Source organism: Anabas testudineus, chromosome 2 (assembly GCF_900324465.2).
Source record: "Anabas testudineus chromosome 2, fAnaTes1.2, whole genome shotgun sequence".
NCBI lineage: Eukaryota > Metazoa > Chordata > Actinopteri > Anabantiformes > Anabantidae > Anabas > Anabas testudineus.
This window is the reverse complement of record NC_046611.1, coordinates 26,591,165-26,652,112: the sequence shown is the minus strand read 5'-3', so window position 1 is coordinate 26,652,112 and position 60,948 is coordinate 26,591,165. Positions and strand designations below refer to the sequence as shown.

General features: G+C 39.9%; 2 protein-coding genes across 6 annotated transcripts; one reads left to right on the top strand and one right to left on the bottom strand.

The window, feature by feature from the left end:
- Window positions 1–497: 497 nt before the first annotated feature.
- On the top strand, window positions 498–2,389 carry sec61g (SEC61 translocon subunit gamma). The gene is made up of 4 exons (XM_026363598.1): window positions 498–605; window positions 1,014–1,117; window positions 1,318–1,420; window positions 2,228–2,389. The coding sequence occupies exons 2-4, from the start codon at window positions 1,024–1,026 to the stop codon at window positions 2,235–2,237; spliced, it is 207 nt and encodes a 68-aa protein (XP_026219383.1). The 5' UTR covers window positions 498–605; window positions 1,014–1,023; the 3' UTR covers window positions 2,238–2,389.
- On the bottom strand, window positions 2,286–56,146 carry tpk1 (thiamin pyrophosphokinase 1). 5 transcript variants are annotated; one of them, XM_026363592.1, is made up of 9 exons: window positions 56,088–56,146; window positions 54,136–54,220; window positions 49,441–49,515; window positions 42,087–42,156; window positions 33,138–33,210; window positions 30,715–30,810; window positions 23,082–23,228; window positions 19,221–19,332; window positions 2,286–3,067 (listed from the first exon to the last, which is right to left on the bottom strand). In XM_026363592.1, the coding sequence occupies exons 2-9, from the start codon at window positions 54,176–54,178 to the stop codon at window positions 2,925–2,927; spliced, it is 759 nt and encodes a 252-aa protein (XP_026219377.1). In that variant the 5' UTR covers window positions 54,179–54,220; window positions 56,088–56,146; the 3' UTR covers window positions 2,286–2,924. The 5 variants fall into 5 exon arrangements, with proteins under 5 accessions (XP_026219377.1, XP_026219382.1, XP_026219379.1 ...); XM_026363597.1 differs by having other exon boundaries at window positions 19,221–19,329; XM_026363594.1 differs by lacking the exon at window positions 56,088–56,146 and adding an exon at window positions 55,784–55,842.
- Window positions 56,147–60,948: the final 4,802 nt, after the last annotated feature.

Here is a 60,948-nt window from a genome sequence, read left to right as displayed (position 1 = left end):
CCTGCAGCACTTGTCCTGCTGGGTTTTACAATGGAGAACAAAGGTCAGAAGCCCAGGCCAGAATACTAGTTAGAAACGGTATCTTAATCTAAATCACACGAGAGAGTATTTGAGGCTAAAGGAATGTGGCATGAACCAAAAGAGTGGCTGCAGCAGCTTAGTACTAATGTTCACTAGTAAACAATATCCAGAAGCTCCGTGTAACTTACCACTACTACTCAAGAACTGTACTTACTTACTTTACTGCAGTATTGTCATTTTATTTTATCATGTTATTTTATGTGACTAAAAATTAGAGGGAAATATTGTACTTTTTACTCCGTTAAGAGTACATAAATGAAGATTCGTTTGAAATTGCATTCTTGTTAATATAAAAGAGGGCGAGTCTAAATATTGTTAGTAAGGAGTAGGTAAGCTGTGTTTAAAGAGTGAACCTCCCAGCCCGCAGGGGGCAGTGTAGACAGCAAGCGGCGCTCTGACAACGACAGAGGCGGATCCCACGGAAGTGTACGTCAGCTCATATGTACGCTCTCTGCCGTCGAGCTCCCTCAAAGCTACGTGGCTCTCACTCCTCTGACTTCTCTCCAGGCAAGACCCCAACTCAGGTGAGCTAACTTACTGTTCATCAGTTCATTTAATGCCCTTTAGCTTTCACGTAACACCTCTCACAGTAGCCGGTGCGAGGCCTTTATTTGTATGTGTTGATGTTTCAGCTAAAGTAACGTTACGTCGAGCTTAAAGCTATTTTCTACTTTAGCTAGGTTAGCAAGGAGGATTTATCAGCGTTAGCTAACGGTAATATTAAAACCAGGCTGAAAGAGGCATATTTCGGTCAACTGGCTAATATCTGATCAAAGACTGTTATAATATATTAATGATTATAACGTTTTTGGAGACATTTAGTTACCTAACATTAGTTAGTAACTAAATGACTCCAGTTAGCTGCTGAAGTCAACGTCAGCACTGAGGACAGTCCCAGCTCTGCATTAACCCTGTTTTTCTTCTTTCTGCAGCCTAAACACCATGGATCAGGTCATGCAGTTTGTTGAGCCCAGTCGGCAATTCGTCAAAGACTCCATACGACTTGTAAAGAGGTGCACAAAGCCTGACAGAAAGGGTAGGTTTATATACACGTATATATTTTGGCCCAGGCTGTGTTGTGATTAAAGTGACGTGGAACATTTAAGCTAGCTGCCCAGGTTCAAATCCCAGCTAAACACGCTGTGATCTATTGGTCACGACGATTTATTTTCAGAAATTATGTGTTTTTTTTTTTGTTGTTGTTGTATTTTATTATATAATTTTCCTCTCATTCAGAATTCCAGAAGATCGCCATGGCCACAGCCATTGGGTTTGCCATCATGGGTTTCATTGGCTTCTTTGTCAAACTCATTCACATCCCCATCAACAACATCATTGTGTAAGTAGCAATAACACACATTCATTTGTTAGCACCTCCCTGAACAGCTGTTTTGTCCGTTTCTATTCACTGCAAAGACGTGTAGCTGATTTGGGAATGCAGGGGTTTAAACAAGTATTAAGACTGTATTATGTCACTTGTGGTACAGATGGTGCTTTAATGCAATGTGTTTAGGTCCCTCATTTAAAATTCTTGACAAAATGGGAGTGTTTATTAAGCGTTAATTAATTTTGTATATTGTTTAAACCCTGGTGCTAATGCTTGACAGAAATAACTAAAATTGATTATGCCCAATACATAGTTTGATATTGATGAATTTCTAACTGCCAAAACACATTTACATAAAATACAAATTCTGCTGAATTTATGCAGATCTATCTTCAGTGTACATAATTAACAGTTAAAATTAATTCCAGGATTATTATAGGTTATTTACATTCCACATAACATACATTAGTATAATGACACTTCTATTGACAATTTATCACTTATTAGCTGGACATTACGTTTCTTTGTTCCATAGAAGATGAAGGGAGTGGAGGCAGTCACACTGGTAGCTTTCATTATTTTATTTTCATGCACAATAGGCCAAAACATTTTAATATGAATGCATTTAGGCTGTTTCAATAATGATCTGAATATACTGAGTATCAAAGTGCAGAAGAAGATTGGTTATAAAATATGTGCAAATGTTACTGATGGTCTTGAAAGCTCAATATGTTTGGTCCATAAAGCTGAATATGTCAGTAAAGAAATTAAAAAAAAAGAACAGCACTTTACATGTTTTATTTTTCTTCTTCCTTCTAGTGGTGGTTAAATCCCAGGCAAGAAAAGCACAACTTCAATACCCATGGACAGACGGTGGTGCAAAGTGTTATTGTGACTGGGGGGACTGAAGGGATTTTTACTTTTTTTTTTTTTTTTGCAACATTTATATTTCAATGTGTAAATAAAATAAATGGAAACCTGCTTTGATCTGTTTATTCAAATATTCATTATGCATATAGTAGTTTTTTCTGGGGTTAAGAGTAACAATAAATATACACTTGGCTGTCATCAAAATGTGTTGTAATGACAGGAATATAGAAATCTTGTTACTATATGTAACAAGACTTGCCTCTAAATTGCCCATAGGTGTGAATGGTTGTCTTCATATGTCAGTCCTAGTTATAAACTAGTGACCTGTCCAAGGTCTACCCTGCATCTCACCCAGTGACTGCGGGGACCCTTTGAATTTAACTCTGTACATTGAGGAAGCTCAAGGTATCAAATCGTTACAGTTAAATATGATGAATGTTTTTGCATTACATGGTATGAAATGCATAGTGATATGTGTAAAGCTCCTTTAGTCATTTTAGAAACGGACTTGTACAAAGCTGTCAGTCTTGATCAATATATCAAACAATTCTCATAAAAAATGCAAGTAAATATTATTATTATTATAAAATATTTGGCCTGTAGAAAATCAGTGACATCTTCTGATTTAATAGATCTTCTCTCTGTGTTACTCTTCATTCTTGATGCCCATACTCCAAAGTAGTGGCTGGTCAGTGGTCACAGTTACAACCTTCCTTGGTTTTCCAGGGGAAACTGGTTCATAGGTGTTGGAAGTGCTGACCAGCTTCCCAAACTCCAGGACCTGGTTATCTGGACAGAGGAGCGACAGTTAGATCAGTCAGTAATGAAGCCTTCTGAGTGACAGTTTTCCATGTCACATTAATGCTACTTAAAGTAGTCGACTGCAGTTAAGTAAACAGCGGACTCAAAGAGTAGGGAAAAATTGTCAGTGTGTTTTGTTTGGTTATTGATACAGTACATAACAGTGTGTGAAAGCCTTGTTAGAAAGGATGTGGTCTGAAGCAGCCGGTCTTTGTAAAACTGAGGTTTAGGTGGTTCACACAATTTTGATTTGACACAGAACTTTGAATTAAATCAAAATCTCTGGTCACACAGTCAAAAGTACACAGATTTACACAGGCTATTAAGTAAAGACCACTATTCCCCCTTGTGTGAACGTCACAGCAGTTGAACTGGACCATTCGGGACTGAAAGGACACATGGCCAACACTGACCCCAAGTGGATCTAACAGGAAGATCGGCTGTCTCTGAGGTATAGGGGCATACAAAGTCAACCAGTAAGTCTCAGTGGAAAGAGCAAAGTCACTGGCTAAGAATTAATCAAAAGCTACTTGAATAACAATGAAGTCCTGTTTAAGAATGCAATACATTAGAATGTTTTACTATTTTTATGGGAAATTGTGTTGTGCAAAATAACGAATCCTTTAGGAAAATAACAATCACAATCACTGATCATACATCAGTAAGCCGAAATGGCAGAAAGCATCAGATTTTTTATTTTAGTGTGTGTCACTTTTATTAATTACCAGTTATATTTATTCACATATATTTGCTTGGACCAAGATGAGCAGACAATGTGCCCTGAGAGTGGAGCTGTTGGATCGTGTGTAATGGGAAAAGGGCATATGCACCTCAGGAGATTTACACCGGGGGCTTTCATTTATTCATTCAATATTATCGGTCACTTTTCTAACCATTCACAGCTTTTGATTCAATTAGATTTCAATTAAGTAGCAAAATAGTTCAGCTCAGCAATCTGAAAAAATAATGCTGCTTTAACCGTGTTCATGTTGACTGTGTTATTTCATCGAGAAGCCACAGAAGGATGTAGCTTTTTGCTCAAATTCTCAAATTCAAACTGTTTTCTTAGTGTCTCAGCACTATGATAAACCAAGACACGGCAGCTTTTTTTATGGTCTCTAAAGCACTCTCCCAGCTCTCTAAACCCCGGCTGCTATGAGCATTGACTTTTATTTTGCCGTCTTGATCTGATTATCTTGTTTCCCTGCTTGGTGTCAGTGGGCAATGAACAATGACACATATAAGTGAGTTTAGTACCCTGAGTGTCACAAACCACAGCTAAGAGGCTAGGTGAGGCTTTGCTTCCTATTGTTAATCATGTCTGCCCCATTAAAAACTCTATTTTATATTCTCATTTGTGGGAATAATTGCGCAATGTTTAGATGGATTTCTTTCAATAGACCATGTTGCTTCATGTGATCTTTCTTGCTATGCAGTTAAAATTGTAGTGGCTGTCCAGGCAATGTCAATGCAAACGTGATTCACTGATGTTGGACTGTATTGTCACATGCAAACCTACAGACCATAGCAACACATTTTCCGTAGCAGAATGAGCACCTGACAACAATAATCACATCATGTTTTGTTTATCACCAAATCAAAAGACAAATGTGGATATAAAAACAAAGAAAGAGTTGCTGTACACCTTGTGTATGTGGTGTAAAAGCACAGCAGAACACAGCTGAAATGTCAACAACATATGGATATGATAGTGCACTTTATCATGCAAGACAAAGAACAAGAACTTCGTATGTTCCTGTAAGTTAAATTTCAAAAGTAAAAGTACTTTAGCACAAGTTTAAATTGATCACTCATTCATTTATATCATCAAGTCAGGGGTATGTTTATCTTCCAATCTGAGGAATCTGGGTGCCATGGCAACTTTGATTCATCATTAGAGCAAAATATTTTACATTAGCCAGAGCATTGGTAGGTTTTGAAAAAGTACAGACACATGAAATCTACAGGAGGTCTGTTTTCAGTGTCAGTAAATTTGACTTTTCTCTCTCTTTATATATATGTATATATATATATATATATATATATATATATACACAAATAATTCTCTTGAAGCCCAATTAACCCAAGTGCCTGATCTAACGAATGTTAGGCCTCTAACGTCATACTGCATACTACTACTAGCCCAATCCACCATCTGATAATCCCGTCGATTCAACATCCCCAAAAGACAAAACACGAAGAGCACAAAAAAAAAAAAAAAGAAAAAGAACTTCATGAATTTGCAAAAATTGTTTTGGTACAATCATCTTGTGCAAAGGTGAAAATGAACACAAAGGAACAACGACAGGAATGAATGAAATGAATTATTTGTCCACCGGCGCCTGCATGCACATCAGACAGAACAATTCTGCTTCAAAGACGGCCAAAAATGCATGGTATTAGATCAGCTTGACTCTGAATAGGGAGTTGTATGTGATGTTAGGGTACTTAAAATTGAATGAGCACAGAGCCATAGTAACTAAGCAATGGATGTATGAGAATAATGTAATAATAATGTAATATTACTGCAGGCATGGATTTTTCTCAGGTTGAAGCCAACAGAGACATGATAGTCGTCAAGAAGTCAAGTACAATATTGAAGGGTTTTTGAGAAATGTGTGAGTGAATGTACATATCCACTGCTCTCGTTGGGAGGTTCAAAAAGTCATCAGAGTTCAATTTTAAGTTAAAGAGGGACGGAAAACCTATTTTCTGATGGTAAGTATAAGTGAATCCAGCATAAACATGTAACTTTCTGGACAATTGGAACGTTTAGTAGTTTTTGGTCAGTAGGTTGTTAATCAAATCTGATCAATCCAAATCCACAGAGACCTAATGAAACATTTGTGTCTGATTTTTCAGGCAATTAATAAGTAATACATAAGATTCTTTTTTCTAAACTGTAACATTTTGCTAATTTAGCTTTTAATCCCTTGTGTAGGTTATAAATTATAAAGGTTAGGGAAATTGTATTGCATTGTAAACTGCCTGTCACTACCTGGATTTAACTAAGCAAATAGGTAAGAGCCTCCCATTGGATAATTACTGCATGGATGATTATTGTACAACTGGCAACAAGTTACACTGACAGTCCAATAAAAATATTTCGTTGGACCGCCTTTAGCTTACCGTTTTCATCATCTTCTGCAACATTTATTTCCGTCCAGAGTTTCATTAACTTTTTCTTATGACCTTTTTCTTCTTCTGAGATTCTGACTTGGAATATCTTGGAATATGTCTGTGTCATCAGGAAAGAAAAAAATCCATTGATGAAATAACCTGGTCCTTCAGTATATTCAGGTAGTCAGCTGACCTCAATCTTTGGACACATAACGTTGCTGAACCTAGACCTGACCAACTGCAGCAGCCCCAGATCATAACACTCCTCCCACAGGCTTGAACAGTAGGCACTGGGCATGATGGATACATCACTTCACCTGCCTCTCTTCTTACCCTGATGCACCCATCACTCTGGACCAGGGTAAATCTGGACTCATCAGACCACATGACCTTCTTCCGTTGAACAATTCTTAACCCAGTTTTAGTAGTTTAATCAATCTCCTTAGATGGGTTTTTTTTTTTTTTTTTTGCTTGATTCATGCCAATAATTTGACCCTTCTGAAACAGATTAACATCTTTTCTATGACCACAGGATGTGTCTTCTACATGGTTGTTTAAGAAATGAGAAGCTAGTCACTGCATCAGTTAGAGTTAAATAACCTGTTACCAGCTGAAACATAATCATCCATGCAGTAATTATCCAATAGGGGGTTCTCACCTATTTGCTTAAATCCAGGTGATGACTTTTTTTTGGATAGGCAGGGCACATTCAGGGCTGATACTTAAAACATTCAGGTCATGTAATCAGAGCGACCACAAGAGGCAGCAGAGCACTGCAATGTAAGCATTATCAGTCTCACTCAACAGAATTGGCAGAGTGATACCTACATTTACTAACACACATTATTTCTGTCTCTCATAGACATTTCCATTTACACACACACACACACACACACACACACACACACACACACACACACAAATGCATGTGTGTGTGCAAACTCTTTACCGAGTACAAAGGGCTTTCAGATGGCTTCATTAGTAATCCCCTCCTCAAAGCTGATACCGATCAATAACGGCCCCTGTTGCAGAGGGGACCGAAATGAGCGCTGCACCCTCCAGTGATAACAATGGAGATGTTTGCTGCCTGTAATTGCATTTCCAGCGCCACAGCTGAAAGGGCCCGTCAGCTGTAAGTAGACCGTATTTACACAACAAATTACCCTGGAGAGAGGGTGGGCGAAGAGAGGGGAGACTCACAGACATTCAAACTGCAGTGGTCAGGTAGAGAGGGGAATTATGGGTGTTAGGGGCCGTTTTTGACAGGGAGAGAAGAATGTTGCTGCTCTATTCTCTCGCCATAGCGTATTTTAAACAGGCCTTTGGAAGACATGTTAAAGGTGCTGCAGCAAGCACGCTCAAACAAAGAAATGAAATGTGATACATTTCAGTCACCGACAGGATCTCAGTCAAATTCTCTTTCTAAAGCTTAGCTTCAAGTTATGTTGCTATTTTTGAAAATGAAAATCATATTCCCCATGTACTCAGTTTAATACATTGCAATTTAATTTGCAATTTAATTAGGATGATGTATGAATTTGGTTCACTTGGTCTACTGTGTAGCACCTGTTAGAGATGATTTTTTCTATCCAACTATTTCATAAGCTGGAATGAAACTGCAGTTAGCATTCTGTGCCATTTAAATGATCTACACCAGGAAAAGGTCTTATCACGAATGCTACTGTTTATTCATGCAAATTTCACTAATCACTTGTAATGAAGGATTAAACTGCAGCTTTAACATAAATATACAGGTAGTCACTGTGATTCCAGCACAATGGCACAAACAGATCATTTTCTTTTCCACTTAGAAGCGAATGTGTTCAGCAAGGAACACGTGTCCCCTTTTAACCCAACTTGTCATTGTGAGGCAAATTGAACTCATTCAGTCAGGGGGTAGATCCTCCACTCCTACAAACCTGTGTGCTATCAAATCTCATCACGCTTCACAGTTTGAGAGAGAAAATCATTTTCTATAAATCATGTTTGCTCAAAATGAGCTGTCCAAATTACTAAAATGAGGTGAATGTATGAACGAGGTTCACACATAACACTGCAGTTCTCTAGCCACACTGAGAATGACATTATATGCTATCTAATAGACTGTACAGAATCTAAACCTGGTTAAGGTGAAAGAGTTGAGCCTAATAGGGGACATATTCAACAGAACCAAGCCTGAAACCTGTCACTGTAACCTGGAGAATCTACTATTTAGCTTTCAATACACTGAAATGAAACAATTACGGTTAGACTTCAACTTGCTTGCTATAGTTCCAGTCTGGGGAGTACATGTAAATGAACAGTTGCGCATTAACCTTTAAGCTTAGTGCACAACTAATATTACTGAGTCAGGCTGTATCTTATTCTGACAGAACACAGGCAAATCCTGATTTATACCTTCTCTTATTTGGGACAACATTTTAGGTGTACTTGTTTAACCAAACTGATGAAAACTACTGATGTGTGACAGACCAGGTTCATCATTCAGGTTGTGATCACAGTTGACGAAAGTCTTAGGTAAAACACGTCCAATTTGAGTATGTATTCAACTGAGGAAAGTATGCACCGTTCCAACACAGTAGATTGCTTCATTTTCTCTGCCTGACATTGTCCTTATATTCAGAGCTATTTATTGGATATGAAACGAGTCAAGACGTACTCCAGCTGTGTTAGAAGCATCTGCTGTACAATGATAGCTGCCTCCATTAAATGTTTATTATGTTGCCGCTGCTGGGTTTGTCTAAGAGTGTGAGGTGACAAACACTGTTGTGGCTTAAGCTGACCTTCAGATAAGAAAACTTGCCTCTGCTGAGAATTTGTTATCAGTCAGTCGAGAGACAAAAGTGCAAACAGGCAGCAAAGCAAATTTTGTGTTTTGATATAAGAGGGCGATTGTGGGGAAAAGTCATTGTTCATGCATTTTGCTTTATAGAGGGGGTCAACAGGGTTGATGTGTTTGTGGAAATGAATATCCAATCAAGAATACTTGAGCATATGTGTTTACAGTACTGTGTATGCATGTGCATGTGTACAGTGGTTACAATATGTGAATGATGTGCATGCATATGTACACTCCTCTCTTCTGCCTCCTTGATAGTCTGCAGCTCCAATGGGGATACTAACATCAGTTCACATCAGACCGCTCTTCTGCCCCGGCGTGTGATGTGCACAATGTGAGTAATGCAAAAAAAGAAAAAAACATAAAACACATTCTACCGCTTCACAATGCATACACTTTTCATTTCCCCTCTCTAAGACCTTGGCGAGTGGGAGTAAAGCTGATAGGGAGGAAATGAGAGAGAAGAGAAAGAGCGTTAGGAGGAGGAGGAGGAGGAAGAGGAGGAGGAGTGGGAGGGTAGAAGGGTAGAGAGAAGTAGTGTTACGTGGAAAGGTGAAGCAGAGGAAAGAGAGAGGGAGAGAGAGAGAGAGAGAGAGAGGGAGAGGGAGAGGGAGGGATCATGTTTAGAAAGGGGATATGAAAGAAAAAGCAAGACAGAGAGATAAAGGGAGAATAGATTAATTTCTTCAGACTGAATCACTGAGAGAATGAGACACCAGGCAAGTATACAAGCAGAAAAACATAAGCAGTGAAAGAAGAAGAAGAAGAAGAGAGGCGATGTGAAAGAACAGGAGAAGGTCAGGTTATACGTTTGCATCTCAAGAAACAAAGGGAAAAGGAGAGATCTTACAGTAGAGATGTCTGCCTCTGGCAGGGACTCTGGGTAAGACCTCACTGAACCACGTTTGTCAGACACATCTATCTGTTTGACTACAAGATAAAGTACATCGCTTTGCCCTCCCTTGAAAACAATCCTTTCCTGTATTTGGAATGCTTCCTGCATACTTAAATCTCCGGCTGCACACACTGGTAAAGGCTTAAGCTGCAATGCTTCATCTCAGCAGCAGAACAAAACTTTAAAGGCAGTCTTGTCAACATATTCTTAGATTTATTGCTTCTGAATTTGTATCAAAATGTTTTTCCCCCCCTGCTGTTTCATCTCCACAGAGTAGGATCCAAATGCCTCGCCCATTTTTCTAATAAGACGTGTTCTTGGAGAGTTTAAACCTAACATCACAGCACAAAACCTCACTTATAACTTCAGCACAAGGAAAATCCCTGCTGTTTCAGTCAATAGAGTGAGTATTAGAGGAGTCTTTGCAGAGCATGTTTTCCTCTTAAAGCAAGGCGGCCAGTGGGAAAGGCTGTCTAGCACTATTTCCATCACAGGTGGGTCACAGCTCACAGTGACTCTTCATGTTCAGAGTGTTACTAAAAATATGGAACGTGTGGTGAAGTCATTTGCATGCCAATGTGTTTGTGAAGACTTGCATTTCATAAAGAGCATGCACTCATTAGCAGTGGCGACAAGCTTCCTAATCTTGCCCAAAGTTTACTTTTAATTATGACTTCTCAATTGCTTTGGCCCTCGGAGAGACTTGCACTGAAATCCTTCTGTGTTCATGTGTTTGTTCTTTAATCAAACTCGGCACCTGCCTGTGTTGAGTTTGTGTCTACTGTATGTGTCTCAAGTTGCACTTGTTTACGTGTGTGTGTGTGTGTGTGTGTGTTTGTGTTTGTGTTCACAGGCACTGGTGCCTTGAAATGTTGCACATGCTCCTGTGAGAAGAAGAGAATGAGGGAGAAGCCCCATCTGGTGAGTTCATGTGAAGATCCCTCACTATGAAGATGACATTTTAAACACAGCATTGGAAATTGTGTGTGTGTGTCTGTGTGTCTGTGTATCTGGGAAATGTGGGGAATCAGACTGTGAGAGGGAAAGAAAATGCGTCTTATGAATGGATATATGAATATATAGACTGATATGTATTTACTGTATGTTCAGTGCCTTAATAAGAACATATAAAATGTGTATACTGATAAGATATTCTAAAAAAGTATAGATGGGGAGAAAAACATATTGAACATGTACAATTTCAACTCACAAACCTGAATTGTGCATTTCTTCAATGTGATGACAAAACAGCTACCTTCCCTTCATTAGTAGGGCTAAAACACTGAATTACTATAATATATTAATGAAATATTATTTGTCACTAGTATTTAACATGTGGAAAACAATTTTTAGACCTGTGTTACAACAATACAAAGTATTAGTGATAACAAAGACTTTGACAGATATATCCTCCCACTGTATTACAATAACTATTTATTACATTCATTTATTGCCCAGCTCTCGTGTGTGTGTGTAGATGTGTGTGGGTATTTGTTTTAGTTTGTGCTTGTGTATGTGTGTGTGAGTGTCTGGTGCTTGTTGCTGCATGGCTGGATAAGCTTGATGATGCTGAAGGAACTTCCAAATGGTTGGAACCAGTGTTGTTAAGCACTAGCAGCTTATTTGCATATCACGCTGAATGGAAAGCTTCCAGAGGAAAGCCTCCTCAGCCTTTTTGTCATCAGAGGGCTGACAACCATTGTTCATTGTCCACACACACACCATGACTGACACACACACACACACACACACACACACATATAATATAACGGCACACTGATACATAAAAAGAAACTAACATTCTGTGAAACGAAAACAAGAGCACAATGAAATAAGTGCACATGTGAGCATGCACGCGCAGTAATACAAAACTCGGGCATATAAAAGGAAAGATATATTCATAGCCACCTTCCCACCAACCTACACACACGCTACGTTAGGAAGAGTTGGTCTGTGGATGACAGTTATTCAAATTTGTTGTTCGTTGTGATCCACGCTAAGCTGAAAACCTCATGACAAAGCAGGTTTTAACTAACACAGTCTCTCTCAAACACACACACACAAACACACACACACACACACAGACTCACAGTGTGCCAGAAGCCATAATTCAGACTGTGTTGCTGCAGGATGAAGGCTTTTTAATATTAAGCTGTCAGATGTGAGAGGGCTGAGTCACAAAGAAATGACTAAGGAGGTTTTCTGAACATCAAACAAACACACTTGGACACACACACACACACACACACATACACGTACACACACATATAAGCATAGTGGTTCTGTCACTCAGATGGAGATCTATTGTCTCCATAATCATCCATAAGGGCTTTGCTTTTTACTTGTTGGAATAAAGTTTTGTAATGATTTAAAAGTCCTCCAAGTGCACTCTTGGTGGAATTTCATCCGCTGACAATAGCTCTTGACCCCCATTTACTGCTTAAGGAACATAATAGATGCTGCCAATGAGATGCATAATGGGGAATAAGTGTATAAAGACAAGGTGTAAGGCCTGAGGCATGTGCTGGCCATTTAAACTGCAGCTGCCAAGGATTTGACTGAGTCCCAAAATGTATTTTAGAACAACTCAAATCATTCTCAACTTTTACATATTGTATTCCTGAAACTAAAAGTCCTGAATTAAACATATTGTCTTTATGAAAAACAACTGAAAATGGGCCCAAAAACATACATAGGGAAAATTAGATAAGATACTGCAATGTCGTACTGTGAAAACAAACAAATATTTAGATACAGTATTATCCAAAATACAGCATCACAAAAACAAAACAAAACATATGTTTTCTGTTGTCAGCTCTCATACTGACTTCAAAAATGTAATTTTCACTTTAAACACACATGGCCATGAAAGCTGTGGGAGACAGCCGTCCTCAAAGACATTGCCTAAAGCTATAGGCAACAGATGTAATGTGTCGGCCAATTAAACTGAGTTCTTTTGAAAATGAAGGTATAAGGTTTGTTCAAATCCTTTAAATGACTGCCAAGGAAAGTTTTATCTTTCAAAAGTAGCCTTCATATCACTAATGTAAAAGCACCGCGCAACTTGACAAAAGCAATATTCATAAAAGCAAAGAAAAAAAGGAGAAAATTAAAAATGAAGCCAAGACTGAATGTTCTAACAGGTTCTGGCTTTTAAAATTTAAAAGCCTTCTCCCACACGCCCATACGGTAATAAAGGTACAAAGGAAATCCTGGATACACTGTTTTCTGTAACGTGCACCTGCCACCAAAAAGATGCAGACAAATAGTGTTCGAATATCCATCTTTAAAAGCCACAGCATTAAAAAGGCCTACTAATCTACAAGGGACCCCCTACATCTCTATAATCCACCTATACCTGCTGCCTTTATCTAGAGTCCAACCTCAGCATGACATCTCAATTTCTAATCATGCTAAGGGATAACGTTAGCTTAAAACCTTCAAAAACGAAATATTATATACGGTATGAAAGGCAGTCTCGCATACACACATGTTGTCATTAGCTGTTTTCAGTGGATTCTGTGCTTATTGCATGTGTGCTTATGGATGATGCACAGGCTACAAAAAGGAGAGCACCAATGTGTAGGTGTGTGTTAAAGAACACAATAACCTTGACTTCATGGGTTGTTTCTCATAGTAAGTAAACAAGGGTGAAAAATTCTGAAAATAATGTAGGTGATTAACGTCCCAACTACACTACATTATGACTTTAATATGCAATATCACTGTGCGTATGAGGATTGCCAAGCCGAATATATCCCCAGCACTGCAAGATTTAATGCCAAACACTGCTAAACATAATTATAATCAGTGTAAATAAATCCATAATGCTAGGGAGAACGCAGAGCATACCCCAACCTCCAAATAACTCCAGGCTTTAATGTGGTTCACACATGCACATGCAAACATGCACACACACACACACACACACACACACACACACACACACACACAAGCACAATGTGATCTGAAGGTTGCTGCGCCAGGGATGAGCATGTCAGTGGTTTTCCAGTGGGTGACTCCTCTTCTGCTTTCATGTCTGCGACGCAAAGACATCCCTTTACGTCAGATTAATGTTACAGTGCTTATTTGCTGTGGGCGGTCCAGTGCCACTCATTTTCTGGAGGGTAGAGTGAGGGCAATGGAATGCACAACGGCAAAGAAAATGAGCAGGGAAAAGTAGAGGTTAGGGCTACTTAATGCAAATGAATTGGCAGAGGTCTTAAAGTATTACTGCAGGCAACACCAATCAACAATCAGAGCCTGGCCAACAAGAGCTTGGTCTGGGTTTATGTGCCTGGGCATGACCAATCAAGAGTGCAAAGAACTCAACCTTATTTTGCATAATTGTTGGCATCAGCAACCCCGTTTGAGCTTCTACAGTAAAGGATATCAGAAAAAAGAGGTCTCAATCTGCCTTTGACTATGCAAAACATTCTTGTGAGAAAGTGCAACTTACTGCACGAGTTTGCAATGTTGTTGTAGAACAAAATAAGGATCATATTTACATATTTAAGATACAAAATTACCTTTAGAGATCCTGCTCCTTACACTAGCTAATAAATAAATAAATAAATAATAATAACAATTAATAAAACTCAAACATTAAAGACAACCAGTGGTAGAAGCAACACCGTGTGTGTATCATTTTGAGGTCTGATTAAAATGTGTACTGCGTCCCACCTCGTGCTTCCTTCTTACAGTTGTAAATCTGGATGCTATGCAGGTAAAATAAGGACGTAAAGCAAAAACAATAAACACTAAGAAGGCTCCCGCAGATGTTACTCTATTATTTGGTCCATGAGAGGAACAGATGCGCTGCCTGACATTTGAAAGAAGGACAGTTTTAATAAATAAAAGTAGGGATTTCTGATGAAGATGTACTGTACAAAATTGCAGTAGACCAGAGGAGCTAAAATGAAGTGAGAGACAAGTTCAAAGAAGGAGGTGTAAAGGAACAAAAAGAAACAACAATAATATGGATATAAGGACAATATATAAAAGGGAAAAGTGTGCCTCACTTCCCACCTCCAGTTTGACATTACTATGTGAGAAATAGAGAGAATTCCAAGCCACAGCAAATTCAGTGATGCCACTAACAGGAGCCACGAGACATGTCCAGGCAGATGTTACAGGGCGTAACAGTGATACCAGGGCAGGAAGAGCAGCATCGAAGTGAAACCATCCCTGACAACAAGTAACCATGTCATTTATCTCAATTGTTCCATTTGAGAGAAGGTGGACGCTTGGTCAGGGCAAGACTATCATAGAGGAAACTGTCAACATGACGACGCAGGGAAGGTGTGGTATCTTTGTAGATCTTTCTGTTGTCATTGACTCGCATTAGACAATCATTTTCGAATGTGTCAGATTTGAATGCAGCACGGAGGGTTAGAAGTAACTTATTGTTGCAGTATTCTTGTAACTATTGTATAATGACCACACGTTGATCTTACCGTTAACTGGGAAACCTGCACACACACAGTCCAAGGCCTCCAATAAGCTAAGTTCAAGAGCAGGGTTGCAAATTCAGGTTGGACAGCATGAATTTCCCCCACTCAGACAAACATCAAACAGATTTACAGTGCTCTGTGATGTTATCTGTGATCAGATGTCAGTGATTGGAAGAATAAATGAAGTGAGCACTTAAGAGGAGGAAAAACAGCCCGTTCTCACTCCAGGAGTGTCAAATACATTTTGTTTGGTGTCGTATATTGATGCTGAAAGTACCCCTTTGTGACAGTATAAGACGCATAGGACTTTTAATTAATTGTGTGAGACACTGTGTGATTTAACAAGACTGTATTTTACCTTTTTACTTAACCCAAACCTGATTTATTTGTGCCTCGTCCTAAACCAGTTGTCTTTGTGCACAAAGTCAATCAAACCGTGATGTCAAAAGGTCTGATAGGCAGCCGCCATGTCCAGGAGTGGAACACCATGTGTGTCAATTAGTGACGCCAAATGGTACCGCTAGCACTCGTGTGAAACGGCACGTGGGAAGCGTTATTGTGTGACATTGCGATGAGAATGTGTTGGGAATAGATTAGTAAACTTGGGAAATGAGAAAAACTTGAACAAAAAAGAAATGTCAAAGAAAACCTCTTTGCAAACTGACTATACTGGATTTCAAGCTCAAACACATGTCGGCAGATAGACACAGAAACAGCACGGCGACGCTGACACGCTCTCAAATGATAGAATGAGAGAAGATGTGGCTAGAGACAGTGACAGCAAATTGAAAGTTAAAGGGGAGGAGCACAATGCAAAAAGAAATGACACAGCATAAACTACTGTAGGTGTGTTGGTGAGAGAGCAGTTATGGATGCCAGACTCAGAAGTCCATCCCTCCCTCCAGTCAATGCTCTCATCACCACACCAGATGAGCGTTATTATACACAACACATCCAGGATTCTAAAAGCACATATCGCTTGCCTCATTATAATATTGCATTCTCCCCTCTTACATGGCCACTTTACTACACTGCAGTCACTTTATTATTTAGTAGTACACTCCCCTCTTTTGGTATCATTACCGCACTGCAGTCCTTTCATTAGACAGCCGTCTCAACAAAGACTCTCTTGAGCCAAAGCCATTCAGAGGCTTTCTCCACCGCCTCTGTGATGCTGAAACTGTTTCCTTCTCCTCTCTCTCCTCTTATTTTAAACCTATGTACAACTTACTGGAACAGTTGTGGCCAGCAGACAGCTAGAGTGCAAGCCTGAACACATCACTTTGTTACCATTAAATTACACCAGAGTGACCCATAATACAAAGGTGAAGTCATGCTCTAAATTAAAACTAGGTGCATCCTGTGATACGTCTAAAACTTCACTGGATTCTACCTGTTAAAACCTGAATTGACTGGACTTGGTTTAGCAAAGCACACACCTGTTAATATAACGTCCCGCATGTCTGGGGAATCCCAGGAGGACAGTGGCCTCAATAACGGTGATACAGAAGACATTTGGAACCATCATAAGGTTTTCTAGAGTTGGCACTGATGCAAATCAAAATAATCTGAAACATCAAAATGTGGAATAAATATGTTTTCCTTTGACAGTAAAAGGTAATTTTTTTGAAATTGTAAGTGTACCTTGCTGCAATGTTGACTTTATGAGGGAAAATAATACTTTAGAATTGTATTAGGTTTTTTGTCTGAAACACTTTTGCCATTTTATTTCCTAAACAAATAATCTCAAATATATACTCATGGCAAACAGGACAAATCCTGTACCCTCTCACTGCCACACAAGCCCTGCTCTATAAGCATGCATGGACTGGATCTAAATTCACAACAATATAAATTATTGATAAACTAACACAAACATGATATAATTATGTGGGCCAAGGGTGTTGCAGCTTACCTTGCACACTCCCCTGCTTCTCCTAGCTCAATAACTGACTACGCACCCGAAATTTTGAGCTGAGTTATTGCAGAATTTTACATTTACATTAAGAGTTAAAACAAGCCCTGGATACAAATAAAAAAGCCTCCTTTGGGTTCTCTTTTGTGGTACAGGCAAGGTTGTTTTTCTTCACAGGAAGTCCATATATTTTTATTCAGAGAAATGACTTGAACCCAGATGTTGTGGATCATGTCAATGGGAGTCTAAAGAGTATAAGTGTCACCTGATAGTGGCACAATGCTGACTTAGCTTTCGCCAAGCAAGTTGCACTGAAAACCTTGCACAGACACAACTTTAAACAGTAAAAGCAAATGGAAGTCTGTAAAAGAGAGTATTACAACATGAACTGTTGCTACATGTGAGAAATAAACTGATCCTCGTAATTTTCGTTTCATATTCAGGTCCTTCCTCGCGACCCCAGAGGGAAATCATTACTTGCAGCCTTCTAAATATGCATGTGATTAATTATGCGTCTTGTTATCACTGGCTAATCTGCATAGGACTCTCATGTATAAAGTCCCTCTCATTACCATTCAGAAGGCCATCTCACAGGTGTGCTGAGTAAATATACAACACAATGTAGCTGATCACAAAATACACACAAAAAACAATTTAATCAACTGGACGCAAAGCACAGCCACAGACACAGCGGCGTACTCAAACACACATAGCGACATGGTCAATCAAGCACTGACACACAGGCATGCTGGAGTGTATAGCATCACAGAAACATACACATGCACACCCAGACACTGACAGCGGACACCCACTAAGAAACAGACACATTATGCAACCCCGCTGACAGAAGGTCCGGGCTGTCCTACATACTAGGTTCCCGTACGGGGTCTGTGCCAACTCATTAACAACACAGCTGGCCATAAGACTTAGAGTGGGCTAAGACCACAGGGGTCCACAGACGGGTGTCTGATTGGATTTTCACATAATGTTAAAGAACAAAAGAAACTCACCGCGGCAATGTACAGTTGCTGTCTTCAATATATGAAACTTGTCCTCAGCTTCATTTAAGTGACACAAATTAGGCGTCTGTGTTTCGCTCGTTATACATGTTGAAAAGCCAGTGGAAGTTTTCAATGTAAGCACAAATTTAAGTTTGTAATATTAGCAGCTAACGACGATAAAGTGAACAAATGACTTTGCTTAAAAACAGTTTTTTTTTATCCCCTAACACCTTGTAGTCAGAACTGTTCTGTCTTTATTTCTGTCAAACCAAAGCATGTAACTCAACTTCAGATGACTGAACTTTTTCAGAAACTCAGGAGTGGAGGAATTCATTTCTAACTCTCGCGTTCCATTTTGATGAATGAGAAGTTCCTACATAGAAACATGTGGCCTTATGTGATAATTTAAGGATAAAAAACTAATTTCTATCTCCTGAAAGCAGTGTCAAGAAACATTTTTGATCTGCATCAAATTTTTATGGTGTCTATGTACACTGTGTCGTTTAATGCAGCAACTTGGAGCTTGATGGGCTGCCAGTCAACCATAACAACATCTGAAGCCTCGGTGTGATGGTAGCAGTAGACCTGAAGTGTCTTTGACAGACAGCCATGAGCCCCCACCCCTGGCTTTAGCACTCTCTAATCGATCAGAAGAGGGAGCCTCAATCATCAACCTTTAAGGAAATCTGTCTGTGCTGCTGCCAAACTGTTCAATAAGCACATGACATGTTCCGGTGCATGTTTCAATTTTCAATTCAAATGTTTTTTTAAATGCTTACATAGTGAAGCTTAAAGGAGTTGTTTAGTAACAAAAACAAACAAACAAACAATCAAAACAACTAACTACAGACAGCTACCAGACTAATTATTTGCTGTGGCTCATTATTTAAATTCTGGAAACAAAAAGAGGGCACTCACCCAGGTTCCACTTGAGTCCAGTGGTGGTTGTTTGGCACGGTCCACCTACTGGAATGAGACTGCACCAGTCCCCCTCCAGGCCCGTGTTCACCCTCAGTCTGTGGCTGCCCTGCTAACACAGCACGGTTGAATAAATTAGGTATTTGTCTGCATGCTACAGCCAGACAGGTGGAAACAATGAGACAGAAGAAAATAGAGAAAATAACAGCAAGACTTTTAAAAACTTTTTCAGCCCCAGAAGAGAAACTTAGCTTCTCCGCCCAGGGACCAAGGCTTATTAAAATAAATTAATGCTCTTGTCAAATCTGCAACCCATTTTCCGTACCCACACTTAAAAAGGCTACCATGTCATTTTGAATTATAGTCTATTTTACTGTATGTCACAGGAAGTCAAACCATTTTTGCAATGACGCACCATGACTGTACAAACAGCTTTTCACTTAAATAACGGTTGTACTTTTATGATTACCTCACTTCAAGTCAATGGGTAGTGTATACTATAGCATGTTTTGGTACCATAAAAAACACAGTATGTGTCTGAGATGGGGAGGGTGTTTGACAAAGTTAATACATTTTTTCCAGTTGTGTCTGAGGACAGATTATTGTTTTGAAATGTTTGGGAGGTACAGTGACGTCTTTTTCTGAGGTTTTTCTGAAGTGTACAAGGAAAATGAACATGAAGAAAATTTTTAAAATGTCACAGTATGCTTTGGAGAGACTGGAGCTGAGAAACAAGAGCATCACACAGTGTAGGTACAAGGTAATGTCACAGTCTTCAGGCTGAATAATGACTTGCTCTGTATACACTTGTTATATTAAAACCTGATGCTAGACTGTAATAAGGTCAAAGCGAAGTTTCTCTCATTCTCTATGTATACATATGTATTTGGTAAGGGAAGTACTGCAACATCAGGAAAGCAGAAAATGTGCGAAATGTCATAATTATCTATCATCAACACTTGAATATCCTAAGGCTGGCACTGCCACGTATGCTCAAACTGCCATACACTCAACCAAAAGTACAAACAGAAAGAGGTGTTGACAGTTAAATCAGTCATCTAAAGAGGATCATACAAACGTAGACAAAGACAGCAGAGACCTGCACACTCAATTAGGAGTTTGAAATCTTGAAAGTGTGTCATGTTTAAAGCAGAGAGTTTCCATTGCTAGGCCTCCTGGAGCTGTGGAGCCAGAGGGAAGAAATGATGGGGAAATTCTAAGCTTTGGAGCTTTTGATGTTCGGAAAACATCCCTGCAGCTGTTTTCTATACATACATACAGTCTCTTTGTGTAAATGTGTGAGAGTGATGGAGCGTATGAGGGATGTGTGCTCATGTTCACCTGCAGCACCTGTATGCATACAGTCCCTCCAATAGCATTCAGACCCTAACAATGTAACACACTTGTTTAAACTTGTTTAACTTTCATGAAATATGAGACAATAATTTACTATTAACTATTCAGACCCTTAATTCAGTACTTTGTAGAAGCCCCCTTGGTTCTAATCATAGCTTTGAGTTTTCTTGGGTTCATATCTACATGCTCTGCACAATGGATTTGGACAGTTCATCACATTCTCTCTGTAGCTGTGTCCAATTTTTGTCTAATCAAGCCACAGTCATGTTTCCTTTGTGTTGAGTCTCCACCAAAATCTCCATTAAAAAGACAAGGACAAGCGTGTTATTGGTTGTATTAATCAAAGCAAATACATTTATATGCATGATTGTTGCCTACAATTCATTGTACTCCTGTGAAACCATTTTCTGCCTGAATACCACATCTTACAATATAAGAACAAATAAAAATGTTAATTTGAGAAGTAATTTAAACACGTTTGATCTTTGAAAACAAAGATCTGAAATCTCTGTTTATTGTCTTTCATTTATTACACTCAATTATTCATTTCAGTACAGAACACACCATCCTGGGTCAGTTTTTAATGTCTATATTTATTTTAGAGTTGAATACCATTGTCGCTAACTTGCTCCTGCACTGCAGAGGTTTGGATGAGTGAACATAATGTACTTCTGGTATCACACTCCATCATTTAAATCAGCTCTTACTCTGACAAGTTCCACTCCTCAAAAGGGCATCAGGTAAACAAGCTTGTAGATTTGACCCAGAGTGTGTGTGCTAGAGTGATTTATAGCCCAGATTGGGCTGACACCGCACTGTGCATTGTCTGTCCCACAAGTGAGAGCAGACTTTCTCAAGCATCTTAAGGGACACGGATACTAATTTGAGTAAATTTGGTTCTGCTTGGCCCTACGACCGAGACTCAGTAGAGTAGACAGCAAGAGAAAAACAAACAAAACAGATGAACTCTAAGTATTTTTAAAAAAGCAGATTCAGTAAGTTCAGCTTCACTTTGGGACCTAGACTGATTAAAACATCTTCTTCTCATGTAGGGAGTCAGAATAAACAAGCCTGCAGCTCTCGCACTGTCCCTAACCATAATTTAATAAAAGACATGAGAATTACACAATGCTCTGAGGCAGCTATAGAAAACACAAGACTTTCCTAAAGATAGCATAATAACACTCTGACACTTCATAAGGGAAACAAAAGCTCAAACAAACAGGCACAACTCTGGTTTTAAGAAGATGTGAGGCTATATCAGTAACATTTTCAGGCAACAAAATGAATATGGACAAACTGGCTCAGTTCTAGTCTTAGTTTGTTGTTTGGCTACAACTCTGTGTGTATTGACTGTAGCACCAAAAACCATAGCTAACAATGCAACAAAGACCTGGGTGTATAGAATATGGATGGTGAGGATATTTGTCAAAAGTCGTAAACACTTCAATTACACATGTAACTTGAACAAATAGCACTGGGACCTTCGAAGGTTGCAATCACCTTCATGTACAGGCGTCTGCGTTCATCAGTCGCTGGCGAATTGGAGCTGCGTTGACAAACGAGCTTAATTTACCCTCACTGAAGTAAGATTAATTGGAGGTGTCGAGGTATGAAGCAGTTAATGACAATGCGCCTTTGGAATAATGACAAGAAATGGCGAGCGAGTGCATGAGAGAGAGGTTTACTTAAGGTATTACAAGGTGTCATCAGGAAGTGTGACGGCTGGCTGTTTGTCTTGAAGATCTCACAAATAAGAAGCACAGGGGAGAAAAAACAGAGAAGAGGAAATAAAGAGCAGTGTGTGTCCCAAATGGCGGCTGCTTGGCCACTTGTAAACTCAATCAACTGAGGAGCATGAGAAAGTGGCTGGCATTGAGGAAAAACAATTTGGGAGCATCAAAAGAGACTCCTTCGCTCTGTCTATTCCTCTCTCTCTCTCTCTCTCATGCACAACAGCAAATTGAGACGGCATAAGAGGTGAGAAGTGCGTGTGTGTGTGTGTGTGTGTGTGTGTGTGTGTGTTCTTGAAGTGATTACTTAACAAAGAAACAAAGTGTTCAACACTCCAATCAAGGTGGAAGCAGAGCAAGGAAAAGAAGATTTCTGAGAAAAGAAAATGAAGACAAGGACGTGGAAAGGGGATGATTAGAAGAAGAAGGAGATGTTCGCGCAGGAGAGCAGCATTTCAGACTAGTGTGGGGAAAATAGACTTTAGATCTGTCTGTGTGTGTGTGGTTTTCATATCCAACTTAAAAAACAGATACAGCCACAATCCACTGACTGACATTTAAAAAAAAGACTCAAGGATAGATTCAACAACTATTCACAGGTACAGTAGAAGTGTTATAATATTGTTCTTAACTGTTATTTCATCATACTTGGGGAAAAATAATAGCCAGCCGACTTTGTACTGTAGCTCATAGGGGATAACATGAAATGAGAAGCAATGACAACGTGTCTATGTGTAGGTGTGACAGCTCAGTGTGTTTATAATACACTCACAGGTCTGAGCAGATATGCAAGGCTGCATCCCTGTATGATCAACAGGGGCAGTTGTGTCATGGACAGGGCGTGGTGGAGTGTCTCGACGGATGCCATGATCTGGTCAAATCGTCCTGACAGACCGCCGAGAGTCACGATGGCATCCACCTGAAAAGACACACATTTTAATAAGACATACAAAAAAACATAAACATGGCGTTCTTGCCATGATACAGTGGTCTGCTTCTCTGGCAAAATGTCTATTTAAGTGACAGGAGAAAACTTGTGAACAACATATGAAAAGTGAGGTGGCTGCAGAAAAGAAGTCTTTTCAGTAACTGGATTCAAATGCTGCGCATTTTCACTGATAACTGAGCAAAGCAGTAATATTTATAGTAGTATAGTAAATTAGTAATATAATTATTTCCTATATCAAGAAATATTAAAACTTGAATGAAATGATTGCTCAAAACACCAGACTCAATTTTTTAACATCTTTCCATCAAATGTACTGAAATCTGTTAAGTTGTTGTTTTGACATATTGGAACTAACAGACATATAAATATATACAACAACGTACATATGCTCCTTGTAGACATTACAGCACAAATCTGGTGATATTCTATATTTTTCTTATTTTCAAGCACCACTGATGAATTCATAGTGCACTAACACTATAGTTAAAGTATTATCTGTGTGCTCAAAACATGATAAAGCTTATTCCTGTTGGTGTCCAAGCGAAAGTGTTTCAGTGGGTGGTTTGGTCGTTTATTACAGTGCCATGAGCACTGGAGTAGTAGAGTACACCACACACATTGTCCTGGTGCCACAAATATTCATGAACAAAACAAATCCGTAGCTGAAAAATGACAGTGTCCAGCTGTTTTTGGAAATTACTTTGTCTTTTCAAAACTGGAAGTATATATTGGGTTCCCAGTCTTACATCTTCAGTTGGAACTAATGAACTTGAAAGCCAGAGACAGACTGGGGAATTACTGAGAGACAGACAAATCTCTTATTAGTTATTTTACTTGCAATAACAAAAATATTGCCACTTTATTATATTATGAAGAAACAAACAAGGACAACAACAAAAGCCATTGGGAGATGGAATCTTGAAATGAAAGAAAAAGCAAGGATACAGCAAAGAGGCAAAGGAACAACATGGACGACCAGTAAACAGTCATAGAACAAAGAATACATTCAGGCCATTACATTGGAGATAGCCAATTAAATCAAGATCCAAGATGACAGGAGCACAAGTCTTAGTCTTTGTTTACTCTCTGGCCGAGTCTGTTTTAGTTTCTATCAGACCTGTTTTATTCAGTTTTACCTGGTTTCATTGACACAAACAAAAGAAAACAATACAGGTAAACAATACAGCTTACATACTTTCCACTCTTTCTGTATGACGACGTGAACCTGTCGTCCGAGCTTGACCAGCTTGTGATCCCCTCTGAACTACGGCTGAAATAATATGGATAATGATTACAGTCGTTCCTTTATTGCCGTCCCTGGCTGAGTTGTTGTCCTGCTTTACTTGCTCTTATCACCGGGTGGATGGCTTGATGGTGGGTACTGGCAAATGGATCACCCTTTCATGGTGGGCCGTTGAGTACTGTTGGACAAACTGCAGTGCTATTGGCTGCTAGCTGATCTGCTGGCTGTTGACCAGGGTGTGACAGTCAGTGTACTGTTTTCCTACGGAGCTGCGGGGCTGTGAGGGCACTATCTGTTGGATTATCCTGCTGTGGTAAGCTGCTTGGGCTGTTAGCTGATCTGTGGACTGATGAGTACCTCGTTTATCTGTTAGCCGGAGGTCCTACAGCTATACCAGGCTTCTTTATGCAGAACTGCTGGCCTCCCAAAGTGCTGGCAAAGTGTCTGGCTCCGTGCGAGCCTTTACTTGTCGACCTTACATCATTGTCAGCTCATTAAAAATTATTCAATAAAAAAACAATAATGAATGTCTTTCTCATTTTGTTCCTTGTATTTTCGATCTGGTCCACTGGATCTTTTTGCCAATATTGTGGGTCTCTCCAGTGCATTTTCCTGCACCTCGTTTTCTGCTGAATTTTACTATAAAGCTGTCCCATTGTTGACTAGCTTTAAATAATCGAAATTATATTAATTTGCTTTGCTTAATTTGTACTTCTATTCTGAGAAATTGTTTTATACTCAATGAAACCTCTCTTAATAACTTTTCATATGCAAATGATGATGAGTCCATGTCAAAATCGGTTGTTAGACGGAATTGCTTTATCCTACTCTGTCCATCCCAACCCGTTGTGATCTCCATACCAAAGGTGGTGTGAGGCCATATATGTAAAAAATACATTTCATGTTTTCTCCCTATTCTCTGTATCCATTGCAAAACAAATTGAAATGCTTATTCTAAAACTTGACATCAGGATCAGATCAATATCTTGTAATTAATCCTGCTTCTTTAGACCCCCGGCAGCTTGCAGTGAGGCTCACACCTCACTGCATGAATATGTTGCCAGGTTAAATTCTAATGAACTTATCGTAAAAGGGTGACCTGAATCTCGATTGGTATTCCTAATCTTCAGAAAGCCTGAAATCTCTCTGTGATTCTTTAAATCTTAGCCAATTAATTAAAGTCCTACTTGGCTTTATATTAAATATCAAACAAAATAATTCCTACTTGATTTGATTATGACTAATGCCCCACATAAGTACACTGATATAGGGTTTGTCAGGAAGTTGCTCGTATCTTGTTCAGAAGACACCCCAAACACTTGAGCATTTTTTTTTCATTGAATTGTCCCGTTTTGAGTAGTGCAGGGTGTCACATTTAGACACTGTAGAATTGACATGGCAGTACTTTTTAAGATCCTGTTGACATTCTCCAACATACACCATTGCGTACATTTAAAGTAAAAGTGTATTATAATCCCTGTGCAGCTGTGAAATAAATGTACTTCTTTAATAAAGAAAGCCAAGTCAGAGTTTTACATCTGAAATGACAAAGAATTTGAACGATCCAAAAAAGTTCTGGAACATAGTGAAATCCACCTCATACTCTTTAACAAGAAATGAGCTTCCTAACTTCTTAGTCAATTACACTTACATTAAGTTATTTTGGCAGACGCTTTTATCCAAAGCGACTTACAAGGGTAGGCAGGGTAAGAGTAAGGAGGTCTTGCCTGATCTTACCACTAGACTAACCAGCCGCTTTGTCACATCTGACAGACTACTTTTACCTTTACCCCCATGTCTATTCATGAGGTTCATAGTGTTGATTATACCAGAATCTGCATACCAGAAAGGCAGCTGGTCCAGATAAGCTAGACCCCCAGTCATGGTATTTTTACATACAAGCTATCATAGAACCCTTATCGCTGAACACTGAAAACAACTGCCCAAGGAGAGTGGATGCAATTAGTTTTCTGTAATAAATATTTGGGTTTTTTGCTTAATCAGGAGCTTTCTTTCAAGGCATTTATTGCTAACTTGGTCCGCAAATTAAGGGTAAAGCTCGGGTTTTATTATTGTAAGAAATCCTGCTTTCTCTCTCAGAGTTCGTCAGTGTCTCATATATTTTTACCTTTCTTGAGTATGGTTATGTGCCATGCATGAGTGCCTTATCCAAACGTGTTGAATGTTTAATTACAGTCTATCAGGGGTTGTAGTGTTCTAACACATCATTGTGAATTGTATGCCAAAGCTGAGTGGCCGTCGTTGAGCATTCATAGACTTTAGTTTAGGATTATAAGGCTCTTCTTGGCATGGTTCTATTGTATTTAATCAGTCTTACAAAGAATGCTTTGCGATCAAGTGACATTCTTCAGCTCATAGTTCCTCTTTTTCACACTAAAATGGCAAAGCGAGCATTCAGTTTTGCCACCCCCTCTCCTTAAAAAACTCTTCAAATGAACTTATTTCACTTGAACCGAAGGACACCTCGACAAGGACACTAGGACACCCCAGTAACCCTGGGGTTTATCGATGACTGCTCTACCAACTGAGCTAAATGCCACCCCCAAAGAAAAGTTAAATAAAAATAAAATAAAATAAAATAAAAAAGAGACGAGCACATTAACAGCAAATCAAGTGAACTCCAGTGAGTGGATTACTGAAACTAATACCATTTCCTGCAACCTCAGAGCAAAAAGAAGGTTCTTCTTAACTTTGAGCCAGCAGTTCACTTAAGCACAATATTTACAGCTCTCAGCAGTTACATCCTTATACAAAGTCTCCGAGCAGTCAGGCACCACTGCTGACAGCCTTAAAACCCAACTGAGTTGGGAGGGCAGAGGTGCTGTCACAGGCTGATGGACTGACAGTTACACCAGCATGGAAAACAAACCAAACACCATCAGTCACACTCGCTTCGACGTTTCTGCTTCAAACACATACTGCAAATAAACAAACAGGATGTAAGAGGTAAAGTAATATTCTATTACCATTGCTGATTATTGCTTGGAATGCAGCTTAACATCAGGGGAGTAGCAGACCATCATGTACAGGCTTCTTCTTCTTCTTTTTGGCAATTTATCTTTCCATTACAGTTGCTGATCAGCCAGGCTACATTCATTTACTACACTAACAGATGCAACTCTTTTCTTTTCTGTGCAGAAGTCAGCGAATTAATCTAAGACTGTGCAGGACAGCACAAAGAACTCCTGCAGTGTTTCTCTAAAATGCATTTCCATTTTCCATTACTGTAAAGGAACCTGCCATTACTCGGAGATGTCTGACATTTTCCCAACAGGTCAGAGAGCTTAGATCAATCTTGTGCTTGTGCTCCTTACATACGAAGAACAGACTATTTACCGAACTGAATGTATCGTAACTAAGTCCCTGCCTCAGGAGATAGAGAGTTAAAACCAAACGGAGTGCTCAAACCGAGGTTATTTCAACATCTGGCTGACGCCCCCACATGCAGAGGCATCGCCTAAACTGTAAAAAATGTAAACAACCTCTCCTGTATAAGAGAGGGAGATGGTGAGAGAGGAAATATTTGTAGTCGAAGTCAAGGCACCACCAATGTATTAGTCTGCCTCACAGAGCTTTCCTATATCTGTGACTCTCAGCCCCAAGGACCTGCACTGATAACAACAAGAACAACAAGAACAAATAATAATAATTGGTCACAAATTCATGTACAGCTGTATGGGACAGCTAGTAAGTAGTGCTGGCATGCACGACACTAAAACCATGTCAGCCAGTGTGATGATCTACAGTTTAACAGACTGGACTCTACTAATGTATGGTTCAGAGGTATAAACTATATGGGACAATACTGTAGTACTTTAGCGAGTGTCCCTCTTTTCATGCCATTCTCAATTTTTTTTAAGTAGGATCTCTCACACTATATACAATAAGGTTTGGCTCTGTCCAAATTAATCTCTGATGTTCTTCCTGTCTTTGTTATTGCTTCCCAAGAATAAAATCTTAGTCCAGAACCAAAGATGCAACCACCACAACCATGGGTGGGCATTATCAGTGGAGAGTATCATGTCAAATTCCCAACATGTAAGAAGAACTGGAGAACATAAAATCTTGAATTAAGTAAAGAGAGTGAAGAGAGAACAAGAAGCGATGAAAAGAGAAAAATAAAACTGGGCGTTTCAACCTCTGATGCTCACTCCTCTGCTTTCCATCAACACTTCTGTTGTGCTCACTCTATAAATCAAACTAATTCCTTAGGTTTTCCTGTTTCATGTTTGTTTACTAAAAACAAACCCAAAGGAGGCTGAGGAGAATCTTATGACTGAATGAAACATTTTTTTAACAAGCTGCCTCAACATAGCTAGCCGTGCTATCTCCTGATTGGCTGGGGGAACAAGACCGAGCAACTGGGGCATGGAGAGCAACCAAAAAAGTCATGCCCATTTACCGGGGATGATGAACAGGTACCCAGAGAAAGAGAGACGAGAATGAAAACAGTGGTGCTGCTTATGCCTGCAACAGTGAAGCAAGGAGAGAAGCTAACTAGGACAGGGCTGCGGGAAGACAAACAGACCAGCACACACACCAGATGCTGGGATACACACATGCATGCACGCGGTTCAACAAGTACTTACACAAACAGATGTAAACAAGTACTGTGGCCTTTCACAAACATATGCACAATACAGTTACACACAGGCACATTTTTCAGTGAACACACACTGAGGCATAAACACACATACAGAGGTATATATATGAACACACACACACAAACGAGCGCGTACTCCTCCACCCACCATAATCCTCTGATACCATTCTTTGGGATTGCACCCAACACAATGAGAGATAAATTCTCTAAATCGAGCGCTAAGCTGTGTGGAAGAAAACATCCAGGGGCTAATATGATGAATCTTAAATAGCCCAAACATACTACTGAGCACAATGCTGGATAATCTGTAAATCACCCTGTTATTATTTCATCCATGTATTTAATTTATTTAAACACACTAAGAGGATGGAAATTAGAGAAGGTGAGCAGCAGAGAAAATGACACGGCACGATATGAAATCATTAGAAAAGTTTGGCTTTAATATAACCGACACATAGTCACAAAGTGACGAAGAAGACCAAAAAAAAAAAGGCATCATGAGCAATTGAAGAGTGTCAAACACCGATTGCCAGGCTCCTATCTTTAGCAGGCAGACAGACAAACAGCACCCGTTCAAAAGCAGAGTAAATATTAGTCAGCCTGAGTGAAAAGGCCCAATGAAAGGGAAGGAAAAGAACTAAACAAATATCTTCTCTTAAAGCCTGACACTAACAACGTGGCAACATGTGAGTATATGAGGCGCAGTGCATGTTTGTGTGTCAGTCAGCATCTTCGCCATGTTCTTTCATCAGCTTAGAGATGTGAAGTGATTGGGGCACTCGGCAGTGATTAGAAGACGAACACTCAGCAAGCTGCTCAAAATGTCTAATAATGAACAAAATAGAGCTCTAGTCTAGATTTCTATGACACTACACACATCCACTATGTTGAAAACGCTGGGGATTCAAAACATACAGTTGTACTTATATGTCATGCTTCCATTTCTTGTGTGATGTACTTTGTGTGCAATTCAGTTGACATTTTGAGAGTCCGAATGGAAATCTGAGTCAATCTCTGGATCAGATCATCGTGTGTGTCTGGCTCTGCAGCAGCTGGCTGGACACGGGGCTTCGCTCAGGCTGGCAGCTTATTTTTGGAGTTTTGGATATCAGGTTGTTAGGAAATGCTTCAGGCTTTGAAAGCATCGTGACAAAAACAATTTTTTTTCATTTCACATATGATCATTTTACAGGCGCAGAGTACAGCTCAACAATAAATGACAATAAAGTTGAATCTGTGAAGGGCACATTAAATTTGTCCTAGTTGTGGCCACAATAGGAAGTCACTGCTCCCAGCCAAGAAATTGTCAGGTGCACCACTGTCATTTTTCACTTCAGTTTACATAGGGATTATAGAAATGACATATAACGTGAGGTTTAGCTGTGCTGGTTGGCAGATTTTGTTCATTTTGGTGCAGGCTTTCTGTTTCCCCCTGCTTTCATTCTTTATGACAATATAACCAAACCCAGTATTCTTAATTTCCTCATATAACCCATGGTAAGAAAGGAAATAAGCATATTTCCAGAAATGCTAAACTATTCCTTAGTGAGAATGAAACCCTCACAGTGTGTGTGGTGCGCAGTGTTTACCTTTAACTCTTGTTTCTGAATCTCCTCCACCATGATTGCAAGGCACTTGGTAAAGTCTGTTAGGTCCTGGTCAGCTGTTTCTATCAGCTTACACCCCTACAAACAGTCAGTAAAGAAAAATGGGAAACACGCACAGGTAACAGAACAACGATCAGATAGATGTGCACATTCACAGATAGAAAAACAAAAACCGAGGCAAGAGATAAGGGAGAGTGGGATAACAAAGTGCAAAAAAAAAAAAAAAAAGAAGGAGAAAAAATAGAAAGATGGAAAGCAGTATAAATCAGTGTTTTAGTGTTGTCTGGCTGTCTGAGGGCTGTGTTGCTGAATAATGTAGAAGTTCCAGTCAGTGGCCCTAAACTACACTACAGCATCCAGGTAAACAACCGTGCCCTAGCTTTCTCTCCTTGTCTCTTTCTTTCTCCACACACTGTCTCTTTCCTCCTAAAACACACCAACTTCCCTATTTCACTCACTCGCGCACACACACAGTGCAGACAGTTCACACAAACTCGCTCGCTGCGTCGTTTGATCCGATCCACCCCCCCACCCTCTACCCTCAATCTCTGCCTCCACTTTTCTCTCTCCCTCCCTTGCAGATGCTCCTCTGTTCTCCCGCTTCCATTTATGCAGAATTATTCACCGTTTCCGACAAATCTCTGAAGGAACGCCTGTAACTTTTCCATTGTTCTGCTCCTAAAGCATTACCACAACAGTCTGTTCCCTCTCAAGGAAAAAAAAGAAAAGGCACTGCTCATTTTTTAGGCAGGCTGTGTAATATTTGTGAGAAAATACTAATATTACAGACAGCTACAGAGAGAAGGAAAACCCTGAGAAGAAGGAGTGTGTCACAGCTGAAAACAAGCCATATCTCTGTGTCAGGCATGGATGTGTGTGATCGTGTGCATGTAAAAAAGGTTGACAGTGTGTATCAGTTAGGGTGTGATCACAGTAAAACAGGTGATACAGCACAGGCACGCTGCATTGTCTTTCCTCTAACGCACGCGTGTGTTTATGTGACATCTTACCCTGTATTTATTATTTATTGAATCAAGTTTTACCTCTCTCCGCGTGTTCTGGTTTGACATTTTGCTTGTTATAAACAATGGAAAAACCACTTCATAGAAGAATTTCCATTTTATTTTTATGACCTTGGATAGTTCAGTTGTGAACAATTCTCCTGCACAGCTAGGGAGGCAGATTATGAAGCTATAAGAAAACTCTTGGATAGCACTGGCTTATAGTTACTGTATGTATGCCTTAGTAGAAATAACATCCGTATAATATTAAACTGCATCTTAAATAAGCACATTAGAGTCTTTCCTTTTCACACCTTTGTATATTACAGCCAGTAGAATGTGTCTTTTTTGTCTATATTATATTTTTTAATTCACCGATGTGCCAGTCCCTACAATTTTGTATAAAATATTAACGTTTGGTGTTTTATTGTGTTTAGTTACAAAATGATGGATCTGTGCATTAAATTGGAGATTGAAGTTTTACATTTTCTTTCCAACACCGACATCTTAGAAGGCTTTTTGCTTGTGAGTGATCCATTAATATTGCATAATTCTGTATCTCTACATACAGTAGGTTGTATGTTTAAAAGCTGTGTAGATATCAAAGATGTTCTTCTTTCAGCTCTTTGTGCAAGGCTTTACATTTGTAAGGGTACTTTAAAATAATTTAATTGAAATTATCTGTAGCTGTGGTTAAGGGAGAGGCTAGGGCTTTTATCTGGCTGTGCATTATTTTTTATGTTACAGTTAAAAGACAGGTAATTTAAGATCGTGGCTGCTCTTTAGGCTATTAATAGCCCGAGAGGCTCAAATTTGAGCAATTACAACGTTTCGTTGTAATTATGAAAAATCCTGATATCTGTAAAACGTGGCTCTGACCACCTTGTGAGGTAGTGTTTGCACCTCGCAACACAGTGACACTTGAAGTGATGTTAGACTTTGACGCTTTAGACTTCATGTTCTTGTCACTGCAGGGGAAACTACTGGAGAGTCTCAAACATGAGAGGCGTTTATGCCCAGTCGACTTTGGATAATCACTTATCCACTTAGGAAGCGTGATCTCAGCTCTGTAACCCTGTGACACCACTCACATCCTGAAAGAAAAATGTTTTCTCAAACTCAAGCTGAGTTGATAGCTGATCTCACGTTGAGTTGCTGAAGGTTTAGTCTTGCGAATGCAGGCACAGCACAAAGTGTAATGTTGGGAGAACACGTGACTTCTCAAGTTGTATGTATTTGCGTCAAAACTCACAGAACTACAGCTTTTCCAAATTTAACACCAACTCCTTCTTTTAACTGCCAATATTTAGTCCTCATTGTCTCTTATTGCTTTTTGTCTGTGTGCGTGTGTGTCTGTGAGCACCTGTAGGTCTGACAGTGTATGCAAGTTGTTTCTTCACTCACCTTGTCTGCATAGAAAGCTTTGACCTCAGCAGTAATGGAGTCAAAATCCCCACTGATATAGTCGGGGAGAAACCTGGATGTAAGGATAGAAAAAGAGGGTGAGTGACAGAGGGAGAGGGTTAAGATTGCAAGAAAGACAGAGAGACAGAGATAGAAGAGAGAAGGAGAGGGAGAGGACATCGGGGCATGTGTCAGCTCTTTGATCTGTGCAGCGAGGGAGAGGAGTGATGCCGCCGGGGGAAGACGAAGAGACATGGAGACTGACAGGGTGATTTCTCTGTGGCACTGAGCCCTGGCCCTGTCACACACACACACACACACACACACACACACACACACACACACACACACACACACACACACACACGCAGGGCTGACTGCAAAGATAGATAGATAGATTGTAGATTGATGGAAAGGAGCATTCACACACACACACACACACACACACACACACACACACACGCATAACGATACATGGCAGCATTAAACAAGCATTTCTGATCTACATGGGGAGTGGAAGCAAATTTCCTCCTATGTCAGGAAAACCCAGCAGAAGTGTAATTAACAGACTGTTGTCTGTCAATGTGCCCCACTCTTTCTCAGACACACAAACAGACAGGGCATGATGTACCTGATGTTCCATTACCTAGTAGCTGGTGATTGACTAGATTCTCCATTGGAGCTGTGTATTAGTTTGATTTAATATTTTCATCTGTGTGCTCAATTGGTGCAACACAAATAACAATAATAATGATGCGTATATTTTGCAAATCGCTTTCCTTATGTGAACTGATGATTGGGTTTAGAAGCAGCACACTACATTATTTAATATTTAATGTAAAATATACATTCACTCTTGTCCAAACATCGCTGACAGCTGAATTTCAATACCCGAGCAGTTTTGAAGAGATGGTCAAATATGCGATTTCTTTTTTAGAAAAAGTAGCACATGATTTTATGCCCCATGCATACAAAACGTGCATGTGCGTTTTTCTTGCTAGTAGATGCAGACAGGTTACAAATGTAATGCGTCGGGTAATAGGAATTGACTGTATTGCACAGCATTTGTATAAACAATCATTTAAAAAAAAAAAAAGTTTAAAAATAGTTTTTCAATCCAATTTTCAGCACTTTTTAAATAATTAAAATGTAAAATTGAATTCCAGCCGTGTGCACAAGCATTTTCAGAGCGTAGCATTTTTTCACTTAGAATGCATGAAATTAATGTGGGTTACTTCTAATATTTTTTTGTGCTGGCAGATGCAAATGAACCTGGACTGCTGCTGCCAATTATCAGTTTGAAAGCTAACTGTTTGCTTAAGCAAGACCACTGTACTCTGCAAAGTGATGGGTGCATCATTTTAGGAAGTGCATAACAGTATTATGTGTTATGAAATGGGGTAAAATAATTAAAATGTAATTAATTGGCATAAAAATGAATTCATTATATCCTGTTTTCATTTGGTGTGCGACTAGCATCGCTAAGAACAACCTCTACCAAAAAACGGGCACAGTGATCACAACATGAACCAACACAGAACGTTAGTCGGTAACTTCCTAAACCTAGCATAAATGTGATGGTAATACATGCAATTAAGAGGATTACAACTGCAAAAACAACTGGGCAGGAGGTGTGGGAATATATGTGCATACAGGGTTACAGGATTGTAAATAGGAATTTCCCTATGCATTTCATTAATTCAAATACAGCTGTGGTTTGAGGCAACCTGCATTCCCAGGGTGTGGGGAATTAACCAAGTGTGTTGCTGATATCAATGAAAACAGCCCAAAATCTAGCAGCCACTACTGAGTGGAACATTCCTGTCAGAGAGAGACAGATAGCTCTCTGTTTATTCTATTTATGTGTGTGTCTCTGTGTAAGGAGCGGGACCATGAAGGGATGCAGTTGGTGCTATCTAGAGGTATTAACAGGTCTGACATTACGATTTCATGGTTGGTTGGGTAGTGTGTTTGTGTAGGTTTGTTTATGTGTGCGCGCTTCCCAGCAAGAGGCGAGAGCAATGTTCCGGTCGGTTGAAGAAAGAGATACAGAAGGATTATTCCCTCCCTCCCTCCCCCCGTGTTCCCATTTACCCCAACAAGATACAGCAAGACAAACAGAACAAGCAATTATGGGCCACAAACGCACATTCCTAGCGCAGGCATGCACAAAGACAATCAACAACAGCACCTGAGACAGACAAAAAAAAAAAAAAAATTGTGATTGAGGTACGGCAGAACATACACACACAAAAAGTGCAACACGCACACACATGGGCACACCTGTACACACGGGACAGGCACATTTGTCCCCTTCTTATAATAGAGGACGCCACAATTACATCTCCATTCAGAAATAACCTTCATGTGACAGGCGGGAAGACATGTGACACTGGGCCTTATCAGAGCTTTTCACGCAAACATGCGCAAACGTGCGCATCCCTCTGTGACCCGCGTGTGCACGACTCCATCGGCTGATAGTAAGTGACCAGACGAGGCTCGAGATGCTGGCTTTGTGGCGGCGTGCGCGAGCATAAATGCTGTCTGCGTGTCTGCGTGTTGTGGGCCTGACAGTCTTCACTTCCACATTAATATTAACTGACACTTTAATTTGGATAGGAAATAGAGCATTTTACCGCCAGTTTGTCCGAGTACTGGGAGGCAGGGCTGGCTGGGTGACCTCTGCATGTGTGTGTATGTGTGTGTGTGTTTGTCTATCAGCCTGCGTGTGCATTTTTTTTCTCTCTGCATCTTCCTCTGTTTTTTTTTCTCTTCTCCCGGCCAGCCCACACTTCTCCCTCCCATGTAGCTTTCTACTTTACACCTTTTTTTTCAAATCTCATCTCATATCCGCTCTGCAATCTTACTTTTCTAAGTAATTAAGGCAAAGTCTTCCTATCTAACCAACTCATTAACAAATGTTTCCCTATATATTCTTATCTGTTATACGTCTCTATTTCTGTCTTTGTTTTGCTCTAAATAAGCAAGACAGCATCCTGCCATATGAACACTTAATTAGAACAAAATGTTGTTTTGTTGATTTCCTCTCGCTCCCTCATGGCTTTCATCTTTTCTTGAATCACAGCATGACAAACACACCTCTCCTTTTCGTCCTCTTTTCATCACTTGACGAGATGTGGCCCTGATTACTCCTCTCATACTTCTCATCTCCCAATCAGAGGAGGAAAGTCAGTGAAGGGGTGAAGGAATTATTTTGGATGACATCATTAACGACCCAAATACATAAACAAATGGAGAAAAGCACCTTGACACTTTCAGTTCTGCGACTCGTATGACTGTGTGTGCTGATATGCGATCTCTGATCTCTCTCATTTTTTACCTAGATATCACCTGCTAACCTTTGTGCGTGTGTGTGTTAGGGATTTTTGGTTGACTTTGCATGTTTGTAAGAGACCATCCTCATCAGAAAAACAACAGGGTCGGTCATTTGTATAAATGCAACCTCCTGTGGTCATGCGAATAATAACTGTTCTCAGAAGCAAAGAGCAAATGCAGCCTAATGATGGAAAACCTCTTGGGGGAGAAGATTGGAATTTAACACAAGAATAACATAGTAGTATATTTGTAATGATCATCAGGGTTATTTTAGACAGCACTGGTGAATAAGCTATTTTCTTTTCTTACTTACTTCCTTATTTATTTATTTATTTGGCTGTGTGGTTTATATGCGTCTTGCTTGACAATCATGCAGCTCGGCAGCAAAGGTACACATGAGAAACAACCAATCAGCACAAATAGAGGTCTAATTATCCCACTGCAAGAATGAGTCTAATTAGCAAATGTGCAATTAAAGAGTATGAGCTTCTTGTTCACATCTGTATTGAATCAATTGATAACAACATGTTCGTTGGATGTATCATAGGGAAAGCAAGATCGTTATGTGTGTGATCCAAATGTAGCTAATCCCAAAGTTAATCACCTAGATGCCTGTAGGCACTTAGACTAATACACAGACATTGTCATAAATCCACACACCTCTTACCTCCAAACCAAGCACACCAAGTTTATTAACTCTCAGTGCTACTTCAAGGGCTATTACGTGTACTTAAGAGAGTGGGAGGGAAAGAGAGATAATTACTATTTTAATTAGGCTTAATTGTTAAAATTCTAATACAATGAACTTAACAAAAACTAATGACAGTTCAACACATCTGCTGTATGTCAAAACAAAGCCTTAATGTTAAAAGGGAAGGCCGAGTTCCCCGTGCTCATTAATTCAACTCAGCATGTCAATTTCCAATTCATAATAACAGACACAGAGTGAAACTTTCAATCAGTCTATACAAATTCCACCTGAAGTAGGAGCCTAGCAACTATAAGAAAGAAAAAAACAAAACAAAACTCAGCTATGAAACAGATGAAAACTAGTTTGGCTGTGGGAGTCTTGACAAAACATAATACAATAATGAAAAGTAATAAATAATTACCACAGAATAAAAAGTGAAGTTATTTCCAACAAACCTAATACAATAATAAACACCTCACCACTCATCTACCACAAGAGAAGTCACAAATAAATCATGAATTAAACACCATACTATTATAAAATCATCCAGCAAATTGATTTGATTCACGTTGAGTGTGAAATGAAAGAAGCAAACAGCACTGAAGGGAATTAGGAGGAACGAGCTGTTAGTTACCAGTCATCAGCTGTTCCATGAGCCTCCCAAACCCCCTGCCCAGTTTAATTTGCAGTGTAATCATCTTAACTGCTGGCCTGTGACCCTGTTTTTAGGTCACACAATTCTCGATACCCTAGCAGCTGAACAGTTTCCAAGTTGTGTGAATTCGATTACACCAGAGCGCCTAATGGCTCGTATTGTGATTTTTATAGATTTCAAAACGGCTAAATGTTTTTGTAAAAGTATCTCAAATAGCAACATACAGTATCAGTATGTATCAGTCTTTCTCTTAGCTGATGTGGTAGACAAAAGCATTTTTATATAGTATATACAGTGCGTGCCTTTACCTGCCTAAAGCGAAAGATATTGATGGAATGAATGTAATGACAGACAGTCAGATAAAGCTGTTTTTACTTACAAAGTAAGATTTCATGACCAGAAATATAAAGGACTTACACAAGATGCAAACACTGCAGAGTAATAATCAGGAAGTTGGGATTTGCAGAGAAGTACCAAGATGCTCTGGAACTAAATTTTATCGAATGATGAGACAAATATTAACCTCTGAGGGAAAGGCTAAACTGTGGAGGAGGAAAGAAACGTGTGATGAACAGAGCATAAAAGCTCATTTGAGAAGCATAGTGATTGTAGTATCACGACCTGGGCTTGAGTGGTTGCTTCTGGAACAGGCTCGCCAATCTTACCTGATGATATAACTCCTGCTGATGGCAATAGAATGAATTTAGAGGTCAAGGAAGTAAGAGGAAATACAACACAACACAACACATTTAGAGAATTTACAGGTCACACCTGGGTAACAAGAAACACCTGTCAGCTCACTTAGACTTCCAGTGATACAAAAGCTAGGTTCTAAGTTGTTCAGGGATGTTAATAGCAGAGAATAAAAGCTGAAATTCTGAAGTTTGGTCTCTATTCATCCTTTGATCTTAATCATGAATATATTCAGTGTACAGCAAATATGAATGAATTGACCTTGCTTTTTTAATACTTTTGGAGGGAACTGAAAGAGTAAAAGCTGCTAACACACAATCAAAGTTGTATGGTGTGAGAATGTTTTCAACATTCATTTTAACATCAGAAAAAAATACTCAAGTATATAAAAACAGATCATTTTGTTAGTCAAATCACTGCATTAAAGGCAGCTGAGTGATTATAAACCAGCACAGGAATAAGTGCATGGCAAGCTGTAAACATTCCTCAAGTGACCTACAAAACTATCTGTGATGGAAGTAAGAAGATGAAGAAGAAGCCTTTCATATGTCACATGTACATGTTACAATGAAATCTGTCCTCTGCATTTAACCCATCTCCCTGCGGGGAGCAGTGGGCAGCCACATACAGTGTACGCACAGTGTCTTGCTCGAGGTAACAGAGGGCAGTAACATCCATAGTGCACACAGCAAGGTAGAAATTCTAAAAGTAAGGTTAAGGTTACTTTTAGTGTCTCCCTCAGGAGTTATTACTTTGGATCACAAAGAAATCACTACATACTAATCACCTTCACATCCATGTCAAAAAATACATAAGTGTTCCCAAATGAAAAGGTCTGAGCGAGTGTGTGTCCTCTTTGTCTTCCACACCCCTTACAGTGAAGTTGACTCATTGTCACTTGAGTCATTAAGAGAGGCAGAAAGCCTTAGCCAGGCAAACTCCCTCCTCTCTTCATGCCTAATGACTACCATTAAGGCTGTTTTGACGGAAAATTACATGGCACCTTTCTTTTGGGTGGAAGGACGTCCGCCCACTTTGATCTTGTGGCAGACCAGAAGACTGCTGAGGCTAACCAGAAACCTTCCTAGGCTCATTATTTCCTGATGGAAATACACAGTCGCAGGCAAACGTGGACAAATCCACACAAATGTCACTCGACTTACTGTACTAAGGCCATTACTTTTTTAAAAAGGGCCTCACATAATTTGCATTTCAAAGAAAATGCTACATATTTCAATTTAGGTCTGGCCTCCAAAACACCACCACAGACATAGCTTTGCAGAAGTCAACTGAAATGCTTTGATTTTCTCCACAGATCTGACATCACTTACATCTTAACCACCACAACTGCAGTGAATATGGTCAAAGTGATGACAGCGCACACACTGTGCAGCACTTTTGATGGCTTCCCTTTTCAAACGTGGATCTTAAAAGCCGACGTGTTCCCCCTGCAGTGAAGCAGCACAATTTGTCGGAATTATTTGCCGGAGTTTTGTGTGTGGGGGGAGTTGAGGGTGGGGGCTGATCTTTTCATGAGTCTGTTGTTGTATAAGCTACAGTTGAGATTTGGGATCTCTCAGCAGGCATTTCATCTGCATGTACGCAATAGGAACTAAATACGGCAGTTTTGACATTTTGAACTTAAGTCTTAAACTCTGATTTCTGGTCTGGGTTGGAATAATTATCACAGGAACGGTTTCACTTGTGCTAAATTTAGGGACACACGAAAGCCCCAAATTTAAACCCACACACATACACAGAAACCGGCAAATGAATAACATGCACAGGCCCACAGGCACAACGCTGCTCAATTCCCTATCTAACCTACCTAACTATCTTGGTTTCCAGATATTTATCAAATGATCTGGTTTTATCTCCATCTTTTCTTTTGTCTTCCTCTTCTTGTGCACCTCTCTCAGATCTGACACCGCAAATGCTGCTCATCAAATTTGGCTTTGATTTATTGCTCACATCTCCCTCTTCTCTCCTCTTCCTATCTGTAGTCCATTAGTTATGGTAATGTTAGGTTAAATACATCTTAACTTGCAGGTGATTGATTTACACATCCCCTCCCTTAAACACTCTCTCCGATCCACCTCTTCTTTGCAAGTTTTTTTATTTTTCCCAGTCTCAGCCGTTCCAGTGAAATGTATAACTTTTCAGGACATATGCTGTTCGGGTTGGGAGGGCTAAAAGGGAGGTCTGACTGTCAGCTTAACTGTGCAGGCTGCTGACAACGCTCAGACTGCAGGGTCAGAAGATGAATCTACAGTGTCACAGAAACAGGCAGAAGTATGAGCGATGCCTCTGCGGACCATGTGCTCAAACTCACACTCTGAGACTGAGACACATGACTAGTTTTATGTTGAAAATACAATGAAAAATGTTCGAAGCCAGGGAAAGCACTTGACATCTGTATGTCTATTTTGCTATGTTACTGAGCACCTTAGCCTAACTTCATCTTGAACAAAAACTTTCACTACTTGCATACTCCACTAAAAATTAACTCTAATCCTAGTTCTAGTCTTTTCCATACAGGATAACGCACATATAGAAGCCTAAGCTAATTATACAGTCTCCACTGCAGTGTGTAATTAAATCCTTCTACCTCCTCCTGTTCACGATAGTGATCATGATTAATTTTGTGATGCAGTACTAAAATGACAAGTATCATATTGTTGTTTTGCCTTTTTTTTTTAAATACCACTTTATAACTACTGCTGTGGTCAGGACACAATTATGTTCATCAGCAGTCTCGATGTTTTACTTTGTCTTGTCTTAATCCTCTTGATTACACAATGGAGTCCAAACTACTCATTTTCTTTGTTTATTCAAACTTAACTTTTGACACTTTAAGAAGCTGCTGAAGTACAGGCATTACAATAATTGGTTTGGTTTGACCTGGGTCAAGGATTTCAGCTGTGAACTCCAGTTCTAAACTCAAGAACTCGAATAAGTGTCCACACTCTGAAAAAGTGTAAATGACGTCATTCTGCAAAAACGTCCTCTACAAATTAAAACGGTTGATACAGCAACAGAACTGCAAGAACATGCACACAGACAGACCAAGTCACAGGAAACATTAGGAAACATCACATTCACACCCTTGCAAAATGCACATCTGGGGTCACACTCAGGGTGTTAATGCGAAAGCCTCAACACTTCAGGGACCCAGTAAAGCCCAGATCCATCTCTATCCTGACAGCAGCCCTCCATTAGCCACAGGAAAAAAAAATATGGTTGCAGAATGCACACATACCGTTTTTTGACAGAAACACACACAATCCTAATACATAAACAGAGTGAACAAACACACATACACACACACACACACACACACACACACACACACACACACACACACACACACAGTACATTACTGATGTAGCCACTTTTTTTTTTGGTCAAAAACAAACACAATGCTATTGAATAAACAGCATCAATAAACATCACACTTTACCCAGCTCTTTGTGGGTCTCATCTTTCCCCCAAACGTGAACCATACCACCACGTGAGGGGAGGATGACATATGTGCGAAAACACGAATGCAAACGTGAACACAAGACGGGCTCACCTTTCACTGTCTCCAGCAGTAATGTTGTAGAGGTGATTGGCAGCTCCATCAGCACATGCCCTCAGGAGAGCTGCCGAAAGACAGACACACAGAGAGAGGGAGAGAGAGAAAGACACTTACAGCCTGCATAACAGAAAGCAATTAAATGAACAGTACACCTTACGTTCACAAAAAATACAATAATATATCCCTGCTTTGTACAAGTATCTGTTAAATATAACTCTTTTCAAACTGGTTTAAAGTATTGCAATGGGGAACTTAGGGCCGTTGTGCTGATATTTAGATGCATTTGTATAATATGGGTCCACTGTATACAACATGTGCCACTTTATGCATTTCTAGCTGGTGACTTACAGGTGTAATTTCCTCTTCACATCATTCCACCTCCTTCCCAAAACCCTTCCCACGAACATGAAACATCACTCATGATTAGTCTCACAGTAGTGGGATAGAAAGAGGAATGACATATACTGATAATACTAATAATGGATTTGCCATACTTTGTCATGAATATAGAAATGTGACCCTGATGCTGATAAAACACACTGTATGTTCTTTGCACTGTGGCCACATTTCCTTTCAAAAGGTGTTCATAGTTCTCGTGAGGACACCTGTAGTCCGCTGGCAACATGCACACCAAACACTGCACCGCAACGACTTGAGAATCTTTTACATAAATTTGATACACAGATGAATGTACAAGGGCAGACTTTGTTGCTTCATGCATCACTGTCAGGGAGTTGTAAGTGCTCAAGAATACATTTAAAGAAACAGGGAACAACATGAGCAATGAGCAATTCAAACACTTACTCCAATAACAGCGGAGACCGTTTAAATAAATTTGAAATTTAGTTAGAGAGAGCACTTTTCTGCCACAGAAAACAGCAAATGATATGCCACACAGACGAGTAAAGCACTAAGTTTAAACAATAATTTGACCCTTTAAAGGCTAATTCAGCGAAAGAGCTATTCTGATTTTAAAAACAGAAAAAATAAACGAGGCAGTCATTTCCCATTCTAAAAATTGTTTTCAAGCAGCAATAAATTAGATGCAAACTATTTGCAAACATATGCTCTTCCAAGGCCTCTACTCTATTCAAATTGAACAGACAGCCTATTTTTAAAGACTCCTTTTCTGGTGTGGTGCACAGGGGGAAACACTTCAAAGAGGCAGCTATGCTTTTCTACTTGAACCTAGTTAAAACAAACTAAAGCATGCACCAAAGGGACAGGCAACACTTGTACACATGTTTTCTGACTCATTGGCGTTTCCAAAGCCCATTCTTGAGCGTCTGCATGTCTGTGTGACTGTTAGTTGTTTGGTTGCAAAAAGAAAGTAATAGGCCTCTGGCACGGCTGCCATCAACCCGGTAATCATTATCAAGGAGTCACCAATCTGGCATCTTTCTGTATCGACTTTGTCTGGTATTTTGATCACATAGATTGTGAAGTCAGACTGGTGTGACTGGTATTTCTCTTAAACTATTAAATAATAACAGCCATTATTTCCATAATGTACACACAAGATATGTGCAGTACATACAGTAACAATGCGTACTGTAATATCACATTCACCCACACACACCTAATGAGGTCTTAGGTAAATTGAGAGGAATTATTATCCAAGGGGAGTATCTCTGGCAATCTAACCATCCTTGCCTTGAGCATCTAAAAAACAAGAGACTGCTAAAGCATTTGTACTGATGTAAATAAGACACTTATGCTCAAGGTAGCGTTTTTATTCATAACCCCCACCCCGTGTTGTCGATGTTTCGCATCAAGAAATGACTGGAATGTAAATGACTCATTATCTCTGACGAAGTGCAAAGGCTGAAAAACTGACAACATCTGGAAAAACACAGCATCTCGTCTTTAAGCCCGGTGGTGACAGACTGTAAAGCTATCAGTAATTATCTGCATGTAAGTACTGTACGCACGCGCACACACACACACACACACACACACACACACACACACACACACACACACACACACACACACACACACACACACACACACACACACACACACAGAGGATTTCAGACTAAGAACAGTTGCTTCTGGCTGTCAGTCATTTTGTCTGCTCGTGTGGCGGTGCAGTAAAACACACGCTCACAAACACACACATAGCGACAGAAATCAGAGAAGCCTGATGTCACTCTACAAAGTGTAACTGTATCCAAAGCCCGAAGCGATCCTAGGCCACCCTGATTCTGCCCAGTGGATTCAGAATTATAAACAGTGTGAAGTCTTCTTGTAAACATGCACAAGTTACACGCTTTTCCCTACCTCAGAAAGGCTTAGGTGCAACGCTGAAGAGATTCTGAGGAGCACTCCAAGCTGAATACAAAGCATTTAGACAACATATCAGTCAGAATAAATGTAAAAATAACATAAAGGGTTCTGTTTATGTCAGGTTAGCATGAATTCTTTGTGGCCTAGATTCAACAAGGTGCTCCAAACATTACTTAAGCCAAGGGGGTTAGACTGAGATCTGGACTCTGGACTGAAACTAAACAACAGGTTACCTGTAGCTGAGTTCTACAAGTTGACTCAGTCACATTCAGTTGACTTAATAGTTAGATAGACGGTTAAGTTACTGTTTGAATCTAGTTTAATAGTTCAACCCTGGTAATAAAACCTGACAGTCAAAGCCTTTATTCATATAAAGAATGCAGTTAAAACCGTCCTTTGGTACTATAATGTATACTACACTAATACTATTAACCTACAGTTAATTTAAGGTAACAGGATAATTTTGTGACTGAAAAAAAAAAAAAAAAAAAAAAAAATATATATATATATATATATATATATATATCAACAATTGTTATTATTTATTATCCAGTTTTACTCCACAAATTGGTACAAATTGAACATTTTTATTGTTCTTGTCCAAGTTAAGGTAATCTATCTACCTATCATCTCAAACATGTTATTTAGAAAAATGAACGGGCTCTTAAGTGGTGTCTTTTGCAAACATAGTAAGTATAATGGTCTAAAACAACATGAAAAATGTATTAAACTAAAATAATTTCCAACTTCTGAACGACCCCCCCCCCCCCCCCCCCCCCCCCATCCGCTGGTTAAACTGTTGCTGTAAAGTGCTTTGTTACTGTAGCCAGACTTCAATTGTTCTCCTGTTGTCAAGATTGTGCTTCCACCATCATTTTAAGGTTTCCCTTCTTGATTTAAAATCTTTTGAGTCCAATATGCTCATAAAACAGGTCAGACTTACTCAAAAGTTTCTTTATTGTATAAGAAAGTTGCACAAATGCCTGTGGGCGTGTCTGTCTCTCAAAGTGTCATTTGTCTTCATCACAGTAAATGACAAAAGTGGGTAAACTGAACTTGAGAGAGATTATCTCTCCATCTTACTCCATCCACAGGCTATGAAAAGACAATTACTGTCATTCTCCCACTCAAAACAATGAATTGTGGGATGTTTGAAGTGCACCACAATTGTGAATGCAACAGCTTAACCAGCTCCTTCATCTTTGCCTCATAGCTTTTGAGTCAAAATCAAACAAACAAAATCACATCCGAAGACGTCCTGTAGTCTTGTGAATTCTGGTGGCGCTATAATGTGAGCCTGGTGGGGACAGCAGACGTGGTTAGAGGAGATGACCTTGTAAATAAACTAGTCATAATAATCCCTCCCTGCAGGCTTCAGAACCAACTCCTCCTGTCAATCACTCCGCTGTATGCGAGATACATATGGTGGGCAGGAGATAATGCACTTCCACATACACATCCACACCGCAGTCAGTAATTTTTAATCGTCTATGTCACTGTTGAGTTTGATGCAGAAAAGGTACATGTACGAAAATAACACACACACTACTGTGGGGCATATTCTGTAGCAGCTCTGTATTGATGAGGTTAGTGCTGAGGATTAATACCTGTCAAGTTGGGGCTTTAGCGCAGTACAGGAGAGGGCAAACGGTCACAGAGAGCGGTGAAAAGATTATTACCCTTGTTATGATGCCTTGATGCCCTCCCTTCATCTTTCATGCCACCTCTCCCCATCCATCTGTCACCCTGTCTCCAGATTCACCCTGCTCTCTACACCTTGCCTCAAATTTGATTGATTTCCTGCACAAACATTTCATTTTCTTTCTCTCTAACTCCACTCTGCTACTCGTTACTCTCCCGCTCCGTCCTTTCTCCTTGTTATTCTAGGTGGCACAATTTCCCTCTAACAATTCTGACAGTGTCACTGGAATTTGCTCTCTAGATTTCTTTAGGCTTTCTATCCAGCAGTTCTCGCTAACAGCTTCTCTATCTAAATTCTCTACACACACATTTAGTCCGTCTGACACGTGTACTGGAAGTGTGCATGTGCATGCCACAATCGCCTAGCCGGCCTTGATTACAAGGCTGCTACTCAGCTGGCTGATGGATAACGCTCACAAACTTCAACTTCAGCGAGCTGCTTCACATCAACAAATGATAAAACGAATCGCTTGTAGTAGACCTGGGCTGCTTTTTTTTTTTTTTTTTTTTGACACTTAGTGAGTCACCTTCCCTGATTGCTTTATTGAATTGCTTGTTTGTGTTGTTACAATGTGAGCAAGTGAAGCACCTGTAAGCAAGTAAATGAGTGACTGATTGACTGAGTGAACAGGTGAGTGGGTGACTGACTAGATGAGCAAGTGGGTGACTGATGAACTAGATTATTGAGAGGGTGCGTGAGTGAGATAAGCGGCTTGATCCTACTTCACAACATCACGCTCAGCACCTGTAAATGAGTTTCCCTTTGATCGTTGTTGCGCTCCTCCAGCCTGCATTGCTCTTCTGCTCCCTGCTGCTCCACATCTCCCACAGGTGATGAGGGGGCCCAGGGGCATCACATCAGAAGACCTCAGAATGCGATGTGTATGTGGGTGCGGATGTCTGTCTCTATAATAGTGGAGACCTGGCTACGGTGCCTCCAGGTGAACAACCATCTGGAGAGTGACACGCACTCAGACATGCTCGCGTGCACACTGACATCTGCCTATCCCACAAACAACATTAAAAATACATGGCGTATCTTGTGAGGAACGATGAACTTGCTACAAGCGTGTTTACCATCAAACTGCCAGAGATCTGAGATCTGCCATTGACATACAATAATCACCCTGTCAAAACTTCTTCAAGTCCCAGGGGGAATGCTGCCAAGAGCAACACTGATCAAGAAAGCGTACCAATATCTGACATCCACACCAAAGGACTAATTCCGAAATCTCCCTCAAACTTTTCAAACTTTTTTGTTTTTGGTCATACTATGCAGTCCACCAGAAAACATTACCTGAACTGAGCTTTTCAGCTAAAAGAAAAGAGATATTTTAATATAGATACCATTAATACTGTACGCATGCACTCCCTAAACTAGAACCATTGGAAGCAAGTTGAATTGCTCATTATATGACCAAAACAGTCATCAGCCAAATGATATGCAGGCGCCCCTTATCCTGGATGCACAGTGAAAGACTTTGAGGAGATTTAGCTTCACTTAAGCTATTCACTTTATATTTGATGACTGTTTCGTATATATAATTTTCTTAAAATTATATATGTTTTATCTGTCCCCTTTATAGACTACTCAAATAATCTTTATCTCAGGGCAGCAGGCAACCGTTGGTGTGAAATCAGGTGAGGAAATTACTTTCTGTAATAGCATTAAACATTTTTTACAGGTCCTTCAGTAAAAAGGCAGAAACCTGTCTACCTGTGTGACTGCTGTGTGATGGAAAGAGCTCAGGTGCCTCTTGGGTTTTTGCTAAGTTGATAAGGATATCAAAGCTGTTCATTAAAATTCAGTGCAATGTGGTTGTAATTACAAGTTTGCCTTCAAAGTTACTGTTTACTAACCTCGCTCCCTGAGTGCATAACTTTGTAAGTTACATTAATTGTGTTACATAAATTAGTGTTCTCACAGTTTTTCGCTGTCGTTTCATGGTCGACGCATTAAACCTATTGAGAACCACTGATCCACGCCACTTATTGCGACTCTGTTCTTGATAAAGAACAACACGACAAACTCAGTGAAGATTGGTTCAGGTTATTCTTCAGCTATGCTCCGTCTCTGAAAAACAAAGTTCTATGATACTGATTGAGATGACAACGACTGGTTTAAAGGTTCAAAGTCAGCTTTGCATATTTAATACATCACAGCCAACTGCTGATGCATCTGAGCATCCCATGAGCGACACCTCGGGGAGTCTAGAGTTCTACTTCCCTTCAAAAACCTCTTTTTCTTCCTTTTTAACAATGAGTCTTTTGTAAACTTTTGTTTTTTGAGTTTTTGGAAGGTACAGCCTGCTTGAAATGTTTCCCTTTTTACACAAAAAAATGAGGCACTGCTGCTAACGTCATGAGCAAGCATTGTGTACCAATGAAAAAACACTAAGTGCGAGACTGTATCCTATTTCTTGGACTATCCAGACGAGCAGCTCAGAGTCAAAGCTGAGGGTAGATTTGTTAAACTTTCTCATCGCAGAGGTCTTTGGTCTAGTTAGTTTGTTCATATCGATCCCTGTCACTCCCCCACAGTGAGGAAGCGGCACTTTCTAGTGCATCATTTTTAGCAAAATAATTAACTAAAGTGAACGTACACACTCCCACTTGAAAGAATCAGAATGGATATGCATAAGGTGCCATCCTTTGCTACACCGAGACCCTACAATTGCTACTGTAGTGGTTTCAATAGGACTGAATGTCTATAATAAGAGCAAATTGTTCAGCTAAGTATATGGTTCAGTATGTGAAAGCTGAAGACCTATAGAAATGGAATGCGTTCTTTATGTAATAGACCATAAAGTCCATTTGATCACTCAAAATGGCGTTTATCTGTGACACTAAATGACCATGTACACTGAATAGGGTTCATTTCTCCTTAGTTTAGGTATAATTGTGGCTTTTTACAGTTTCCTACAGCGTCATCTGGTTACACGTGTTCACCTGCTGACGATCGTGTCATGAATTCAGCTGTGAACGAAAGTGAAATGCCAACTGTTTAACATTTGGTTTTTGTTGTGAATGTGATATTGGTTCAGGTCACGCAGCCACAGAAGTCAGTAAAATATTAAATAAATCTTCAGCAAAACAATTCTGTTTTATTTTTTGTTTATTATTTTTAACTTCATTAAAATGCATCTCACAGGAAATGTGGGCAGAGGTCAGGAAGGGGGCATATTCACTGACATGGCACCAATTAAGATTTTGCACAGCGGAGGCTACGTGGGCCTAGAGAGCACAGTCTAACAAAAACACGACAGGGGAATACAAGCTCAGTGTAAACCAAGGCAGATGGGATGTAAGTGAGCTGTGCCGATCTATGATCTGTGCTGGTGATGTGTGAAATATCTACCTTTACTCCAGAGGATATGTAGGTAGTCTTTATCCAGAGGCTGGTTCAGAATGATCAGACATATTTTCTGCGTGCCTGGGGAAGGAGATGGGAGGAAAGGTGGAAATGATGAATCATGCTGGTATGAATCACAAAACACGAGATGGAGACACAGACATCCGATGGAGCATAATTACCAAATAGCAAAGAGCAAAGGCACAACATATCATTATTTGTATGTAGAAAACAATACCTTTTCGCTACAAATAGGAGACTGTTGTTTGTGGCACTAAATGAAGAGCTAAATTAAAGCAAAGCTGTAACACCGAGGTCATTATCATGCTCCACGTGGAGACGGGAAAATAACAGAGGATTAAAAACAGAAACCGGAGATCAAAACGTTTTATTTTTTTACTCAATCCAGTTGAGCTGTATGTATATTTATTGGTTTATTTGCAGCACCAGAATCAGCCAAACCTAACAGCAGAAGACGACGTGAAACCAAATTATGCTGTGATTTCCCTGAAATAAAGTACCCTTCCTCTCCGCGACCTGGGGTCACAACAATGTCTTTATTATTCATAAAAGAAGCACACTTAGGCTTACACACATCTCATCGATGCTCATTTGAATAACTTGACCTTTGTGACACGCCATCTGTAACTACATGACAACGGAGGAAAGCCCTTTCAAAACAGCACTAATGAAAATAACTTGTCATCCTATAGTTTCTCTCCTTCCTCTCAGAGTACCTCCATGTTTCTCTGTCAACGTCTCTTTCCTAGGGTGCATCATTTCTTCAAATCTATTTCCTCCCTCAGCCTCCCATCCATCTTGCTTTTAGCTTTTCTTTTTGCTCTGCTGCTAATGCAGATCCCCTGACTAATACTTTGGAATTGTCATTTTTCTATCTGCAGGAAATGAAAAAAAAAAAAAAAAAAAAAAAACAACACAGTGCTACTAGAAAAGCCTTAATGGACCGAAGACTACAGGCCAACCTCTCTTCCCCCTGCCTTCACACTTTGCTCATTTATCTTTCCTTTTCATGTCTGCCCTTATGAATGATTTCTCATGCATTTTTAAAGTTGTTACCTTTCACAGCGAAGCCAATATGCCATATGCGAGCTTAAGCAACACTCTGTGATTACAATGCTCACTTTCCCTCTCTCCTAAACTGTATTTATGTAAATTCAACCCAACTGGATCCCAGTTTCTGTGGAACGCGACAGGGCATACCTAATAAAGCTTGTATCTTTCCCAATACACCTTTCCTGATACATTGTGAATGCAAAGGGGAAAGCCAGAAGAAGCTACAGCACAGAAGAAAGAAGAATATATTTCTGGTTTCATGAAATTCTCATTGCAAAATTTATGGAAAAAAAAAAAAAGTTATTTTGGATTTAAACCCTCAAGTGTAAAGAGTGCATTTTGGCTTGGCTGAGGAAAGGTGAAGAAAAAAAACGAAAAAAAAAAAACTGTCCTTTGGGTTTGGGACTTTGTTGTAGCGGCGGGCTTGATGTTGTTAAAAAGTTCACATCACTGGAAGGTCATTTCCAATAAAAAAGTCAACCCCAGCCGAGTAAGGTAAAAGGAAGAGGGGATAAAGAGGAGACACAAAGGAGGAGGAAAAGAAAGGAGGACACGAGGAGGGGTAGGTGAGGAGGAAGAGGAGGAGTAGATTTGTCAGTCATGTCTCTTAATTGGCTGGAGGTGTACAGAGAACAAAAGACAAACTCAACCAGCCGTGACTTTTCAGATAACCCTGCGTCGCACAAACACTCGCCTGCCCGCACACACACGCGAGGTGGCGCGCAGCCTCTCGTGCACTCTGTTCAAAGAAATGTCACCTTGGGAGTCTTTTAAAAGTGCCAGACAGCATAAATACCACACACATACATACACAAACTCACAAAATCTAAGCACATGAGCTAGCAAATAGATTTTCCAGGAATAGGCATTTATAATTAATATGCTGAAATGCTAACAGTGGACACCAGGGATTTTAAAATGCAGACATCCAGGGGCTGTTTTTATATTCTCCTTTGAGAATCTTAAACTAAGGAAGCCGTGGAAAGATGCTCTACACTTATCTAATAGGGGGAGTGTTTCATGATATCGTGCAATAGGGACAAAGATTTTGAAAGTGTGTCCATCAGGGAATCTCAAACACATCCTTTACCTCTGATAGCAAGCGACAGACTTATCAACAGAATTATATCATCAGCAGGATGTGTGTGTGTGTGTGTGTGTGTGTGCTCGGAGTTGTTCATTTCTGCAGCCATTTGGGGATTATTTGCACACCCTGTGAAATCTTTAGAATAAATCTTTGGATTTGTACAGTGAGCAAACTCCACAGTGTTGCCTGTTATGCTTGGCTAACGTGTTTGAGTAAACATTTGTTTCAGCTGATGCTTCAGAAGAGCTGATAGCGTCTTATTAGAAGTGAGAGTCTCTCGACTGATGCTGGCCTTTGCGTGGTATTGATTTTCAGGCTGTAAAAGCATAGAAAATCAACAGCAGGTGTGTTCCTGTTGCTCTGTGCAAATTACCCAAATGTGCGCATGTCAACTACGTAAAGCATGAAACCTCATTTTGCTTTAATGTTAATGACTCCATATTTCCATGTGTTAATTTATAGTTGTGGCGTCTTCATTAATCTACAATGTAGAAAACAAAAGAAACAAAGACCAAAACCACTGAATTAAAAGGAGTTCAGTGTTTCCCCTTTTCCATGCCTTGTGTTACGCCTCCATCCTTCCTGACAGCAATTGAGAAAAGCTGTGCCACTCCAGGTGTACCACGCTTTCTTACTCACAAAGACTCTGAGTGGTATTGCCACCAGCTTTTACAAAGTAATAAAGTACAGGTCAGAATACTTTTGCAAATAATAGATGTGAGCTTTTCATTTGCAATAAATTGGTAAAAAAATGTCAAAAAAACATTTCACTTTCACTTTGTCATTATGGATTATTGTGTGTCAACATTGCATTTTGTATGAATTGAAAAAGAAATGCAACTCAAAACTAATGCAAAGCAGGAAACATTATGTTCATCATGTACTACACCAAAAACAAATTTGGTGAGATGTGAACCAAACCATGATTTGAACTATGAACATAAAGCCAGACTTGTGCAGCCTTAATTCAACACAAGTGAGGGCCAGAGTAGATCGTGGTATAAAGGAAACCTCAAACTGGTGCAGATACTGATAAATAAGGCTTGATCGATACAGGCTTGTTTGTGGCAAAATCCTAATTAAAATAAGTAAAAAGTTATCTCTTCACCATTTTCACTTACATATTTTCATTTGTGAGAAGCTCACACTCACATGAAATCATTTCAACACATCCAAAAACTGTTCTTTTGGCTTTGCACCTTGCATTCCTTGGCCCACGTTCTTGTTTGGTGGTGTATTTTTCAAATTCCACTCTGTGGAATGGCCAAACATACTGTAGACAACAAGAGTTCAGGTACATCTTTAAATAGAGCACAGCTCGGAACAAGATTCCTTAGCTGAAGCCAAACAGTGGCGGGTTGAAAGAAACGAAGTCTCCTTTGTGAAATAGTGTCATTTTACAGCAATACCAAAGATTTGCTGAGGCATACTGTGTTAAAGAGAAAATTCTTCAAGGACTTTACTGCATGAAATTCGTCTTTATCTTGGAAGTGAACTGCACACAGTATGTTTATAAACCCACCTCAACTGGGAACGCTGTAAGCCAAAGACTCTAAAACAGACGAGACAGGCAAAAGCTCTGGGGCAGCCGAGCTTCTGGGGGAGCAGAGTGTTTGTGTTCATATAGGGAACTACATGTGCCTGCTGTATGCTCTACAGGCCAAACTGTTGTACGGTCCTCTTGACCTTTGGCGCTCTGGATAAACCCGCCCTTAGGCTCATATCAGCTTTCCTTCCTCCACACTCGTGCACACACCACCGAGGAGCTCACATAAACCTTGACCTGAGAGCAGTGGTTAAAGGCAGCTATCAGCAGCTGCCTCCTTAAGTCTGCAGGGCAGTCAGTGCTGATCATCTGGAGAATTTCTAAGAGCATCGGCAGATACAAAAAATGTCAGTTCATCATGCGGAAAATAAATTTTACAAAAAAAAAGAAAGAAAGAAAGAAAGAAAAAGTGCCTAAATGCATTTGAAAAAGAGAGAATATATCTACTGTCAGCTGATTTCTTTTTGTCAAATGTCAAATCAAATTCTAGTGTTTTTCAGTGCCACGTTGGAACATGTTGTTGAATTTATATGATCACAGGGAATTTATTCATGAGTTACATTATTTATTTGTTGAAATATTTTCATCAGACTAACTTCTTCAAAACATGTTTTTCTCTAACTGCTAACATTACAACAAGCAGTCTTTCAGCAAAGGGTCTTATGATTGTGATTATGTAAGCAGCAGATACAAAAAGGAGCCACAAGCAAGTGGATACATGCGTTCGTGACAACACACGCCGTTGTCATGAAAGTGCGATTTGTTCTGAAGCGCCAGAGAGAGAGAGAGAGAGAGAGAGTAAGAGCAGCAGGAAAACAAGAGTGACAGTGTGTGTTTTGATCAGATGCATACAGATCGTCTCTGTATTTGTCTCCTGATGTGTGTGTGAGTGTCCCGCACACAGACGGACCTTGTGCGCCTTTGCCTGGACATGCATGTTTGACTGACAGTGTGTATGTTCGCGCCAGGGGACTGTGTGTTTGAAAGGCATTACCTGAGGGCAGTAGACAGTCCAAAGGCGCCCACTCTTTATCCATGGCCAGAATCTACAGGAGCCTGTTTTTAGTCAGCAAACGTATCTGGAAGCAGGAGGACACACACACACACACACTGTTGCTGCTCTTCTTGATTTTATTGTTTTTTTTGTTTCTGTTTCTTCCTTTTGTTCTTTTGTGTGATTCATCGTCTCCAATTCCAGTTTACACCCCAGCCTGTGGAACTCAATTTGATTTTTTGAATTAAATATTTACCTGTTGCTCACACATCTGTAATATTGGTAATCTTACCAAACAGGCTGCCACATTGAAGGAAATAAGCTATAAAGCAGCACAATTCATTACAAAAGATAGAAGAAGAAATAGATAGAAATAATTGTTGAATTGTTAATTCATTTATAATAGTGACAATAAATGGTTCCTTAAGGAAGTTTGTTATGTTTAAAATTATCAAACTATAATCAAACTAATGGTTTGCTTTTATGTTTGCTACAAACAATCAATTGAAAATGGTCAATAATAATAATAATAGGCAAATGTATTAATGCAGAATACTCGTTAGTTACATTCATTTTTTTTAAACACGCATCGAATTATACAATTATTCAATGAATAAAGAAGATTATGTTTCATCAAACAGCAATAAAGCTTGAAGCCGTGTCAAATGCCACAGTTGAAGTACAGAACAGCGCAAATGAAGTTCAACCATAAACTTGACATTTAAAGTTGCTACATCAATCATATCTGATATCATCGGCAACAACTTGCTGACACTGAAATGTAGTTTTAAATGTTGTTCAGTGTTTGTTCAGTTCATTTAGCTCTACCCACACTTTCGAAGCTTGTCGTCTCCAGGTATCTGATATCCGAGTCTCAGCATGCAGGATCGCCTGTTGCTTAATGCAGCAGCACAGAATAAACCATACTGTGTCAACACTCTTGACTTAGCTTAACTTTCAGCCTTACAATCCAGCTAACAAAGCAGAGCGACCTGACATAAAGAAAGCACAGGATAATAAACCTCAGCTTCACTTTAAACAACAACTCATACAGTACCTGTCCTCAGTAATTACCAGTGACAGCTCTTCTCGCTGCTTCCCACACAGACATTTCACAACCAGGTCTTTTTTTTTTTTCACCCAACTTAGAAACTGGACATGTTAATTATTAGTTTCACTCCTACACTGTACACCACTCATTTGCCTTAGGCAGCCACAAAACAAGATCATTTAATCTATGGACTGCACCTCTTCTGATAAGGTCTGCATCTCCCCACAGCCCAAAGTTAAACTGTTAAAAACATGAGCCTGCATATGGCTCCTTCTGTTTCCATTAACATTCAGAAATTCTTTAAAAAGTGATCACTACGCAAAATAAATAAACATATAATAAATACTGTAAAGTCTAACCCAAACACTGATTTTCTGTGTCTCAGTGTTTTTTTCCCAAACCTGTCAAAACCACAATGCACTCACTGGTCCAAGCTTTTGACTTTTAGCTCAGCTTCTGCAGTATTCAAAGGGAAAAATAAAGAAATGAAAGACGCCTGGTTCCCGATGAAGAGGTTCTGGTTTATTTACGCAGACATCAGTCAGACACAGCCACAGGTGCTGCTCCAGGGTTAGAAAGCAGCTGACGATGCTTTACCTCCGACAACAGCATCATCCGTCTCTGTGACGCTCACCCCCCGTTAAACCCGGACCTGGGGAAGATGCCCTCGCTGGACTTTAGCGTCCTTATCGCTTTCATTTCAAGCATCATCCACATTCACCGCACATTAAGCCGTGATGCGTCCCCGCCTGTCAGAGCCGAGCGGGGTGTGTGCGCCGCGTTAGGAGCTCAGCAGATACAACAACACGGAGTGTGAAACGCACTGACGTCAGTGTAAGGCTGTCAGTGCTAGACTTAAAAGAAATTTAAGGTAAAGTAAATATTCAATAAAAAAACTTACTAAATCGCGCAATGAATGAAGCCACTTCCGCCACTGCCGCTGTAAACAGTCAACGAGAGCCGCAGCGAGCAGCGGCGCCGCTCTGTGGTGGGGCCCCCTACAGGCTGGAGGTGGGAAACACAGCCCTCGTCTTTGCACGTGTGTTTCGCAGAGCTGCTTCAAAGGCACCCCCACACGTCTTTAAGTAGACTCCAGGGGTTTCTAGCACTTTGAGAAATGGTTTAATTTCATTTGAACTGGAAATGATCCGAGTGAAAGACGGACTATTGAGATCGCTCTTCAGTGTAGTCATCATTATCTGCCCCGTAGATACTCTATGTTCAGTTTATTATTAAATCAGCAAACAATAACTGAGGGTCTTTCAGGACAGGGAGGAAAATTAATCTAGTGAAACATAGTTCTGCTGACCCAGTGTGCTTATATCTCTAGAGTATATGAACCTCAACATTTTTTAAAATGTCAAGAACCCTTAAACAGATGCGCATTAACACCACTGACCCATGGATTTTGGGACTTTTTATTGAAGGAGACTACTTTATGTTTAATTCTAATTTAGTTTAATGAAGCATTAACACTCAGATCATTCAATGCTTCATTGATCCGCTTCCACATACTGTAGAGATCTGCTGCATTTTGCTTAAAGAAAGTACAGCAATTTCTCAGCTATCCCTGCCACCCTGCAGCCTAAAAGTGAATCTGACTGACATAACAATGAAATTATTAAATAAATTCATTCATGTATGGATAAGTAAAGTAAAAAGTAAGTAATAATAAGTAAAAAGCAAGGACTAAAACTACTACTGTGGATGGTAAGGTCATGCCTGATGTACTTCTGAGTTTTAGGAACCTGGTTGTTACATTTACAAAGAATAGTTTATGGGCAGATTCACTATACACTACAAATATGTATGTAACACTTCACTATCATTAAATTAATTAAATGTTTTTATTGAACTTACAAAATCATATTTCTGACATAAATTTAAAAAATGCCAATTGAGAAGACATGAAAAACAACTAAACCAAATGAAAAATGGTGGGTAATAATAAAGATACGTCATGATTATATTTGCCCAAGGTCCCCTGTTACTAATTTACAACATACACATACAGTAACTGTACTTTCACACAAACACACACACAACACAGGTCCACTGATCACGAAAATAACACATGGTGAACAAACATACACAAGCAAAACACACTCAGTTAAACAGACATCAGGTCTACGCGCAGGCTGCAGAAGCGTGATGCCGTTTGCATGGGATATCAGTGGTAAAAGGCCTGTATGGTGAGAAACCAAATCTCTCTCAAGGTAAAACCACGCTGGCGGCTCATTAAAACAAACAGCTTCTCCTCAATCAGCACATGTCCTGTCTCCCAGACAGATTGCACATGAGAAGAAATCACGGACACACTCAACTGTGCATTGTGCACAGGCGTGCGCAGGGCTACACACACATGCTATGTTGAGATGCATGGGAAGTCATTTATTCTGTAGGCATGCATTATAAATACATCTATGAATAAATTCCAGGCCGAGTGCATTCTTCATTGGCAGGGATTTTTTTTAACAAGACCTCACGACCTGAATGTTTGATCAGATGCCTGTCTCTCTCTTTCCTCACTGCATCTGCCTAACAAGCTCACCCTTTGGCGTTCATTAGTCTTTCTAATATTTTTTCCCCTATATCTCATTTTCATTACTTTTTCCCTATTATAGCATCATCTTACCAGTCGCTCATTCTCACATCATGTCTGTTATGGATCCAGCTCTGTTCTCTCACTTCCTCTGTGTGAAATTCCACACAGTTGCTTTATTTCTTTTTTTGGTTTTACTGTTAAGGGAAGGTCACAAGTGTGCAATAAATGCGGGTCAGTGGTGGTAAAGAAAGAGAGACTCCAGTAGGTGAAGATTACAACACAGCCACTTTTTTATGTCAGTGCGGAGGTTTACTACAGGTTCAAACACTAAAACAGTACAATTTATCTAGCTCTGTCTATCATCCATTATAACATCCTGAATAAAAATCTATTCATCAAATACATTTTTGACTAAAAAATCTTCTTCATCCCTGTCTTCTAATGCCTTGTCCAAAGAAAACCATGAAAAAAAGTGGCCAAATGCCAAAAACTGCACACCTTGAATGAAATAGAAATCCACTAATCAAAGATGAATGTGTACAATTTGGGGACGAATATCAACTAGCAAACTGTAGAGGGATTAAAATTGATGATCATCACACAAATCCAACTTATATTTAAATCATTAAAGAGGCTTCTTTATTTTTCCATTGAACAATATTGGGGGAATATCATTAAAAAAGCTGTTGTTCTGCGTGACATAGTGCCTCAACTGGGTTAACATCAGGGTCAGTCGAAAACCTGCCAACGAGTTTCTTGTGTGCATTTATGCGAAGCCAGTGGGACAGACAAAGCATCTGTATCTTACAGCCTGGCAGTGAGAGCAGCTTGGAGAAACACCATACCCAGGAAGTAAGTCTCTCCAAGGCACTCGTTTACCATCTTTCTATCTCACTGTGCAACATAATGTTAGAATAGACTATGAAAGTCTCATGCCAGTTGTTTTTAATCATCTCTTAGCAGAACATTGTGGTTGATCGCAGCTAATTACCTTCATTATCTAGCAGATCAGAACCAGTGGAGCCCCTGCCCATTTCTCACCTGGGGGAACATTAGACAAGAAACACCAGTGCTAGCTGCTAAAGAATATCTGACCATCTTCTTACGTTTCAACCTGCTTACAGACGTTGTGGCGAGGAACTGTTGGGGGCATTTTTATTCAGTTTTCTTCTGCTCAAGGTCAAATTATGGTAAAGTGAGTGTGTTTGCTTTTTGTTCAATTTAATATCCCCTATCAGCGGATCCACAGGTCACGTTATTACCCCGACTCACCCATGGCAGAATCCGCCTATTGTTACAGATAAAACAAAAAGAGAGAGACACTAACTGACATGGAAATTCAGATACGCTCTCTGTCCTGCTCATGCACTTTGTCTACCTTTAATCATTGCCTTAACTATTTTCTGTCATTTCTGTTTCAGCTGTTCTTTTTTCCCCCGCTAATGCACCTTCTTTCTTTGTGTCTCCTGTATTCCCTTTTATCTGTCTTAACCTCACATCCCAACTGCCTTTTTTTCCTCTCTGGGCTCCCCTTTGTCTCTTTCTTTCCTTTAAGTTTTGCTTCACCTCGGTGTGTCTTTCTACTCTCAATGTTCTCTGGGTTTTGTCTTCATAAAACATTTTATTGCACTCATAATCAATTCTTTCATGTTTGGTAAAGGTGGAAAGCAGCTCAAGCAAGCAAGTTCGTGTTACTAAGGGGATCTTACAGCTCTGCACAGTTTGGTGTCAACTGCACACACCGGTTACCGCTGAGGAAGTTTAAGGGGGTATGTGCATTTGAATTAGGGGCTAAGTAGGCCATTTTTCTTTTTTGTCTGCCAATGATGATGACCTGTTTTAGTTAGGAATGAACAAGACACAAGAGCAATGGAGGGCAGTCTCTTTTTCGCTTGATTTTGAAACAGATAATGGCGATAATGGTGTCCTGCCATGGGCAACTAGGTTGAAAACTACAAAGTGCAATGTGTCGCTTGGAGGGGGATCTCTCTCTCACAGTTAACAAGTGGCTATAAGTGGAAAGAGACAGGGCTTAAATTACTCTAGGGATACCTGTGCTCTGAGGAATGGATCACTAAAAACAAGAAGGGGTATACTGTATTACAGGTGTTTGGAAGTAGGATATCAAAGAGGAGGAGGCTGCAATTGTTACTCAAAATACATAGACAGGGTGGAGATTATGGATAAGTTGGCCGCTTCTTCCATGTGTCATTACCTTGGTGTACTTTGAACCCCCGGAGGCTGCCTGTCATATGTCCAAGGGGAAACTGGCGGATTTCGTCTTGGTCACAGTACCATTGCCTTAAGGTTGGTTCCCCCTCACCTTTCTGTCCAGAAGCAGGGATAAAGGCCGACCTTGAGTGTGGGATGGCACTATTCCAGTAGCTTGTGTTAAATCATCTCTTCATTTCTGTTGAGGAGGACTGGAGATAGCAGCTTAGTGCTGGGCAGTTATTTTTTCCCCATGTTATGCCAAAAATGGGCGCTATGGGTAATCAATCACGCATACCTCTGACTCTACATATCTATTCTGAGGACCTCATCATCTGAGGTATACATTAGTGGGGGGTGTGATATAGGGTATAGGTATATGGATGGTGATGTAGCAGAAGTCTGTCATCCAAAAAATTAATATTTCCACTAGTATGCACTCCAACCCTTAGGCAGATTTCTGTGAAGGCTGGTATCACAAGGCTGGAGCACACCCTCTGTCACCTAAGGGCAGAGATAGATAAGCTGGACTGGACTGACCTCCCAGAGTCTGCTGGAGGGGTTCATGGGGAAGCTGCAGTGGGGCCTGCCAGGCGCTGTGAGGGATGATGCAGATGGTGCCTGGTGATGCCACGGGGGAGGAGATTTTGAAGCTCCCTGCGGTGCAGATACCAGCAGAAACTGGGGTTTGGCAGAGAGAACGGAGGCAAAGTTTCAGTGTAAGGGCTATTTTAGACAGACACAGAGAGAGTGCTTGAACACAGCATGTGTTCAGATCAGGAAGACAGCCCATGAGCAATAATCTCTATTAACAGTGAATAATATACACTGCAAACCCATAGTTGAATCATTGTAACACAACAGTTCAATATTAAAATATCTTGTTATCTTATGAATATCACATTTCCTTTTTCACAAGTGACACTGACTGTGTCTGTTTGAACAGCTTGCTCACACTACAAGTGGCCCATACAGTAATTGCTCCATAAATAGCTGAATTACCATC

Bases quoted from the DNA above. Each gene is read 5' to 3' on its own strand.
- sec61g (XM_026363598.1), top strand. From the start codon at position 1,024: ATGGATCAGGTCATGCAGTTTGTTGAGCCCAGTCGGCAATTCGTCAAA. The intron at 1,118-1,317 runs GTAGGTTTATAT...CCTCTCATTCAG, and splicing joins CACAAAGCCTGACAGAAAGG to AATTCCAGAAGATCGCCATG.
- tpk1 (XM_026363592.1), bottom strand. From the start codon at position 54,178: ATGGATAAAGAGTGGGCGCCTTTGGACTGTCTACTGCCCTCAG. The intron at 42,157-49,440 runs GTAGATATTTCA...GTCTTTCGGCAG, and splicing joins ACATATCCTCTGGAGTAAAG to CTCTCCTGAGGGCATGTGCT. The intron at 33,211-42,086 runs GTGAGCCCGTCT...CCTTACATCCAG, and splicing joins ACTGCTGGAGACAGTGAAAG to GTTTCTCCCCGACTATATCA.